At 36.5% G+C, this 72,089-nt stretch overlaps 4 protein-coding genes across 4 annotated transcripts in view; 2 read left to right on the forward strand and 2 right to left on the reverse strand.

Moving 5' to 3' along the window:
• Positions 1-4,183: 4,183 nt before the first annotated feature.
• LOC110465135 (lanC-like protein 1) lies at positions 4,184-18,875 on the reverse strand. Its single transcript, XM_021520741.1, has 9 exons — positions 18,763-18,875; positions 15,780-15,897; positions 14,203-14,413; positions 13,004-13,148; positions 11,532-11,672; positions 9,590-9,781; positions 6,324-6,500; positions 5,446-5,518; positions 4,184-4,614 (listed from the first exon to the last, which is right to left on the reverse strand). Exons 1-9 carry the CDS (start codon positions 18,832-18,834, stop codon positions 4,538-4,540), a joined length of 1,206 nt encoding a protein of 401 aa, XP_021376416.1. The 5' UTR covers positions 18,835-18,875; the 3' UTR covers positions 4,184-4,537.
• A 247-nt stretch (positions 18,876-19,122) lies between these two features.
• Positions 19,123-32,800, forward strand: LOC110465132 (transmembrane protein 106B-like). The gene is made up of 6 exons (XM_021520735.1): positions 19,123-19,485; positions 23,362-23,425; positions 25,747-25,906; positions 26,874-27,070; positions 27,549-27,602; positions 29,126-32,800. Exons 1-6 carry the CDS (start codon positions 19,203-19,205, stop codon positions 29,313-29,315), a joined length of 948 nt encoding a protein of 315 aa, XP_021376410.1. The 5' UTR covers positions 19,123-19,202; the 3' UTR covers positions 29,316-32,800.
• A 4,202-nt stretch (positions 32,801-37,002) lies between these two features.
• Positions 37,003-50,844, reverse strand: LOC110465127. The gene is made up of 6 exons (XM_021520728.1): positions 50,745-50,844; positions 45,404-45,912; positions 42,674-44,115; positions 41,917-42,105; positions 41,095-41,331; positions 37,003-37,653 (listed from the first exon to the last, which is right to left on the reverse strand). Exons 2-6 carry the CDS (start codon positions 45,834-45,836, stop codon positions 37,564-37,566), a joined length of 2,391 nt encoding a protein of 796 aa, XP_021376403.1. The 5' UTR covers positions 45,837-45,912; positions 50,745-50,844; the 3' UTR covers positions 37,003-37,563.
• Positions 50,845-71,736: 20,892 nt separating this feature from the next.
• LOC110465118 overlaps positions 71,737-72,089 on the forward strand; it is a 456-nt gene continuing 103 nt past the window's right edge. Inside the window, exon 1 of the mRNA XM_021520713.1 lies at positions 71,737-72,089. This exon is cut by the window's right edge and continues 103 nt beyond it. Within this exon, the coding sequence (XP_021376388.1) occupies positions 71,737-72,089 (353 nt within the window).

Consider the following 72,089-nt stretch of genomic DNA (forward strand, 5'->3'; position numbering starts at 1 on the left):
TCCAGAGGAAGAATCTCATAATTACGTTTTAATATTGGTTGCTAATTATCATATGTTAAACCTCCGAGCTTATATCCAGACCAAGAATCTCATCGCCATGCTTTCATTTTGGTGACTAATTGTTACTAACATTGTACTGTACTACATGTTACTACTTTGTGATAGAGTTTGTTTCATCGTTAATTGTCTAAACTAAATTTCACAGCAAATCAATTTCCTTTTCTCAATAGACATTATGCAGTAATACACTGTGGAAGCAGAGCCAAGTATTCCTCAGTCTTTCCCTGGTCTCGGCATGGGCGCCTTTGTAGGAGAGGTCATTATTTTTTCATTTACTCCACATAGGTCAAACTGCATGTATCTGGCTTACTATATATAGCTAATCAGATGCCCTACCAAACGAGCTAGCTAAGTCGGTAGGAAGCAGCTAGTTTATTATCGGGGTAAAATCTACAACATATTTTGGTATAATGAACTATTAAATCATTTCAATACCCTGGGATTCGTACAAAATGTGTTTTAGTGTATTTGTATAACCTGAATGAAGTGTCAATAAGTTTATTTATTTTTGCTTTAATACACATGAATCATACCGTTTAAGATAGTTCAACGTGGCGGCATAACATGTATTTAATACACATGCATCTTTTTAGCTCACCTGCCCGAAGGGCAAGTGAGCTTATGCCGTACCGCGTTGTCCGTCTGGCGTCAACTTTTCCCTTTAAAAGCCTTTATCTCCTGAACGACTGATTTGATTTTAACTTAATTTGATATGAAGCATCCTTGGGACCAGGGGCTCAATGGATTTATGAAATAAGGGTGTGGCCCCCTAGGGGGTTTAGTTAGGGCCAAAAAGGGGAAAATTTAGAAAAAAATAAAAAATCTTCTTCTCCATTTCAAGAAATGCGAAAAACAAATACTACTAATAGTTGTAAAGGCCTTTGGGTGGTTTATAAAAAATGTGATTTTCATGTCTCCTAGCCCCACCGTTTGTTCCTGGGGAGGAGGTGAAGTTTAGTATAGTTTATATAGGAAATAAACATAATAGGCCATATCTTCCATTGTTTTGAACGGAAGTTGTTCATATTTGACAGAAATACTTGTTAGGGGAGGGGGTCTGCAGGTCAATTTTTTGTAACCCTAACCCCCCTAGAGGGCTGGGTTTAGGGTGAAAAAGGAGGCGAATTTCAAAAATCTTCTTCTGCAGTTCCAGAAATGCTAGTATCAAATACTAGTTGTAATGGCTTTCGAGTGGTTTATATACTTTGTGATTTTCATGTGCCCCAGGTCCCTCGTTTGCCTTTGGGGAGGGGGTAAAGTTTGGTATTGTTTATATAGACAATTCGACAATGAACAGCCTCACATACTTTTTATCTCCAACCCAACTTATGTGCTAGTAATAGTAACAACCTTAATTCTTTATGAATTATAAAGTCTCCATAGTAACGCTTCCAAGTTCTTACCCTACATGTCTGAAGTGGTTATAAATTGGCATTACAGAGCAAATGTAAATATTGTGCCATGATTGCTTAAATAACCAGGTGAACGATACAGGCCCCCTGGGCGTCTTGTTTATGATAGTATTTGTATAATTTTATTTTGTGTTTCTGTCTCACAGGGTTTACAAAGAAAAATCCATTTAAGAACATGAGATTATTTTATATTCCATCACGCATGAATCATACCGTTTAAAATAAATAAATGTGGTGGCATAACATGTATTAAATACACATGCATCTTTTTTTATGACAGTATTTGTATTATTTTATTTTGTGTTTCTGTCTCACAGGGTTTACAAAGAAAATCCATTTAAGAACAGGAGATTATTTTATATTCCATCTTAACTTTTATGTTATGGTTCTTTTTGACCTAAATATCTTAATTCTAGTGCATCATATTGTACAACACTTTATACTTTCTAGTGGTGATATCACTCATGTGGTTTTGTATGTGTGTGGTGGGTGTGTTTTAACTATTATGTTATGGTTCTTTTTGACCTAAATATCTTAATTCTAGTGTATCATATTGTACAACACCTTATACTTTCTAGTGGTGATATCACTCTTGTGGTTTTGTATGTGTGTGGTGGGTGTGTTTTAACTATATTGTTATTGATATCATTATGCCATTTCAATGCATTGCTTGATGTAAATGTATTACACTGTATGTGCCTTAATAATGTAGTCCTTGACCTTTAGTGGAGAGTAAGTCAAATTCCAGACTGTTCTAATACATTTGGTTTCCTCATTTTAAAGATTCTTAAGTTGCCAACCACTAAGGCAAGGACAAATTCTATTAATCATATTTTCACCAATCTTACTACTTTTGTTTCTGCTGCCCAAATCATCCCCCAAGGAAAACTTGAGGAATTATAATTTAAGATTTAAAACTTGGATTATCAAGAGTTTGGAAAGTTTGCAAGGTTCATCTACTTTAATAGCAAACCAGAGATAAATGTTCAATACCCCAAACATATCCTTCGATTAATTGTTTGCCTTTTATATGACGTGGTACATTTGTATTATAAATGTATGACATGTTTTCATGTCTTGTGTGTTTATCTGTCAACATATCAATATATTTGTTATCTTATCTGTTTGAGTTTAAAGAAGTTTTGCTATTACCAATGCCATTCTTAATGTATGCATGATATTGCAAAAATGGACTTTTTTTGCAGATTATGCGTCAAATGTACATAAACAAAAACATACAGACTGTATATTGCAGCTATGTTGCCTGTGCAAACAATTCCACACCTTGAATGGTTTTAGAAATCGAAATGCAAAACAAAAATGTCTGTTTCTGATTTCTTGTTTACTATTATTCTCCATGTGATATCATAATCTTTTGTGTTTTTTAGCTTTCGTGTGATAATTTGAAATTTTTCACTGTAGTTCATTGCACTTTGCTTTTTGTATCGTTGTTATGTTGTAAATCATTTTTTGTATTTTTACTGCCTATTTCTCTGCAACAGTGTTTAGGTATAGAACTTCTGTGAGGTAAAATACACTATACCACCTGGCAATACTGCTGAAGTGTAAAAAGAATAGTATATCTCATCAATTTAAGATGGTTGAGAATGCACTGCACTTCAGTCGTGAAAACTTTGAATTTCTGGATTTGCTTAACTTCAGATAAGCTAGAAAACATTTAATAGGTGAAAATGTGTTATTCCAATAAACTTCATTTAGGATATGCAAATCCTAAGGCGTCTGTATCATCCTGAAATAATGTAATGACTCAGAATTACCTTGCTATTATGAATACCTACATTCTCATGTACTCATGTGTATTAACAAACTATTTTACATTTTCTTAACACTGAACTCTTCTTAAAAGGAGATTCTTGACACAGAAAGCCAGCACATATCCTTAATTCAAAAAGCTTGGTTTGGACACTAATTAAGTGTACTGAAAAGCAAGGTTATATTTTATCATTTATGCATTGCAGTTAAATATTTTTATGGGGACTAATCATTTGATATCATTGCTATTAAAAAAGCAAGGTTTTATTTATTACTTAATTCTGGTGACATATTTTTATGGGGACCAATAATTTGATATTATTTGTCCCTGGTGACAACAGGGACAAAATTCCACTGAACACATTTGTGTGTTAGTAGAAATTTACTTTTAGGCAGATTTATATTCTTCAACAACTAAACAGAAATGAATAAAAAACAGTTTTTCAATCTTTGTTTTGTTAATTTGTCACGATGGTAGAACATTCCTGAAGCTGAAATATGACAAACCCCTAATATTAATGAGAATTTGATCAGATCCTCTTATTAGCTCGAACCAATGTCTTCTAACATCTTCACTGATGGAATTTCACCAAATTAGACAGGAAACCTTCTGTGGGGAGACTCAAAATTGGAGTTAAAGGGCCGAGTCAAAAGGGGATAATTTGGCCATATTAATCTTAATGAATAAGACTATTCCTCAAGAACTATGTGAAGGATATCAACCATATTTGATTGAAAGTATAGTTTTATTCAGGTGGTTAGGCTCAAAATTGTAAAAATTGGGGGCGGGGCCTAATTATGCAAAACATAATTGTCATGAAATGAACCAACTCCCTGCGTCCCTGATGCAGCAGATGTATTAAAATACAATATGATGTTAAAATTGCTTCTAAATTGTGAGAGAATCATTTTCATGCTAATTTATGAATCAATTTATGAAACAATTTATTCCAGAACACATGAATATTGGACATGTATATATATTTTGCGGTAATTATTATCGTGAAATAAAACGTTTACACAAATTGGCGGGTAAGGAACATCTTGAAAATAATCATCACTGTAAATAAAGTGATAAATATTTCGATGTTAATCTCATAAATAAAACTTTCCTCGAAATCTGTTTTCATAGTTCATCCATAATTGACAAGATACCGGTAGTTGAAAACACTTCACAAAGCATGCAGATATTATGCAATACAAATTTTATCAATTGAGAACGCAGTTCACAAGCATACGTAGACAGCATCGATTGCTACCTAAAAAGTCAAATCATACTAGGTATGTTTCCGTCACAGTTCAAAGGCCGGGAAATATGCTTTGGAAGGATCCAGCAGATCAATTAGGAAATATATGGTACCTGCCATACCTGGAAAAAAAATACAGAATCTACAAATTTTCAAATAGATGAATACAGCAAGTTAAATATTTTTATAAAGGTACTTATATGGGCCATGGTCACAATTATGAAAACAAGAGTTCCAGAAGGTCTTTATCGGATTATCGCTCACCTGGATATTTGAGCGATCATGGGAAATATTCTCAATAGAATTAATTTTGCATATACTTCCATTTATTTAGTATCTTTGTCTTAAGAATGTTCAAGATTAAATGAAACTTTATGCTACTCTATCCCAGCATGCTACTGGTAAAGTGTCATCACCAAAGGCCCACTGGTAGTGCAGAAGAAGTTGTTTTATACTAGTAAAGGGTTGTTTTTATATATTTGACCCCTTTGTGCCAGGTGAGCTATAAAAAGGAAATGTGTGTTCCCTGTTATCCAACTCAACCAAATTGTTTATAGGTGAGTTTTTGGATCCTGTAAACCTATTTTTTAGAGCAGTTTACAGTTGTGCTAAAGCTATTTATAACAAACCAAACCAGTGATTTTCTATTTAAGGTATAGTAATGCATTTTGAGTTGCTATACTGGTGATTGAACATGAAATTTGATTTAAAATTGAGACTGTAGGTCAAGGCACCAACAACAGCTTACCATCCCCATTCTAACACAATTCAATAAATACTCTGTTTTAGAAAACAATGGAAGAGTCTTTTGCACTATTCCTCGCAAGAAAAACCCTGCATGTAATTCCATAGCTTCCACTAAGTACCGAAAACAATTCAATTCACTATATGCAATGCATTCAAATCTTAGGTGTCTCCTGGAATAAAGGAAAAGGTATGTTTAGATAACTAACCTTCAAACAGTGAGAATGGGGTGTCGGCCGTATGACATCCATGTTTTTCATAGTCAAAGCACCATTCCGCAAACTATAGTTAACAACATAAGAACATATGAGTTACATGTACCAAACCAATATTTGGTTCAAAATTGAAAGATTTCATTTATGACAACCCCCCACTGCTCCTATAGGACATGGAAGAGATCAAAATCAATCTGCCACCTCTCTTTGCAACAGTTTGGATATTTCTCTTTTCTTATCTTTCCTAATTACTCTTTCTTTCCTCTCACTCTCTCTCTTTGTTGCATCTCCCTAGGGACGCATCTTTATGCAACCCGGCTGTTATGAGGACGTTAAACACTGATCAAAAACACTTCTTGATGACAGTTAAAGGATGAAGAGATATACAGGTAATATTCATTATCAAATCGTGTTCTATTTTAGTATGGCAAGAAAAATAAATCTCAGCATCAACACACAATCACAAAATGGAACAAAGTTGATAGGAAAATATATATAAAGAAAATATCAGAAACAAAGAGGCACTTAAAACCATTAACTAATATAACAGATGGATTATTTGTTATATCTTATCAACATACCTGTACTTTATTTACTCTACATCAAACTGATATATTAAACTAAATCTATCTTTGCTTTTGCCCTTATTTTACTATCCAGGGAATGAGTCCTCTATCAGTTGTGTGTTAAGTCTGAAAACTAATATAAAGCATTCCTGTGAACTCACTCCCTCTGGTAGATATATATGCCTGGTTTTTCTTCTTCTTCTATGTACAGGAATTCCTAGTTATCATTCACTTGTTTTGAAAAAAGATTTCTGGTTGCAACTGAGTAATTATAGGTAGAGATTTTACTATTTGTAATAAACTTACTTTGTATGCCTTGTAGAGATACTCCTGGTTGCTGGTCAGTTTGTACATAGTCAGAAAAGCGTAGGCGTTGCCAGCTGTACCATGACAGATTCCGTACCCCTTCTTTAGAAGTCCACGTTCCCATATCACGTCTGCACATTTCTTGGCTGCGTCCAGGTATTTGGAGTCTGTAAACGTCTAAAGTAAAATACAACAAATGTATATTGTCTTTTTGAATTAATAACATACTAATTAATGAAATATTGTTTAATTTATATATTCATTACATAAAATGTAGTAGGTTTGTTTGTTTTTAATTTTTCTCCTGTATTATTTTCTTGATCGTAATTAAATTATCTTCTTAAATATTTTAACACAAAAACTCAACAGCAGAAATGCACATGAACTTGATCTGAAAATGGTAGCTGAAACAGAAAAACATAAGGAAGTATAATTAGGCATTTGTTTTTGACAGGTATAGTAACATTAGGGTTATAGACAGAGTCACTAAACACAGGGTAACTGATAAATAGTCAGGAAGTCACTATAGACAGGAGTCGCAATACACAGGAAGTCACTATAGACCGGAGTCACAATACACAGGAAGTCACTATAGACCGGAGTCACAATACACATGAAGTCATTATAGACTGGAGTCACAATACACATTTAGTCACTATAGACCAGGTTCACAATACACAGGAAGTCACTATAGACCGGAGTCACAATACACAGGAAGTCACTATAGGCCGGAGTCACAATACACATGAAGTCATTATAGACTGGAGTCACAATACACATTTAGTCACTATAGACCAGGTTCACAATACACAGGAAGTCACTATAGACAGGAGTCACAATACACACTAAGTCACTATAGACCAGAGTCACAATACACAGGAAGTCATTATAGAGCAGAGTCACAATACACATGAAGTCACTATAGACCAGGTTCACAAAACACAGGAAGTCACTATAGACAGGAGTCACAATACACACGAAGTCACTATAGACCAGAGTCACAATACACAGGAAGTCATTATAGAGCAGAGTCACAATACACACGAAGTCACTATAGACAGGAGTCACAATACACAGGAAGTCACTATAGACAGGAGTCACAATACACATGAAGTCACTATAGACAAGGTTACTACAGAAAGGAAGTCTAAAGATCAGAAGTCAACTGAGACAGAAAGCCACAAGATACATGAGTCAATGCAGATAGTGTCAATATAGACAGAATGGAACTTAAGACAGGAAGTCTCCATACACAGAAAGTCCAATACACAGTCGGGTAACTTACAGAAAGGAAGTCTAGAGCTTGTAAGTCAATTGTGACAGATAGTCACAATATACAGTAATCAATGCAGATGGTGACAATATAGACAGAATGAAACTCCCAATAAACAGGGAGTCACTTTACACAGGAAATAAGAATACATATGGTAACTTAATAGAAATCTAGAGATCGGAAGTCACTATACACAGGAAGTTGTAAAACAGATGGTCACTTTATACAGGAAGTCATTATACACAGGAAGCCATAAACAGAATGTCACTAAATACCAGAATATCATATACAGGAAGTCACTACAGGCAGAATATCATACACAGGAAGTCGCTACAGGCAGAATATCATAATACCTCAAGAATCATCATAGACAGAACAAGAGGCCCAGAGGGCCTGTATCGCTCACCTGGATATCTAGTAAGCAATCATGGTAAAATATTCTCCAAATGAGATCCAAGGGAATATGCCAGACCCCAAGGCCAATCCTTGTAGCATATCTGTATTCGATTTTGTATGCCCAGCAATTTTAGGTATGGTTATGGGGTGGGGATCTCAACTGTTTCCAAGATGTGACTCAGAAACTAGGTCCATAGGGTTGTGGCCAGACCCTAGGATCAATTCTAATATCATGACTGCATTCGTCTCTTTTTGCCCAGCATTTGTATTTATAGTTTTGGGGTGGGGATCTCAAGCGTTTCAAAGTTATGACCCAGGGGTTAAGTCTGCAAAAGTGGGGTGAACCCGGGGGTCAATTCTAATATCATGACTGCATTCGTCTCTTTATGCCCAACAATTGCATATATAGTTTTGGAGTAGGGATCTTAACCATTTCAAAGTGATGACCTAGGGGTTGAGTCACCAAGGGTGGGGCAGACCCCAAGGACATGCGTGAAACATATGTGCATTCATCTCTTTATACTCAGCAATTGTATATATGGTTATAGGGTGGGGATCTCAACTGTTTCCAAGCTGTGACTAAGAAACTAGGTCCCAAGGGGTTTGGTCAGACCCCAGGGTCTATTCTAATATCATGACTGCATTCGTCTTTTTATGCCCAGCATTTGTATATATAGTTTTGGAGTGGGAATCTCCACTGTTTCAAAGTTATGACCCAGGGACTGTCTCCAAGGGTGGGGCCAGACACTAGGGCTATTCTGATAGTAAATGTGCATTCTTCTCTTTATACTCAGCAATTGTATATATGGTTATATGGTAGGTGGGGATCTCAACCATTTCCAAGTAACAAACTTATTTTGGCCCCAACCCTTAGCCTGGGGGGTCAGTCCCACCATTTGTACAATTTTGAATCCTTGCCTCCCATGAATGCTTCAGACCAAATATGATTGATATCCATGGCACAGTTCTACAGAAGAAGTCTTTTATAGCAATATAGCCAAATTGCCCCCTTTTGGCCCTGCCCCTCAGCCCCCTGGGGGGCAGCCCCACCATTTGTACAATTTTGAATCCCCACCACCTAGGGATGCTTCCATTCAAATATGGTTGATATCCATCTCTTACCTAGTTCCAGAGAAGAAGTCGCTTAGAGTAATAAAACCAAATTGCCCCCTGCCCGTCAGCCCCACCATTTGTACAATTTTGAATCCCCACCACCTAGGGATGCTTCCAGTCAAATATCGTTGGTATACATCTCTTAGTTCCAGAGAAGAAGTCGCTTAAAGCAATATAGCCAAATTGCCCCATTTTGGCCCTGCCCCTCAGCCCCCTGGGGGGTCAGCTCCACCATTTGTACAATTTTGAATCATCACCACCTAGGGATGCTTCCAGTTAAATTTAGTTAAATTCCAATAAGTGGTTAAGAAGAAGAATTCGTTCAAAGAAATTGTTGACATACAGACGACGGACGGACGACGGATGCCACGGTATGGCATAAGCTCACCTTGGTCCTTCGGACTAGGTGAGCTTACAAACAATATAAACAGGAAGTTACTAAACAGAGAATGTTGCTATTCTCGAGAAGTTCTTTCTAAATTACCTTATACGCAGAGACAAACAGGTGAATCCAGCCTGGAGCTCCATGACACCAGTGTATAAGTTTGTCTCCATTTTCACTTTTCAGGGAAGAAGGTCCATTTCCAGATGGGTACCTTAAATCTAGCATATAGTCCACACTCGGCTTCACAAAGTCTATAAGCATGGACTTGTACTTCCCTGTGGGATCTTGAACCTGTAATGGGAAACCATTTAAGGTGTGCATTTATCAGCCCTGAGAGGCTTTGATATGCTTGATAGGATATGTAGAACCCCCAAATGTTCATTCAGGCACAGCTAAAATCTCAAAGTTTCATGGTGTGGGGTAAGTAATGTCAATCTCTACCCAGAGTTGTCCTTCCTAACACTCACTAACACCTCGCTCAATGGCTTTATTAAGAATCTTGGTAAAGTCTTGAAAATCTATTTAAACTATAGATATTGAGTCTGTCAGCAATGTTTAACATATAATCAATTGATTAAAAACTTCTCCCAAATATGTCACCATAAGACATTGTTCAACACAAAACTGATTTGATTATATTTGTATATGCCATTCATTGTACTGTGAATACGGCTTGGTATCTACGTTTGCCACATAGACAAAACCACATGTTGGATTCTTGATGAATGTAAGTGATTATATTATCAAAATTGCAAAGAAATATGAGCCAGGTTTTGGTTTTAAAGGAAGAACAAGTCGAAGCATTGGAATACATATTACAGAAAAAGTGACATTCTACTGGCCTAAATATGTTGTATGGTTCAACGCCACATGACCAAGTATCACATGATCAGAGGCTATAACTATAATGCAGACTATTTTTTAGCAGTTGACAGAGGTGTTAGTGAGTGTCAAGGATCGACGACAACTCTGGGTAGAGATTGAATTTATGTGTCGGACCTTTCAACATTTAAAAAAAAAATAATGCATATTGGGTAAATGTTTTATGTAGAATTAATTTTTCAGGCGAGACCTGATCGTCTTTTTCAAAATTTTGATGAGACCCATTACAAAAAGATATAAGAGGGTTTTACAAAACTTGCCTAGTCCCACAGTGAAAGCATTAGTCCAATGTACTCAAATATTTGAGTCCCAAAAATCAGTGAACATGACTGACTCTCAACCTCGAAGAAAATCATAAAAGTATTGTCTGCAAGACTTTAGCTTAGTAAAACTATAAAGTTTTGTTTCGCAATTTTCTACAAAAAGCAAGCGTGACTTTGACCTTGACATCATAAAATATAAACAAATTCCATGTGAAATACAAACTCAATCAAGTGGCCATCATATACCTGATGAGTTTTGTACTGCATATATATGAATGTATTTATTGACAAAATAATTATTTAAACTTTATTGATTATACAACATTTATGACCAAAACAAGTTCTATCAACTAAATTCAATTACTCATGTCGGCCCACATGTATTGTGCATGGTCTTATTGTGGGAGGAACTGGAGAACCCATCTTGGTTAAAGGAGTACCTAGAAAAAACCACCTTGTCAGACAGGTGACTCGTTTTCTTCTCACATCTTCAATCATGCGATTGGTTTTGAAAAAGGAAAGTGTGCTATAAATTGGACTGCGCCAACCGACCACCAAAGGTTAACAAAACAAAGACATATGAGGTTATTTTTTTTTTATTTTTTTATTTTTTTTTGCCTAATTAATACTTTTTTTTTTGATTTGACACTTTTTTATTTTCCTTTTTGCATAATATAATGACAACACAGTTTTACAACGGGGTACATGAATGTGAGAGAAAGTTTCAAATTGAACATATATTTGTTACACTCAGATTCTGCCTTGAAGAGCAGAGATATACTTTTGTTCAATTATATATGCTGCTGTGTTTAGTACAACTGGAGTACCAATACATACCTATATAGGAAAAAAGACATTTAATTTATTTTATACACATAATATGAGGTTAGGGTTACCTGCATCAGTGTGGTGAGTATTCCGGCCAGACCGTGAGCCGCACCCAGATAGTACTTGTCATGCCACTGGTACATCAGGGGGTGGTGGAACCCCTTCTCCCTCGACAGACCTCGCCCTCTGTCTATCACAGACTGGAAAATCTGTTAAAACAACGTCTGATTTGATGGCTGTGTGGTCTTGCAGATCAATGACTGAATGGTTTATTGGTTAATGAATCAATTCAGAAAGTTTTCTTTTTAAATTGGTGGTTACTTACTTTGTCTTTTTTATTCATTATTTTAAGAAATGTTACTACATGTATTTGTAAGTTGCCTCATCCAAACAAACCAGTAAATATTGGTTTTTATCTTGTGAGTCTCCCTAAATTTTGCTAAAAACAATCTGACTGAAGTTGTGTTTACAAATCTTATTTAATGTGTGTTGTGTAAAGTGGTTATGTAATGGTGATGTGAATAAGTGGTGTGGTGTGAATGGGTGAAGTGAATAAGTGGTGTGATGGAAATGGGTGATGTGAATAAGTGGTGTGGTATGAATGGGCGATGTGAATAAGTGGTGTGGTGTGAATGGGTGAAGTGAATAAGTGGTGTGATGGAAATGGGTGATGTGAATAAGTGGTGTGGTATGAATGGGCGATGTGAATAAGTGGTGTGGTGTGAATGGGTGATGTGAATAAGGGGTGTGGTGTGAATGGGTGATGAGAATAAGTGGTGTGGTGTGAATGGGTAATGTGAATAGGTGGTGTGGTGGAAATGGGTGATGTGAATAAGTGGTGTGGTATGAATGGGCGATGTGAATAAGTGGTGTGGTGTGAATGGGTGATGTGAACAAGTGGTGTGGTGTGAATGGGTGATGTGAATAAGGGGTGTGGTGTGAATGGGTGATGTGAACTAGCAGTGTTTGTGTGAATGGGGGATGTGAATAAGTGGTGTGGTGTGAATGGGTAATGTGAATAAGTGGTGTGGTGGAAATGGGTGATGTGAATAAGTGGTGTCGTGTGAATGGGTGATGTGAATAAGTGGTGTGGTGTGAATGGGTGATGTGAACTAGCAGTGTTTGTGTGAATGGGGGATGTGAATAAGTGGTGTGGTGTGAATGGGTGATGTGAATAAATGGTGTGGTGGAAATGGGTGATGTGAATAAGTGGTGTCGTGTGAATGGGTGATGTGAATAAGTGGTGTGGTCTGAATGGGTGATGTGAATAAGTGGTGTGGTGTGAATGGGTGATGTGAACAAGTGGTGTGGTGTGAATGGGTGATGTGAATAAATGGTGTGGTGGAAATGGGTGATGTGAATAAGTGGTGTGGTGTGAATGGGGGATGTGAATAAGTGGTGTGGTGTGAATGGGTGATGTGAACTAGCAGTGTTGGTGTGAATGGGTGATGTGAACTAGCGGTGTTGGTGTGAATGGGTGATGTGAACAAGTAACCAATGAAAATTAGTGTGATTTACCTAATTTTCTCAATGAACTTACTTTATATATTATAGAGTTGTCTATCGTGTCGGCCCCTAGATGGTGCTGCACAAATAGAAGAGCACTCAAGTAACCAGCCCGGCCAAAAAGGATCTCGTCAGGAAGATTACGATCTGAACACACACCATCGTGCATGGCTTCCAGTCTTCAAAACATAGAAAGTTATTGAGGTTTGTAATATATGCAAACAGATTATATAAAATAGGTGTATAAAGTTTCACTGAGGAAGGCTTTGGCAATGCATCTGAAAGCCATGAAACACGATGGCCATTTTCCACCAATGCACCAACAACATGTTGCCAGTGGCTGTATTACAAATCGTAAAGCCAGGAGATGCAAAGTGTCCTTCTGTACTCAATAAGTGCACATATTAAAGTGTTAAAGACATAATGGGTTTTGACTCTGTACTCTTACCAGACAGCCAACATGCTTTTTATCTACCTCTTAGCTTGTGACACTGTACATATGCAGTCAGTGAATAAGACAAAAAACTTCTTTCAATATCAGAATCAACAATCAGCAATGATGCTCTGGGAACCAAGCATTTATTTGTTTGGGATTCAACGTCCTCCCAACATGTACAGTCAGGGTCATATAAGGACGGGTGCCTAGGGTTTGTTGGTTGTACAGGGTTAAACGTCCTATCAACAGCTAAGGTCATTGAAGGACGTGGGGTACCTACGGAGACATAAACTGCTTGAAAGAAAAAATATGTAGGAAAGATAGATAGTTGGCAGGAAAGATATGAAACAAAAACAGATCTCAAGTGTTGCAATGGGTCAGCAGATCAATTTTGGTCTCTTACATGTACATGTCATAGAAGGCACAGAAGAAATCACCTGATTCTGTAAGGGCCCCTCATTGGTCCACTTTTATGATACACATGCTGTGGGATAGAGCAGTTCTATTAGTGGTTTCTTCATTATCCTCTAGACAGGAGACAAGAAAGAAATAACCCTCCATTCTGCATTGGGGCATCACATTAGTTGCCTCTTATGAACATGCAGTGGGATACATGCAGCAGGTCTGTTCTTCCCCGAAGCCTTTACTGGTACCGTGAACCACACAGCTCAGCTTAAGTTGGCCTAGGCATTAATATTTCACATCATTTCTGGGACACAGTTGTATAAACCATTGAACACAACAGTACATGGGATAGCACATAAGAGTTTTAAAAACAAAAGAGCCAATTGTCCTACCTTTCAACCAGCTCCTGTGATTTGTCAGCCTTGCCCATCTCACTACAAACCACAGCGCCCAGAGCCAGAGGCCCAGCATCCCCACATAAGAAGGTCACTCTCCTTCCTTTCAGGTGTCGTAGATGGTGCTTGATGTAGCTGTAGGCTTGTTCCAGGTACTGTGGATCTTTATCAAGTTTGTTGTACATGTGCCAATGAAGAAAGGCAATACCTTTAAAAGGTAAACGGAAATGTTTTTTTCTATGAGCTACCTCAGTATATATGTAAATTTTAATCAAGCTCTTAATAATTTGTAACATCAGATTAAAAATGCAGTAGACCACTCACCAACAGTAAACCACTCACCTGTCCCCATCTATACCAGTAGGGATTCAAACCTGGGAACCCCCAAAACTCAATAAGCTCTACCGATGGGGCTGCATGGTTGCTGGCGATTAACCCAGTCCAGTTCTGCTATATTCCTCCCTCCTTCTTTAAACACTTTACCTATGAAGACATATCATACTATTTACTAGCTGGCGGAACCGTAGCTTCTACGCCCATTTTTTTTTTTTATTGTTATCGGACAAAAAGATCGGGCCTAGAAGCTATGGTTCCCGCAGCTAACTATTTACAACCCTGGTTCGGGTAACCCCTTGGAAATCAATCATCGAGTACTTGTAAAAAGGGTTGGTCACAGGCAACACAGTACTATAACAGGAGAAGAGAAATGTATAGTCAGACTAGCTCGGTTTCTCAAAACCTCCCATTGAAATTAAAGTGAAACTTGACATGAGTATTGGTCGGCATGTTTAGATGTGCAGGAAATGTTTTTTTGGACACTTCACATCCAAGATTGCCACTGCAGCCTCTGATTGGTGGAAATTAAGATATTGATCAAATTTGAACAAATTGTGTATGTACTAGCTATAGGTAGGTGTACTGTGTAGTCAAACTATACAGAGACTTCAATTAGCATCATTCATGACTGCTGGGGTGGTTTTGGTGACTTCTATAACATCTGCAGCTACAATTAGAACTTGTTATGCAACATAACCGGATCTGAAGTGAAAATTTCAGAAAAGACCATTTATTCATCTCATGTTTGGCATATTTAAATACAGCACCAAGAGCAAGTTTTACAGTCACATATGAAAACAAAACATTTTTTATTAAAATCCTTCAATTAATTAGAACTAATGAATTTCACACCATTTTGTAACTCTTTTATAAGTTTACTAACAATGAATTTGGTCGTTTCTAGACATTTTCTTCAGGTTGGTAAGTATGGATCATAAAAAGTTCTTTTTACACCACCAATAATAGTTTCTATGTGAGGTTTCGATGACTAGTATAGTATGTACACTGTCACCCTCGTCAGACAAATGACCACTGAAGTGTATGCATACAGAGGTGTAAAATGTGTACAAGTTGTCCACAAAATCGATGTCAATTTTGCTATGCTGTAAGCGTATGTACTTTAATTGTTATATATGAACAGAAATGGCTTGATTCAGCTACACTCTGTTTAATACTTGGTTATAGATGTGCGAGAGTCAAGGGAGACAACACCTATTGTTCCTTGAACTGAGACTTACCTCCCATGCCGGTGTAGACAGAGTAGTTAGTGTCAGCATCTTCATCTAAACCAGTGTTCAATTTCTGTAACAATCTATCTATGTGTGACCTCAGCACTTCTTGTTGGCCAACCAATAACTGTTAAAAAAATTAAACAATAAATAAAACTATATAACTGTGGCCAAGATAATTGGCTCATTCACTCCTGAAATTTCATTATGAACTATTCCAACCTTGGATTTGGTAGAGTTCAAATGTGTCTTCAATGAGTTAAATCCTCATGATGTTCTTAGAGTAAGTGTCAATAAACAAAACTCAAAATAAATATACCTAACAAAAAATCCAAAACAAGATGCCCAGAGGGCCTGCATCGCTCACCTGAATGTGTTTAAAATAATTGGTATGAAGTAAAGATAGTACATATGAAATTTCAGAAAGATCCATCCAATACTTGAGAAATAGCAAGAACAAACAAACTTCAAACAGAGCCCCACCCATATGCCTCTAGGGGGGTCATACCCACTGTTTATACAAAAAGGTCACTTGGCCCAAGGATGCTCCAGACTAAATAAAGATAAAATCCCTTAATCCCGATGGTCGAAGAAGGATTTTAAAGGTTTTACCTCTATTTCTCCTATTGGGCCCCGCCCTTCTGCCCCCTGGGAGACCACAACCACTGCTTATACAAAATTGAGTCCCCTTGTCCCAAGGATGCCCGAGACTAAATTAGGATAAAATCCCTTAATCCCTATGGTAGATTAGAGAATTTTAAAGGTTTTACCTATAATTCCCCTATTGGGCCCCGCCTCTTTGCTTCCAGGGGGGTTAGACACACCGTTTATACAAAATTGGTTTCCCTTCACCCAAGGATGCTTCATACCAAATTTGGACAAAATCCTGTCATACGTACAGAAGAAGAAGGTTTTTGAAGAATTTGCTATGTTTTCCCTAATGGGCCCTGCCAATCTGCCCCCAGGGGGGCCACACTCACTGTTTATACAAAATTGAGTCCCTTTTGCCCAAGATCCTCCAGACCAAATTGGGAAGAAATCCCTTCATCCCTATGGTAGAAGAAGGATTTTAAAGATTTACCTCTATTTCACATATTGGGCCCTGTCCTTCTGCCCCCTTGGAGACCACACCCACTGCTTATACAAAATTGAGTCCCCTTGGCCATAGGATCCTCCAGACCAAATTAGGATAAAATCCCATAATCCCGATGGTCGAAGAAGGATTTTAAAAGTTTTACCTTTATTTTCCCTATTGGGCCCACCCCTCAGGTCCCAGGGGGCGCCACACCCACTGTTTATACCAAATTGGTTCCCCTTTACCCAAGGATACTCCACACCAAATATGGACCAAACATTTTCATTCCTACAGAAGAATAAGGATTTTAAAGAAAAATTTGTTATGTTTCCCCTATTCGGCCTCGCCACTCAGGCCCCTGGGGGCCAGACCCACCATTTATACAAAATTGGTTCCCCTTTAGCCAAGGATACTCCACACCAAAAATGGACCAATCATTTTCATTCCTACAGAAGAATAAGGATTTTAAAGAAAAATTTGTTATGTTCCCCCTATTCGGCCTCGCCACTCGGGCCCCTGGGGGCCAGACCCACCATTTATACAAAATTGGTTCCCCTTCACCCAAGGATGATTCAGACTTAATATTGAACAAATCCTTTCATTCCTACAGAAGAATAAGGATTTTAAAGAATTTGCTATATTTCCCCTAGTGGGCCCCGCCCCTCAGCCCCCAGGGGGGCCAAACCCACCATTTATACATAGTTTGTTCCACTTCCCCCAAGGATGCTTCTGACCAAATTTGGTCAAAATCTACTGGGCCATTCAGGACAAGTAGCGTTTTAAAGCAAAAGTTGTCGGACGGACGGACGACGGACGCTGCACCATGGCATAAGCTTACTTGCCCTTTGGGCAGGTGAGCTAAAAATGGTTGTACAAAGTGGTTCAGTTTGAACAATTGCTGTCATATTGGTATATTACTCCCATAACATGAGAGGCCGCTGGTCGGCCTTTTTTCTATCAGATATGATTTTGCCGACTGCGGCGCCTGTCAAAAGTTTTTCGCCGTGTAAAACATCTAACATTGTTGGAGTAATTGGTATGTATACTTATTCATAGCAAAGTACATTTTACCGGAGTTAATCATTGCCTCTTTTTAATCCTTCCTATACCTAATCACTATAACAAAAGCAAGCTAATAGCTGCATCTTTTCCATGTATCTCCACCATTGTTTGGCAAATCAATTTAAGCTTAAGTTCTCAATATGATGAATGTATATCATACAAGTTGCTTCCCCTGGTCTTTGCACAACACAGGTGTACATGTATACCATGTATACACAACTGATTACCAAAACAAGGCAGAAATCAACGTAAAGGGGTTATTTTCTCATTTGAGAATTCAACTTAACTTTATCTGAATACGTCACGCTGGCAGGTTATCGTTTGGTTATGATAATATATGGATATCAGTGAATTTGATAGTGGAACCCTCATTTTTATGACAACTTGGTGAATTCCCTCAACGTTTAGTTTCTCCTAAAGAGCTACTCCGATCTACTCAGTTAAAAAAGCAAATGTTAAATCGCGTATGTTGCGGGATCACGTTTGAAGTACGAAAATAATGATTGACTGATCTGCGTGATTGTTTAAACAACTACGAAAGCAAACGCTAAATAAAAAGCCCAACAATAAATAACAAATGAGAAATATTTATTAACTAATAAAGGAAGTACCGAAACAATAATCAAAATTGTTTAAGTACCGAAATAACTTAAATACAAGTACCAAAATGACCTACAAAAAGTACCGAAACATCTTCTTTTTGAAGTACCGAAACTACCGGGTACCGAAACGACCGTACAAGTGTACCCCCTATAAGTCAGCTCTGTGAACAAAATTAGTTGCGTGTCCTGTGATTAAATATGCAGTGCCATGCCCTTGTTATCTGAATGAATTAACACTACAAATTGACAATACCTTCCCATCGTCACCGACAAGAGACTTGCCATCATATGCAGAAAATTTGTTCTCGAACGCTCTCCCATCCATATTATTTTCACAATGTTTTCATTTTTGTTTATACCGGAACCGGAAACAATGTATTTTGGTTAATATAATATAAATTACACGTTTCGTTTGTGAAAGACATTGCAGAAAAATGAAACATTTTATTGTTAAATTGTGTTAATAAACAAATACAATGATAACAAGTATTATATTAATATCACATTGAGGTTGTGAAGTAATGTAGAAAATTAATTACATAAATGATATATGCTATGTCACATATTCTAATAAGAGTTTTCAATTTGTATAAACCCTATTTACAATATGGTGGTTAGGCCCCAGAGATGTAGGCGTACATGTTGGCTGACCTATTCCCATTGACTTAAACAAGTTAACGTAACTGGATCAGAATGAACAGGATTGATACGTCTGTCGATGGAGATCGCCAAATACTCGTCAATGACACAGACGACTCTGGCGAAAATTCAAGCGATGCAAGGAAACGACAGCAAAATGGATACCATCACGTGCCATCGCCTCGTGAGAATGTCATTACTCAACGAAACAATGGATTAGTGCTGAACTCTTCGCGAGTCAGTGATGGTAGGGAGACAGACACGAACACATACACAGAACTACTACGCGGGAGTGTACCGTGTCCTACGTGTAGAGGGAACGGAAGCATACCCAAAGGTAAAATTTCGAGACATGTTTGTTTAATCATAGCAGGGAGACAGCAATGGGTTGGTTCATTTCTGCATCAATATCTGTACTGATTGAATGATAATGACGAAGAAGATCTTGATATTTAGATGCAATGAGAAGGGAAAGCTTTAACTTAAAGGGGACCTAGTGTAATGGCTTGGAGAGTTGGCCTTATTCTGAAGGTTTGAAGAAAAAACAAAGCGGTTATAAAACAAATAAAAAAGCTTTGTATATTATATAATGAATCAGGGATTAGTCAATATCTGGTGACTAGGTAACTCAATTGTTTAGAGTGTCTGTCTAGAGTTTAGAGGTCCCTGTATAGCCACTCATCTGATTAGAAAATTCCTGATGCTTTTTGCATTTTCCCTTTCTTGTTGCATTTAGTCCTCAAATTGATATACCCTAAGAAGATGGTAAAGGGTCTTGCATGTCTTCCAGGTCAACGAATTAGCTGAAAGATGGTGTAAATGGTTTGGAGGGATTGTCATGATCAGGAACCATGTATACGTAGCTCAATTGGTTTAAGTACCTATCGGGAGTCAGGAATTGAAGTCCCAGCTGGTTGTTGTATTTTTCCTTTCCTTCCTGTTACATTTGGCCTACAACTAAATATACTCATAGAAGGTGCGAAAGGGTCAAGTAATTAGCCCCAGTTTCCTCTTGCTCTGACACCAGACTTGGACATTTTGACAAATAGATATCAGATGTGGGCACACCAACAAGCATCTATCCTTCAAAATGTCTAAGTCTGGTGTCAGAGACAGAGGAAACTCTGGCTAGGGTTTAGTGTGTCTTCAGGTTTGGAGACTTATTTGAAGGAGAGGGCAATGTGGTGTAATTGGATTGGGTCAATTGCTGATGACACATCCTTGGGTAAATCATCTGCAACCACCGGAGAGATGGAAACTTGTATAAATCATGATCTATCTATTTTGGAAAATTGGTCAAAGAAATGGTTAATGAAATTCAATGCAGAAAAAACAAATATGATCTTTATTTCAAAAAGATGAAATACTGCATTACCTGATATTGTATTTCAAAACATTACTTTACCATTCGTTCAACATCATAAACATCTAGGTCTTAATTTCTCCAGTGATGGCAGATGGTCATACCATATTGACTGTATTGCCAAGTCAGCATACAAAAAGCTAGTATTACTCAAAAAACTTAAATATTCAGTGTCTAGATATTCTTTATCTGTTCTTTATAAAACATATATTCGTCCCTTATTGGAATACGCATCGGTAGTCTGGGATGGGTGTTCTCAACAAGACTCTGAAAAACTTGAAAGAGTTCAGTTACTTGCAGCTCGAGTAGTTACCGGCCTACCTGTATACGCATCAAGAGAATCGCTTTACATTGAGACGGGATGGGAACTCTTATCCGAACGTCGTAAACATATTAAGCTATCAACCCTTTTCAAAATAAAAAACGATATGACACCAAATTATCTGGTAGAAATCCTTCCTAGTCTCCGTTCTGAAACATCAACATATGCTACTCGTAACCAAGACGATTTCACTATCCCACGATGTAGGACAGAACTTTTTAGAAAATCATTCATACCATCATCTGTAACACAATGGAATTCCCTCAACTCCTGTATAAAGTCAACCCATTCTCTTGTTGCATTTAAAAACTGTTTCAAACATGATGTTGTTTCTATTCCAAAATTTTTAACAGTAGGAGATAGAAAATTTACAATTTTACACACCAGACTTAGGAACAAATGCAGCAGTCTTCAATATGACATTTATAGAGTTAACCTCAGTGATAACCCTTTATGTTTATGTTGGGAAGTAGAAAATGTACATCACTATTTCTATGTATGTCCAAATTACTCAACTGTAAGAAATCACCTGGTAAGAAATCTTAGGAACTTAAATCTTCCAGAGATCCTCCTAACAGACATAAACACACTTCTCTGGGGTAATCATGATCTCACTTTTGAACAAAACAGTAAAACCTTTAACTATGTATGTAAGTACATTAAGGATACAAACCGCTTCTAGTAAGTAGTCTTAACTACAACAATTACATCATGTTCGAAGAATTGAATTTTCTTTATTTGTGTGAAAACCTCGGTTAATTCTCTACGAGTAGGTCGGGGTACAGAGAAACAGTCGTCAACAACCTATTTTAATAATTCAACTTAAATTTTAAAAAAAATAAAAAAATGAAATGTACATGTTAAGACAGCTATGATGTACGTAAACTGTAATTAAGTTAGGAGAGGGCTTAATTAAGTTGTAAGAACTTGTGCCCAATCCTTTTTGTCATTTTCAAGGCAATAAAAATATGTTTAAACCAATTGTTCAGAGATTCTGTCTAAGAGTTAGGAGAAGCAGAATTCAAATCTTGGTCAAGCCCTATTTCATTTTCCTTGACTATAACATAACTAATAATAGTCCTCAATTTTAACAACAAACATAACATCTTAAGAAGATTTAATGTCTGCTGAGGAAACAAATGTTGTTCATGGTTGCTGTACATGCATGGAAGGAGGGGTTGGGCTAGTACTCTGCTGTATCAATCTCATTTGCCATCACATTTGGGGATTCAAACAAAGTTCTTAGGATAATCATCTTTTGCCATCACCCGGGCTGTGTTGGTATCATTGCTAAGGCCAAAAAATATGTATATATCTGTGTGCATGTTTCAGGTATCCCGAGACTGCAATTACAACCTACCCTAGATTTTACTGCCGACCCTAGATATTATCACATACATGTACTTGTATCTAAGATTAATTCATTATAGCCATGCAAAGTTCAAAGCCACATAAAAAGATACTTTCTTCCTGTTCAGGGAAGTCTGACATTGTTCTTGACAAACTAATAGCCATTGTACGTAATGTGTGGAAATGCATTGTAAAATCTAATATTTATATAAAAGCATAATATTAATTCACAAAAATATTAAATTAAAAATATTTGACTACCGACCTACCCTATTTCTTAAGGCATGTTACCTGAAACAAACAGTTTTGGGGGGTCTTATACCTTTTTATGTTTTCTGCAGTGATGTGTATTACTATTAAGGAACTTTGACATGAGAAGAAGTGGACAATGATGCTGTGATATGTTTTTGGATAGTCTCATGTTACTATATTTACATTTCTACTGCAAGTTCCTCTATAAGCATTACCAGAAGAAATTGTATTCATTGATCAGCATCATTTTGAAGCTTCTCCTCCCCCTCAATTATAATGAACAGTTAGAATCAAACATTTTGGCAATGTCAGGCTGTTCCAGGAATCTTGTTTGCACTTATAGTCTGATCATGATGACACATACACTTCTGCATTGAAAATAAAGAGAATATTAATATTCAGGTCAATTAATGTTCAGAGAAACGACTAAATATTTAGAATGTTAATAAAATTGTAGCAGGTTGCATGGAATATGTTTGTAACTTATTTGTGCTGATAGGTATATATACTGGCATGATGAAAAATGCCATTCAGTCCTGATGTTATCCAATCATTAAACAACTAAATTGAGCCCAGGTATGATGCTATTTTCTACTTAAAGCTGACAGTGCAAGTTAAAAAGCTTTCAATTGAGATTTTTTTCTCTAGTTTTGATATCTATCCCCAGTGACAATCTCTTCCAGCTGTTGTATCTTAGGAAAGCGACAACGTTTTAGAATGTACTTGCTTGGAAACACGTATGGGTCTCACTTGATATAAAAAGCAAGTACAGTATAAAATGACGGCGTTTCCTTAGATACGACAGCTATTAATTGTCACTCAAAACCAGATTTATTTATTTTTTAAATCTCAATTGAAAGGTTTATAACTTGCACTGTCTGTGTCAGCTTTAGAGAATGATGTTAGAAGACTATTTTTTGCTACAGAACAAGAAGGACAGTTGGTGGCTTTAATTCCTTTGAAAGACAAACGATTGAAACCAAGGAGAACGTGAGTATCTTTACACAACTACTTCAGGTTTAGCCCACGTTTGAAATGTGTAAAGTTACATTTTTAAATACATATTCATGCTAGTTACAGTTAGGCGGTAGCTCTCTGGCCCAGTTGAACTACATTCTTGCTTGTATAGTTATATATATATATATATATATAAAATAAAAAGTGATTAAATGTCCATGTGAAGGAAGTAAACAAAAGAACAACGTCGTGACGTCACAATTATATGTCGTCACACTACAATAGTAACGTGACGTCACGAAGTACACAAGATTGGAGGACAATTTGGCGTAAAATTTTATTGTGGCCTGTTGAGACTCCGTTTTAATATTTTTATTAGTTGGTCTTCTTTCGTTTCTCTTAAAATAGTGTCTGAGGAAAATAGTTGATACAAAGGTAATACATTAAATTTATCTCCAGCACATTCATGAATATGTTTGTTAACATGAAGATTTCGTAAAGAATCAGTTCTAGTTTGTTGTCTATGTACAGTCATACGTGTTCTGAGTTCATTACCGGTTTGACCGATGTAAAAATCACCACATTTAGAACAAACGATTGCATAAATTACATTTTTTGATTTACAATTCATATTTACCTTCACAGTAAATTTCAAACCATTCTTGAAAATAAAAGTATTACACTCGATAATCATAGGACATGTAGCACATCTTGGTGTCTTACATTTGGATACTTTTGGTGTTACACAAGAATTATCAAACTTAGAACATGTCAACATACGTTTCAAGTTTTTAGGTTGGCGTCTACAGTGTAAAATAGCATGTTTATTAAAAATGTTTCTCATACGCCTGCTACTTTGCTTTAACTCTTCACATTTGTTCTTTATCACAGGAAACATATTACAATTCCGTGGATTGAAAGTAGAAACAAAAGGAACTAACTTTGATTCATCCTTTAGTTTTTGTAGACGGGAAGTAAAGGGTCCCTTTTCAATAGCTTTCTGTATACCATGTTCTATTATCTCAGTAGGATAACATTGAGCTTTAAGGTATTGCTTTAGTTGACTTAGTCTAGCAATTTGAGCTTGTTGGTCACTGACGATAGTGACAATCCGTGAGGCAAGATTAAATGGAATATTAACTTTAGTGTGTTTACTGTGGTTAGAGTAAAAATTTAGATAATTATGTGCATCTGTAGCTTTACAATATAAATCCGTTGTAATCTTATTTGAATCTAGTTGAACTAAAACATCTAAGAAAGGTAAAGACGTTTCGCTACACTCCATCGTATAACAAATAGAAGGATGTAAAGAATTCAATAGGTTTTGAAATTCATTTAAATCCTTATCAGAAGGCCATATAACAAAACAATCGTCAAGGAACCTTAAAAAATTATTTCTGATAAATTCAGTAAAGTTTTCCCCAAACTTTGTCTCAATCTTAGAATAAAGTGTTTCCTCTAAGTATCCTAAAACTAAGGTTGCATATGTAGGGGCAACTTTAGTTCCCATCGCTGTACCCTTAATCTGTTGAAAGTATTCTTGCTCAAAATAAAAAGAATTACGATTGAGGACAATGTCTAGAGCTTGCAGTATAAATTCATTACTAAAACGAGAATTAACTTTTTCTCGTTTTTTGATCAACCAATATTTAACAGCTTCAATACCAAGATCATGCGGTATATTAGTGTATAAACTAACAACATCAAAAGAAACAAGTTTAGCATTATGTGGGACCTGTTTAGATAAACGGCCCGGAAAATCAAAATCATCTTTGATATAACTGTTTACACTTGTGCATAAAGGTTTAAGAATGAGGTCTACAAGATGACTCAAACGTTGCGTTGCACTATTAGGGCCGCCTACTATGGGTCTAAACTTCAAATCCGTAGGATTTTCAACTTCAATATATGTACAGTTTTGTTCTTCTATAGCTTACTTATAATAGAGCTTTTGTGGATTTTAGGCAAACCATAGAAATAACTAGTTTTATGCATAAAATTGCATAAATATATATATATCCAAAACAAAATTAAAGGGCTGTGACTGTACATATGTATACATACGGAAAACTACAGTAGAATTCTCAAGTATTTTGTCTCTAGTGGCCTTAAAGCATACTTAAAACCATGATTCTTTTTTTTCTGTTTTTTCTTACTTTTTAGAAAATATTATTATTAAGCAATTTTATTTTTGCTTAATAATATTTTTGTTTTGGTGTACACATAAATCCATACACATGCATGTGAATCTGTTTCCAGGCTGTAGTCATGCATGATCAATTACTTGTCTTTTCATTCAGGCTAACAACACTTGTGTAATTTCAAACTGACCTTTGTCGCATTGTTCGTTACAGGTACCTATATGTGTGCTTGGCTGTGTTCCTCTGTCTGACAGCTGCAGGCCTACTGCTCTTTTTCATGTTTCCAAGGAATGTGACAATCGAAAGTAACAAACCATTCCTGAGTCCCCAGAATCTTTCCATTGCCGTCCAAAGTGTTCAATTTCTAATATCAGTAAGTAAACAGGAAATCAGCGGCAGGTGTAGGAGAGATTTTTTTTTTGTATTTATCGATTACAGACATTTAATTAGGTGGATATTTGGTTATACTTACCCAAAATGTGATATTAACAGAGAAGAAGCCATTGTCAATATCACTTTTCAGGTATATATAACCACATATTCACTGAAATAAAAATCCTTAATTTCTATATCAAATGATGCTTATAGTTTTATGAATTATGAAGATGGAACATATGAAAGTTTTCATGGTATAATTGTAGTAGTAAATTGCATTTGTTAGAGAGCATTAATATTGTGACATTAAAATTGAGGTGACATCATACAGAGAATATTGACCTGTTTCTAACAACAGTAATTATATAACATAGCAACAATGTCGCATATCACTGAGCTCCACATGATTATTAATCAACCAAGGAGGACTTAGGAAAAATGGTGTCAGCTTATGATATTAATCTAAATCAGAATTAATAATTGGAGCAGGTGTGCTCTAGTTATATCCATAGATCTATGTGATGAACTGTAAGTCTCTGACAGGCACTTGTAGACTTCAAGAAAATGAACTGAATTGCAATTTTTCATGGTAATGATTATTTGATTGTGTACTATATATTACGTCCTGTATATAAGCCTTGTTGTGACTGTCACTAAGCAAGTCACCACATTTTTCACATTATATACCCAACTCTTTACATTTAAAATCTGTTCTAATATGTTGAAACTAGTTAACTGATTAAAGCCGGTAAACCTGACATTGTCATGGTCATCTTAACCTAATTTGTGTAAAATTGCAAAAAAAATCTATTCTTAACCCTTTCACCCCTATGTAACTTGAGTGAACTCTACCATGCATTAATTTGGAAGAGTCCATTATGGTCTACAGTGGTAAAAGGGTTAAATCAAGAACAAGGTGATGCGTTGCAGATAATATAATCATATAACATTATTTGTTCTTCCAGAATCCGATAAACATCACTAACCAGAATTATTTTCCTGTGACTGTCAATAGCATCACGATGTCAGTGCTGTTTCGAACCAAAGTCGTTACCACATCTAATGACAAAAACACAACAACTGTACCAATACGAGATACTGTATCGACTTCAGTGACTGCCCAACTCAAGTTTAATGAATTGAATGAATTTGGATATATGGCGTAAGTTGATCAACGGGATATTTTCAAAATAATATTGTTTTCAATTGTAATATTATCTTTTTACTATTTAATTTGTGATTGTTCATGTGTCATGAGGTTGAAATGAAGGTTATCAATTTCTCTTTGTGCAAAACATTTAAAATTTACAAATGTATTTTCACCAACATTCCATATTAATGATATAATATGTAGGTAGAAGTTGAGGATTCAGAGAATCACAATTTATACTCACGAAGTCACTACCTTTCAGGCAGCTCAGAAGGGGTCATGAAATCGCATTTTGTTGTAATTAGTTTGTCCACATTTGGGGACGCTTGCTCCAACGACCTTTTACTCAAATGAAAATTAAGATTCTACTCAGCAGTATGTGTACCATTTAAAGCCAAGGAACGTTATAAGGCCCATTTGTCTCTTGTATCGCCTGATCCTAATCTTTCTCAATATTAATGCTTTATATAGAACTCCTTTTCTTTTACAGAATTTTATGCAATGATACGAATACCTGGTTCCATGAATTTGTGATGGTGTTTGAGTAAGTATGTTTATTGTTGGTGTTATTTACACATGTATGATGTGTTGTATTATACGACAAACAGTCTGTTTCACTGTTTAAATGGTTTGGTTGGTATCAACAATATTCAGTTCTACAACCTGAATGAGGACAAACAATATTTCTTATTAGTACCGTATTTGCTCTACAAAACTCTGAGGGTGTTTAGCAATTTTGGGGAAATAGAACAAAATTTAAGGAGTTTTTCCAGTACTTTCTATCTAGGTCTGTTTAAAGGATGCCATTCCTGATACTCCAGGGGTTACGCTCCCTTAAGTTCTCTGCACTCCTAGAATTTGTTCTGAAAAAAGGTAATGGCTCACTGTATGTTATTAATGCTACTTTGTGAACGACACAAGTAGACTAGTGTAACAGGAAAGATTGTAGTGTGCTTCCACTGATAACTGAACCTGTAATCCCCAGCTTTCAGTCCACCGCTCTACCGATTAAGCTAATTCAAAATTCTCTCTGGCAGTGAAAATCTGCCAAACTAGCTTGATCCTTTGATGTAAAACACATGTACCATGCAGCAGCTGAAAGGTAAAATTGAGTGGCTGTTAAGTTGGGTGTCACTCCTCTGTAGTCTTCAGTCTAGTGTAGTCTAGCAGTTGGTCTTTTGATCTATCGCTATTCAAATCACCTTTTATCGGTGGTTGGTCCTTAAACAATTCTTGTTACCGCTATTTCTCAGAAAGCACTTGAGGGATCTTTCTCAAATTTTATATGAAGGTTCCCCTTGTTCTGTAGTTGTGCATGTTTATGTTTTAAGATTGATTGGATAAGCAAGATGGCTGATAGGCAGACATCTTGGGATTTAGTTTTTGAAGGTTTGTTATCGCTATTTCAGTTAAGGCTATGAACGATCTATTTCTTTCACATTGAGTACTGTACAAGTTGATATGCGAAACGACACTCACTTTGTCTAGGTTTAGGTTGTCTCTTTACACAGCAGTATTAAGTTCAGATCAAAAGTTACCTCAAGGTGCATTTACTATTAACATGACTCGATCCAACAGATAAGAGAAAAGATCATACTGACACAGAACTAATGAAGATGGTACAGTGGTGGGCACCAAGATCCCTCTTGTTTTAACCTGAAACCAATCAAATAGCTTACCATGTGTCTTCGATTTTGTCATGACATGTTCTAGCAGTGTACTTAGAGAACATGAGTGAATGTAAATATAACCCCTTGAGGATATGGCAAACATTTTCTGTTTTGCTGTTATATAGGTATCAAGATCTATCTCCTGAAATTTGACAAAGATATTTCTAACTGATACCACATTTATCATATTCCCTGGTTGCTAATTAGCATTTGGGGAAAAGAATAATTTTAGAAAATTAAAAAATTACGAATACCCCCAGCTATAACAGACAATTTCTTTCACAAAATTCAGTAGAGATAGGACTTTCCGACATGGTAAATGATACAAACTGTTTATAAGGAATGGGGTGTTAATAAGCTTGAATACGGTAATTGTCAGTTTGGTTTTCCTTTGCAGTTTTACAGTTAGCTATAGTTACCTTGGACATGACGAAATGACATCGCTGACCACATACCAGTCTGTCAGCTGTGGCAATGACACGGCACCGGTCATCAGTACGCATAAACCACAGCCACTGACCACTACAAAGGTGACCACTACAGAGGTGACCACTAGTGAGGTAACCACAAAAGGTGGCAGCACATAGATACAGTGTTGATTTGTAGCTAAAGTGGTTCCCATGTCTGATGATCCCAACATAAGTGTGCACTCAGATGCAGTGTTTTTCAAGACTTTGTCGACTTGTGACCAAAATGGTCCCCATGAGCGATGTTCTTAACATAAATGTGCACTCAATCTTAAAGCTGTTTCTCGAGATGTGCTTCCTGAAACAGACTGGTATTGAAAGTAACGCAATGTAGATGTGGACTCAAAGTTATATGTCAATTCCCAAAATATTGTTTAATTTGAGTTATTGGTTCCTATGGCAACAAAATACAGACTTGGAGTCAAAATTGCATTAGTTTCAAGAACTGTTTACTTTGAACCTCTGGTTCCGATGGTAACCACTAAAGATATGGGTTCATAATTATGTTGGTTTCTAAAACTGTTAACTTTGAGCCACTGGTTCCCATGGTAACCACTAAAGATATGGGCTCATAATTATGTTGGTTTCTAAAACTATTCACTTTGAGCCACTGGTTCCCATGTGGTAACCATTAAAAATCTTGGTTCAAAGTTATGTTGGTTTCCAGAACTGTTTACTCTGAGCCCTTGGTCCTCATAACGACCCGAGACAGATGTTGACTCAAATTACATCAGTTTTCGAAGATGAGTTTCCTTAAGCTTTGAGCCTTTAGTTTTCTTGGACACCACTGCAGATGGGAGCACATAATTGCAGCCGAAAAGTTTGGTCACCTATAGTAAGTTCAGCAGTTGATAAAAAAACATGTGATATGTGCTTTGCAAAGTCAAAATAAAGAAAGCACACAAACGTTTAGGTGAAGATATAATCATATATATGCCTTCGTCAAAATATATTTTTCAGTCCATATGTTATTTCAACTTGTCATTCCTTTTCTCAGAAATGCAGAGATATGCATTACTCAGTCAAACTTAGCATGAAGTTATTATAAATATATTTCTTTGGATTAGTGCTAGGAAAAGGCATGGTTTGAATGTTGAGCGATAGCTGCCTTAACTCATTCACCCCTGAAATTTCATCATGAACTATTCCAACCTTTGAATTGGAAGAGTTCAAATGTGTCTTCAGGGGTGAATGAGTTAAGCAACCTTTAAAAAAATCTGGAAAAACTGATCACATATGAATAGTTATTTATTGATGTAGACTGCATATAAGCTTTACAAAATGGTTTATTTTATTTTTCTATTATGTTTTGGTTTTCTTAATATAACTTTATATGTATAAAGATATCATATCATTTTTGAGCTGAAGTACCTCTGCATTATTTTTTAAATTTGTCTGGTGTCAGGTATCATAATTCCTTTGTATGATTTCCCCTGTAGTACCATAAGGCCAAGAGTCATTAAGTTTGTCCTATGGCTTGTTAGGATCAAAAAATATAATTTTCCTTTTATATGATTTCATTGACCCTCTTTCAAGGTAACAGGGGTCAAATATGTTAAATTAAAAAAACAAAACCAGGTGAAACAAAGTCATATTGGGCCCCATGTATTGATTTTAATGTTAGACCTGATGCCGACATATACAGCAATACTGTATTGTAATGTTACCTGTGTTTTATTACTTTTATTTTCAAATGACATGGGCTGTATTTTACCTGCAGAAAGCAGAAGAGGCCTATGAAGCCAGTTCTAGTTTAGAAAGAAGGAAACATGAACTCTAGGTTTTTCCTAAATTTAAACTACATTTAATGACATATATGCAGAAAATGCTTTTTGCAGGCTCACATACAACCTCCATTAATGTATTTACTGCTAAGTTACAATTTAAGGGGTATTCAAATTTTAGCGCTTTTCGCAATTTAAACGTCTTGCTAAATTATGATTGCTCCAATTGAACTTTCTGTATATAGTTTTATACTGCATGTTTTTTAAGTGCTCTAATTCTTCAATGCCTTCATCTGTTTAAAATTTGATAATGCGCTAGAATGTGTGTCCCCTAAAATAAGTTCTTTTACAGTTAGAAGCAGGTGATCTGAATAATGAACGCTGCATTAATTATACTCTGGTAAAATACATGTGAGAAAAATACACTCAAGAATTGTTTGTAATTATGCATGCTTCACAGTGTTCGATATTGCAAGGTATATGAACTTGTTGTAAATATTTCAATGGCACTTGTATTTTATTATTACATATTAGCCAAGATTTAGCTGTGATGCATCTCATGGGCTCCCTGTAATTTATCGCTATACTTTTTACGAATGATATTACGGAACACCATACCAGTGCCTAAAGCTGTAACTACTATGCTTTGGATTCCCGCCCCCTCCCCATTGTTACTAAAACTGAAAATAAAACCATACCTTGTCAACTTTTATGGAAAATAATAAAATTGTAAATTAACGATAATCAACAGTAGTGTTCTAAGTGTAAAAATTAAAAGGGGCAAAACCGGGGTTGCTTTCGTTTATCCAGGTTGAACCTGTTGGACCAGAGTTGTTCATTTATGAAATAAGGTCAGACCTAGTAATCTGATGCTGCTTTCTGGGGAGCCTTGACAGAGCCGTGCAAGGCCTGCATAAACATTAGCAGGTCTGCCAGGATTTATACCCAAAAATGTTACTTTTAACAACAGACAAACAGGTTGCTCCGCATGAAAGAACAGGCCCCAGGATTCAAAGTCTGGACTCTGGATTGGTATACACGTACTATCACTCTATATATAGCTACCTGGTCAACGGAAGTGTCCTGGTCTTACTGTACTATTGTTATATCCACAAAATAATTAAGGGGAAGATACTGTATATACAATAACCAGAGTGCAGTGGGGCAGGGATCCTTAAATTTCAATTGTGATGTAAATTTCTATTTATTTTCTCATTTTTGGCTCACAAAGTCTGCGATATGTTTCATTGTAATCTCCTTTAAAATGAGAACTCATTTTAAGATTCACAAATGTGCACGGTAATAATCTCTGTGTCATAATATATTCTCCAACTGTCTGGTCCTTACTGTTTTTAATTGGTTTGTATACAATTGTTGTAGCTGTATGAGGTAAATAAATACATGTATTAGTTTTGGGAATCGCTTCATAATTTGTGATAGATCATCACTATCTATTCCATAATGGTTGATAATCAATCATTAATTTATGATCAAATAAAATGAAAACATAAAGAGAAGTATTAACCGACATGAGTTAAATGAGGTGGATACATTTTTTGAACCCTTTCACCCCTATGTAACTTTAGTGAACTCTTCCATGCTTTGATCTGGATGAGTCCATTATGGTCTACAGTGGTGAAAGAGTTAACTACCCATAGCTATTGGTAGAAATGTTGTTAAAATGCAATTTAAGGTAAATCTTATGAGTAAAACTGTTTGTTTAATCAGGTAACTTGTCTACTCCAGGTAAAATGTAATCGGAACACCAGTACTAAATGTACCGTATAACAGGTTATTTACGTGGGCATAAATTTTTGCATTTTTTTTTTTGACCCAAAATTAAAAAAAGTTTATTTACACAGATTAATAGAATCTTTCACCCCCTTGGGGGTGAGATAGGAGAATCTCAACCCGAGGGGAAAGATTCTTAAGTTGCCAAACACGAGGCTTTGCCGAACAACTTAATAACTTAAGAATCTTTCCCCGAGGGTTGAGATTCCCCTATCTCACCAACAAGGGGGTGAATGATTCTTTTTCTCTTACCCTGTTCTCTCATTGTGTATCATATACATACAATGTAATGTTAACGTCACAGGCTAAATTCAGGGTTGACGTGACATTGATGGATTGTTAAGGTGATGTCATTGTATTGAAGTTAATTCATGCCATTGTTATGAATAGGGGAATCCCCCCCCCCCCCCCCCCCCACACACACACACACACACACACACACACTTCTCAACCCAAGGGTGAGCCAAGGATCTTGTTATTGACCGACAAATTGTGAATATATCATCCTCGCGGAAATATTTTGTTACACGATAGTTCACCAATATATAATTGAGTTTGACTTTCATTGGTCGATTGTTATTTCTTGTTGGATTTTGAGGTCATTATATCCTGATTGTGATGATATGTGTAGGTATGACTTTTAGCTTGGCTTTTCACAGAGATGTGAACCTAAAGTGATAAATGTATATGTAATATTTAAAACATTGATTCTGTGGCAATCAAAGCATTCAATAAGTTAAAAATTGAAGCTCGCAATATGTATAGCAAAATGTTGTTATACTACCACTTTCTATCTAAAGGAAAAAGTTGGCATTCTAATGGTGTTTGGTAATATGTTGAAGGACAGGTAAAGGATGTAATATATTGGAGGGAGATTCCTTGTTATGAACCCTTAAATTGAGCCTTTTTTACCAGTGAATTTGATCTGATGATTTCCTTTGAAATAACTGCTCAAAAGATGCCGGTGTTATTTTTTTCTTTGGGGGTACATACACACATTTTATTATGCTTTTAATTCTGAGCACATGTAATCTCCCCCTTGGACATTTCAAGAAGTTGGCAGGTATGCATCTGTGTTTCTCATGATTCTATTAGGAAGCTCTTTGTCCTGGGCTTTTTATTGTTCACAACCCGGAGTGAAACACTTTCTGAATGATAAACAAACAAGATTTTTAACTCATTCACCGCTGAAATTTGATAATGAATTATTCCGTCCTTTGAATGGAAGAGTTCAAATGTGTCGTCAGGGGTGAATGAGTTTAGCCACTTTCTTAACAAAATGGACTAAATTTATAAGTATCGAAACATGCAAAAAAGAGTTTGTAAAATGTCTTTATTAACAGATTGATAGTTTCCTTTTATGGCTGAAGCAAAACAAAAGCTTTTTATGGCTGAAGCAAAACAAAAGATATTAATGATGCTATGTTACAAATAACATTCATATATTTACTGTCTACACACACATTCACTCAACAGTCAATATTCATCTAAACTAAAATAATCATCACGTTACCTGACCATAGAACGTGACAAGTTTCCATGACATTGAAAACAACAAATGTTGACAGGTTTATGCAAAATTTTCCACAAACTCAACTTAATTGTGTGATATCATCAACAGTAGACATGCGCAGAGATAAGGCTAGTGCAAATTATAGACTGTTACTTTTATTGAACTGATCAAACATTAACATTTCTTTAAAATGAACTTTTTACTCGCTATCAGATTAATGTATAAAATATTTTTGAAGCTTTCATAGATAAAAAATACTGTAAATATAAGGAAAAATATTCTATTTTGGTCAGGTACTGGTAATAACTGGTTAAGCACAATTTATTATAAATGATATTGCCATCTAAGTGCAGACCTAGGTACTTTATGTGCGGTAAAAATAATGTATGTACAGTATACATGTGTATATATAGCTCATATACATTTATTTTTATTTTTTAAGTACGTTTTGTTCAAAGATCCAGTGACAATAGCTATCTTTCCTGTAACATTTCTTGCTTGAAGGAAAAGGTTTGAACATGACCTTTTTTCCCCACAGAAATCGTCATTCCAGCATTGAGTAAAACAGTTTGTTTTTGTCTGGATTCAAAAGAAACCACTTAGAAATTTTGTTGTTGTTTTGAAAGTAGCACAAAGAATTAAAAGTGTTTTTTTAATAAACGGTGTTGCATATATCACAATGTTAAAACCAGAAAATATTTACAAAACATGATAGACCCCTCTCCCATGTATACTAGAGTCAGTGTTTGACATATTTCTATAAATAGTTATACTGGGTTTACCATGACACTGAAAGCCTGAAATGTGAACTTGTCAATATATCCTTACTTGACCATAAAGTTCGATCAACGGCTGTGAAGAAATAGGGTTGGAATTGTGATGTTAAGGAGTGGTAACAGTGACTTTTTTTGCCCTTTCTATATATGCCAGGGATAATTACACTAATGTTTGCTCTCTGCAGCCTTGGAATATGTCAAAGCAAAATTAAAGACATACAGCTAGCTATTTGATTGGTCTCAGGTAAAGAAAAAGGCCAATTGCTAAGGCTGGTACCTGTCCTTTGAAGATTACAGAGGAGCGACATCGGACTTCAAAGACAGTCAACTTAACCGTTACGCATCTGACGGATTCTTTTGTGGCACATCAAAGGATAAAACTAGTCTTATCCACAAGGTGGCGCACAATGAGCTTTCAATTTTGCTTTGACATATTCCAGGGGTGTAAAGAGTGTACATGAGCGATACTCCTAGATTATTGAGAATACCTTTGCCCTTGAGTTAACAGTAAATCAGACCTTTGAAATATGGACTCATTTCAGACCATTAAGAAATAAAAACAGTACAGCAATGATATGGAACAGGGACTGGAAGGGACTGGATAGGAAAGCATGCATATGGGATATGGGTAACATAAACCCCCAAACCCCATAAAATTGCAGGGTCGTAAATGTGCATTTCAATCCTTAATTATAAATAGAGGATTTAACATGAGTGTTCATGTCATATTGAATTTATTAAACGAGTTCAATAATTTTATATGACAAGAGCCTTTCAGCGAGTGTCATATTAAATTATTGAAAAAATGATTAAATTAATACGACATGGACACGAATGTGAGATTCTATTTATCACAAAATATTCATATTTTGAAGAAAAAAACCTTCAAACACAATAACGTGTTATCAGCTGACTCTATATAGGTCAAAAGCAAAGAACAGTTTTTAATGCAATGAAAATAATACCAAGGACAAAATACATTTCAACTAAATTTCAATAAAAGTAAATGTAGCATGTGGTCTAGTAAATAAAAGTAGTACCTGTTGTGGCGTAGGAATATGTTCTCATGGTTTTGACTAATCGCAGCACCTTCAGGTTTTATTACACGTGTGTAATACCATATTAATGGCATGGCCGTATGACATAGTAAAAATGTGTCAGTTACGTGATAAAACTATTGTATACAGTGGTGACGAGATGTTGAAGGAATAGTCTTAGAACATTTGAATGCCGTGAATGATTTCTATTTTCCTGGATGATATTTCTTTTTGTTGAACACAACTCATCAAATTCATCACAAATTAGAATGTCGGAAGTTTTGATGAGAGGTGTCCATTTTAAGAGATGTGTTTGTGTAGTATTTGACTGCAAAAGTGACTTGCTTGTAGTACATGATTATTGTCGTTTGGACAAAGAAGTCAGTATTTGATATTAATGACAAAAATTGTACATGTGACTTTATATTTTGACATTTCTAGCATAAATACTAGAACATTTCCACATATCATTTGTATGTTGTTCAAAAAGTATTTGTTGAATGCTTCTGATATTAAAGATAATTAATCTGATAAAGTTTGTGATTCATGTGTATTCTGTCATCCTCCATATCTAGTAGTCACGCTCACTTTCGCTCTCTGCACCCCTGGAATATGTCATAGCAAAATTGAAGGCTCAGTGTGCAGCACCTTGTAGATGAGACAAGAGAAGACTAGTCTGATCCTTTGATGTACTTCAAAAGAGTCTCGCGTCGTGTAACGGTAAAACTTACTGGCTTTGAAGTCGGGCGTTATTCCTCAGTAATCTTCAAAGTACAAGTATAGCATAGCGATTGGTTAGGATGCTTTTACCTGACACTAATCAAATAGCTAGCCGCGTGCCTTCAATTTTACTATGACATATTCCAGGGCTGTAGAGAACGAAAGTGAGCGTAACTCCTGGAGTATCGAGGATGGTATTTTTTATATTCATACTTACATTATTGATTCGCACTTTTTCTTTTCCACTGTTTGTTTGTTATGCAGTCAACACTAGTATATATGTTCCAAATGTTTTCTCCACTTAAATATCTAGTCCCTCTACTGTATACGCAATGTATTGTTAATATTCGGATGTGTGTCTCCACATCCAGTTGTAGAATATAATTTAAATGTATATTTATGTATTACCCTTACAGAAGTTTCATTTAACATGTATTTGAAATTATTGATAATTTAAAACTGCAATTTGGAACTGTACAGTGAAATACATTATTGATTTCTTGAAATAAATGAAGTTCTGGCTTAAGTTTTGTTGATTTATTTTTAAATCAAATGATGTCGATGATGATGCTGATAAGTATATAGGAACGAAGGTTTTGATGAAGGAAATTATGTCATTTTTTTTAATTCCTTTATTTTTTTTTATAAAAAACACAATTGTTTATGATTTGATCAAGCTTGAAGTAACATATATTTATCCTCAAGATGTAATACCTTAACATTCTAAAACATGATCAACAGTTGATATATTAACCGCTATATGTATCATAATACGAGCTCATCATTTGTCACTAGACCTCGGCTCAGCTACTGATGATGGCTGGGCAATATGTGGACTCTACCTTCCTGTGTAGCAAGGTTTCGGTTTTGGGGGATAAACGCTATCCATGTGTTGTTCTGTGAAGAAATATGAAAAATTATATGAAAAAATGTAAAGACCGTTCATGCGCGTGCACACACACTCACCTACGCCTGCGCGCACAGACAAATACTTGGTGCATTCACCGCTTCATCGGTTTATGATAGTGTTCAATTGAAAAACATACATGAACCTCTGAAAAAAAAATTCGTATTTTAGCTTCATGATTAGTTGTTATTTGTTACATTTTTGCCAGTGAAATATCGGATTCTATCAACTTGATAAAACTGTGACAAATATCAAAAGTGATATCATAACGGTAACTGCATTCAAAGGCAACGATTTTTTGTTCAGATTCAATGAAGCGACGGCAGAATAAGTGGTTGCTATGGTAATTGTGTGGCACACAATAAATATGTTTACATAAATATACAATTAAAAACATTTGTATAAGCAATCATACCAGAAAATAGCAGAAAACGTCGGAATTGAGTTGAGTTTCCCATTCAAAATGGCGCGCACCTTGTTGTCAAGCGTGATATCATTAGAATATGGCGCTAATTATTACGCTTCTGATTCCCGCCTTTATTTGATGCATTATTAGCTCACCTGGCCTGGTATGGTGGGGCGTCTGTTGTCCGTCCGGCGTCAACTTTTTACTTTAAACAACTGCTACTAAGTAACCAAGAGGCCTAGGGTGATGATATTTGGCCAGAAGCTACCACGTTTGTTCAAATAAATTACCTTCATCCATTTTCAAGGTCACAGGGGTAAAATATGTTAAAATCTTTAAACAACTTCTTCTGAATAACCAAGAGGCCTAGGGTGATGATATTTGGTCAGTAACATGCTGGGATGAAGGGCTACCAAGTGTGTTCAACTATATGAACTTGATTTATATTCATGGTCACAGGGGTCAAATATGTTTAAAACCACTTCTTCTGAATAACCGAGAGGCCTAGTGTGATGACAGTTGGCCAGTAACATGCTGAAATGAAGGGCTACCAAGTTCGTTGAAATAAATTACCTTGATTTATATTCAAGGTCACAGGGGTAAAATATGTTTAAAACATTTAAACGACTTCTTGTGAATAACCGAGAGGCCTAGGGGGCTGATATTTGGCCAGTAACATGCTGAAATAAAGGGTTTCCAAGTTTGTTCAAAGAAATGACCCTGATTTCTATTCAAGGTCACAGGGGTCAAATATGTTTAATCCTTTGAACGACTTCTTGTGATTAACCGAGAGGCCTAGTGTGATAATTATTGGGCAGTAACATGCTGGGATAAAGAGCTACCAAGTTTGTTCAATTAAATTATTTTGATTTATATTCAAAGTCACATGGCTCAAATATGTTTAAAACCTTAAAACGACTTCTTGTGATTAACCGAGAGGCCTTGTGTGATAATTGTTGGGCAGTAACATGCTGGGATGAAGAGCTATCAGGTTTGTTCAAATAAATGACCTTGACTTAAATTCAAGGTCACAGGGGTCAAATATGTTAAAACCTTTAAACAACTTCTTCTGAAGAACCGAGAGAGCTAATGTGATGTTATTTGGCCAGTTACATGCTGGGATGAAGGGCTACGAAGTTTGTTTAAATGAAAACCTTGAATCATATTCAAGGTCACTGTGGTCAAATATGTTTCAAACCTTTAAACAACTTTTTATGAATAACCGAGACATCTAGGGTGCTTTAATTTGGCCAGTTACGGACTTCTTCTGAATAACCGAGAGGCTTAGGGGGATGATATTTAGCCAATACCATGCTTGGATGAAGGGCTACCAAGTTTGTTCAAATATATGACCTTGATTTATATTCAAGGTCACAGGAGTCAAATATGTTTAAAACCTTAAAACGACTTCTTCTGAATAGCCGAGAGGCCTGTGGTGATGATATTTGGTCAGTAACATGCTGGGATGAAAGGCTACCAAGTTGGTTCAAATAAATGAACTTGACTTATATTCAAGGTCACAGGGGTAAAATATGTTTAAACCTTTAAACGATTTCTTCTGAATAACCGAGAGGCCTAGGGTGATGATAGTTGGCCAGTAACATGCTGGGATAAAGGGCTACCAAGTTTGTTCAATTAAAATACCTTGATTTATATTCAAGGTCACAGGGCTCAAATGTGTTTAAAACCTAAAACGACTTCTTGTGATTAACCGAGCGGCCTAGTGTGATAATTGTTGGGCAGTAACATGCTGGGATAAAGGGCTACCAGGTTTGTTCAAATAAATGACCTTGACTTATATTCAAGGTCACAGGGGTCGAATATGTTTAAAACCTTTAAACAACTTCTTAATAATCAAATGACCAATGGTGATGCTATTTGGCCATTAACATGCTTGGATGAAGGGCTACCAAGTTTGTTCAAATGAATGACCTTCGCCCATATTCAAGGTCACACTGTTCAATATATGTTTAAATCTTCAAATGATTTGTTCTGTATAACCAAAAGGTCCAGGGAAATGATATTTTGCTAGAAGCATGCAGGGATGGAAGATTATAAACTCTGTTCAACCCATTGTCCTTGTTCGACATTCAAGGTCACGGGCGTCATATGTTAAAATGCCAAAAAGCCAAGGGTACTGAAATTGGGCCTGTAGCGAGCTGGGAAAAAGGACTACCAAGTTTGTTCAAATGAATGACCTTGACCCACTTTCAACATGATGTTTTTGTTCAACAATTAAGGTTACAGGCGTTATATGTTTAAATCTTTTAATAGGTTTTTACGAATCAAACAGTGATATTCTGCCTGCAGTTGTATTTTAGTCCACTTTTAAGATTACAAGTTTGAGATTAATACCAGGTGAGCTATTCAGGTCCATTGGGCATCTTGTATAGATATATTATATTTGTCATGTTTTAGACACATAGGAGGGCAGTGAGGACTACAGAAAGGACGTGTTCCCGTAGACCGCAGTAGCTGTGACAGCCTGTCTGCATCTAAGGAGCTGTCCGACCTTAGAGCGTGACCTGGATGGGCAGGACTTTTGAATCTCAGAGGGCCCGGTAAGTCCAACTTACCCCCTCAAGTCGACCGAACACAGACTTCGTCAGTGAAGTGTAGACTATAAACCCATCAACCAACCAACCAACCAATCATGTTTTATGCTTTAAAAACGTAATAAATAGAAAATTTAATGGTGTCTTCAGTAATTTCATAAATATTTTACTTGTGTGGCTAGTATTTTGATATTTTTCACTCGTGCTGCACATTCGTGAAATATATCAACATATTAGCCACACAAGTGAAATATATTTGTTATTACTGAAGATTCCATTAAATATCCTTTATATCTTCCTCTGAAAAAATATCATCATTCTTGAAATTTCAACCTTTTGCTTACAATGTGTAGGATTCTATTATTTGAGATAACGATGTGCATGGGCCCTTGAAAAACAAAAATGTTGTAATCAAAATTCAATTGTCTTACTTCAAATAAGTAAATAAACAAATATAAATAAATACTTACTTGTTCCGAAGCAGCAGCGAGGGCACCAGAAACCTCGAAATCTTCACTGGCTGGAATATATGTTTTCACATAACGCAAGGTATCCATTGCAGATGCTGGTTTCTCCTTGTGAACGATTTCGACATAAAAGTCACAGTTTTTGTGTGTTTCATCGTCCCGTTGAAGGAACCATTTTGTGTTTGGTCTGCAGATAATGTGTGTTTCACATTCCCGCATGACTTTCTCTGGGTCAGCCAGCTTTAATGAACAAAAACAATATATTAGAATGGACAAAGATAATTTAAGTTTTGCAATTTCCTTTATTTTTAAATCTTTAACCCAGCATTGAAAGAAACCACTTTAATACAATAACTATTTTTCATATATAGCTCGTTTAACTGACATCAGCCAGACGCTTAAAATGATCTCATATTATTGGGAAACGTATCCGCGAAATTGCAGGGGTTACGTATATTTGCCGACAAAATTTAAAATCACGCGTAAATCTTTTAAATTGTAATTAGTTTCACGTAAAAAAACACCTGACCAAGTGCTAGGCTGATGTATGCCCCTTGAAGATTACAGTGGAGTGACACATGAGCGACGACCGCCTTCGAAGCATGTCAATTTTACATTTAGGCTGCCGCGCGATTCATTTGATGTAAATATATTAAAGAACTTAACTAGTTAACTCGTCATCTACAAGCTGCCCGTACAGAGTCTGCGAGCTTGTCATGACATATTCCATTTTTGCAGTAAACGTAAGAGAGCGGTAACCTCATTAATTTCGAGAAAAGGAAAAATTCAATTAACATGATATACTTCTCGTTATAATATACTTACTACCAGGTCGTCCTGTAATTGAACACCATCGTTAGCTTTTCGGTGAATCCAATTTCTGATAGATTCGCTAATCAAACAGAAACGAAACTGTAGTTGTCCTCCTTCGCTTTGTTCTTGTTCCTCCAGAAGTTTCACCGGTTGGGTTTCTAGGTGATGGAACCTTTTATCAATTTTGTTCTCCGTGGCAACCTTTTAAGAAGAAAAGGTAAATTATTTTCGTTTGGTTTATTTCGTTATCATTTTTAACGTTAATCTACATATCAATATTCTTTTCATTTTCTCTAAGTTTATATAAACCAGAACGTTAGGAAGGAGTCCATTATAAGTGAAATATAGATGATTCTATTTCAAATAGGTTTGTTATCGATTTCAAGTCTGTAAACAATTAAACAGTGGTATATATGTTAAAGTAAGGATCGACGTCATTAGCAGAGAAAAATATGCAGCAATCATGAAAATATATTCAGTCCGACACAAACTAAGGTATCTTCTACACAGTTGAAATTTATTATTGTTATTCATTTTACAATTACGTTTACCATTGCATCACATATGCTTAAATAATTATTTATATTGTTTTCAGTATTTATATTATTACTTTTATTAGAGCGTGTGCTTAAACAAAATGCTCTACTGTAACACTAGATATGTTTTCATAGTCGATGTTTGATTAAATAATTTGACCAACATATCATATACTTATGATACTTATATCAGACTTATATATTACGATATTTGCTAAGGGTTAGGTACGAACCCTGAAGTCAGTAATAGACGCTTTTGCGCCCTTCAGGTACAGCAGTACATCCAGTGTGTCGGTTCGGCCGTCCATCTTTCCTTGTCGTCCGTAAATGCTAGCACTGAGATTATATTCAATGTATCTCTGACATGTTGTGCACACGAAACCCGAGAAACGCTTAGTGTGAATAACAACGGATTCAAAATTGACGACATAAAACATATCAATGTCATCATCAACTTTGTTTTTGTCGGCAACACATTTCACCTCAACTAAATCCACAGTTTCACTGACAGTGTGCTTTGAAAAGCTGTGTACTTTGATTTGCTCATAGTTTTTTGGCATTCGATGAGGAATCAGTATTTGGACAAATTCGGCAAAAGCTTCCTGCATATAATATTCTGGCACTGGGCTTGTTATAACGGTGTCATCTTGCAGATGTAACGCAGCAGCAATACGTGGAATATCATTGTGGACGGTTTTGTAACAATGACTGGAGCCTCCATCCGACAGAAACCCAGGAGGAAACGTGGTGATAACATCTGAATTTGGAAGCTGTAAAATACATCCTTGGTTGGTGACCTGTTCACACCGCTGCCAGTCTGTCGATAAAATTGTCTTTCGTTTCGGTGAGTGTAAACAAGGTAATACCTTTGCCTGTTCATACGAGATATCCAAATATTTTGGCAAGGTCATTGTCGTTTCAGACAGCACATGAAGAGTTTTTGGTAACTTATTTGCCTTTTCTCTCGAGACATCAAAGGTTTTTGGACAGGGATCATCTAGGGGTTTTGGCAACACCTTTGACATTTTATACTGGGCATCAAGGGCTTTATTATCGTCAGTTTGTTTAATAAGTGTTTCTGCTTGTGGTGATGGACCTTCGTTGTTGTGTATATTGGTAAGCACTTGAACGGCGTCATTTAATGGTTCAATACACTCGTCGGACTTGCTCCTGGACACAGTTTGAGTATCATTTCTCTGTTTACTGTAACTACATTTACTGGCGTGTTCATCAATCTCTAGAATATCTGAACTACTAGACACATGCCGCTCTTGGATAGGCACAGTGTTATAATGTTGGGTTTCCTGTAGACGTTTGCATTTACCTTTGGAAAAACGTACGTAAATGTATGCACCTATAGAGAAAATAATAAAAGCTAGCGGAATTAATGTTGCCAATAATGCTACAGTTGTCTTTGAATTACGATGAGATTCGCTTTGTGGCGTGAAGTCGTTTGTCGTGTTCATTATTGCAGTAATTGTAGTCATATCCCAGGTGTCGTTGAAGTCTCCACTGCGAAGCATGCACTCTCTATCCCGAGTTTTGTCCCCGTCAAGGATGGCGACTTCGTGTAATCCACATTTGGTCGAGGGTTTGCACATCTCTGTACTTGAGTATACATCAGAATAGGTCTCCTCTGGACATTCTTTACAAATCGTGTGTTGAAAGCTTGTTACTGAAATGAAGTTATGTAATCATAAACTAAAGGACTAAATTTTTCCAGTTTGTTTGTACAAAAAATATGGTTATTGGTTATCTTAATGAACACAGGAAACGGCATTACTCTTATTTTTTTGAAAGAGCAGCATGTTTTATTTTGTGTGTGTGTTTTTTTTTTTAATTTTCCCCATTTAATTTTAAGTAAAGAAGTATTTCATGTGTTAAATAAATACTTTTCTGTCTGTAGTATAATTAAGTTTGCGAACGCAGTAAATATAAAAGACTTATTTGCAAAGATTATTTTATGTGTTAAATAAAAACATTTTTTTTCTGTATGAAGTATAATTAAATGTGTGAACGCAGTAAGTATTAAAGACTTATTTGTAAAGATTATTTTGTAAATATTTCACTATCAGAGCAATGAATTTATTACATGTTGGTCAATTATTTGACATATCTTACATGATAAAGGCTAATTCCTATTTTATATTTACAAACAATTTGATGGTTTTGAAAAGTGAAAAACAATTTAAAAACACAAGAACCCAGGTCTCATTATAACGAACATTCGTAATCATAAGAAAATTCCACAACAAACAGTAATGTGATTTCTTTTACATCAGTAATGTTTTACTATTTTGAATATTAAAGCAATCTGGGACCAAACACAACAAACTGTGCATTATTAAGGATCCCTGTCCCACTACAATATGATTGTTCGTATATACAGTTATATCCTAAAAATTTCGTTTTTGATATAGCTGTAGCACATTTGAGTCGGAACATTTCGGCTGACCTGATTGGTAGCCTAGTCGGTATATCCATCTGAGGCACAGGGTTCGAATCCAAGACTAGCCCCGTTGAGGTTTTACACACAGAACAATGTTTTTGACTTTGTTTGTTTCACATTTTTTCATAAAGGTCCCCCAAGGTATTGTTTTCTTGTCAAAAAAGATTAATGAAATCTATAGTCATGCCGGATAAATTAGTTTCCAGTGTGTAGTCATAGTTGTTGCCAGTGGTACGGGGATACTTAAAAAGCTGGATATGTTTACGTTATAATGGTCATTTAATGATGACGTCGATGTCGACTGAGTTATTGTAGTCTTTATACAGTGGCTTCTGATTAATAAGTAAATACTCTCTGATTGGCCAGTTTACGCATGTGTCTCATATTTCACGTTTGCATATATAACAAAAATCATTAGTAGTAAACACTATCATTAGGTTTAAATAATGAGTGCCTTAATCCTTTTCAAAGCACGTGATGATTAATTATATTATTATCAGGAAAATTACACTACCTTGAATAGCTGGCTCCTTCCCAGGTGGACATTCGCTATCTAGTATGTAAGTACTGTTTTTGCACGAACAAAAATTTTCAGTCGGTTCGCAAACGGCTTGGGATGGCTCAGACCTATTTCTCACATCCACATGTAGACATTTGGTTACACAGGCAAGGCATTTAGGAGAGTTTGTGTAGTTCGGTTGGAAATAACCAATTGGACATATCTGGCACTGTCCCGTTGTTTGTGGAAAAGTACAGTTTCTCACAAGATATGTTCCTGGCGGGCAGGACAAGCAGATGATAGTTGTTCCATTTGCAGCAGTAGAACGATAAAACAAGTTGGCATCTCTTAAAGGCACAGCTAAACACAGTGTCTGCAAACAAATCACTAGCAAAATGTTTAGGTAAAATGTCTCCATTTTACCGCACAACGTATGTACTCTTGCCATTACTAATTGGATTGAATAACACTTCCCCACTTTATATCAAGGGTATGCTGTTTTCAAGTTGGATGTTGATTGTGTCCTAAAAAATACAAATATATGTTTATTTACAGTATTATATTAAGTACGGTTTATAAAACACAGTAAACTATATAGTTTTATCGTTATCATTTCAGCGCTTAGTGTTAGTAGTTGAACCACTTGCTTCTAAGGAACTCAGCAAAGATGTTTTCATATGCTCTGACTGGATAGACTTGTTCAGAATGTAGTGGTTGCGCGAAGCCAATAAACAATGGGGATATTGTGAAAAGTAATGTGAAAACAAGCAATTAATAGTTAACTTATCTGTGGCAACAAATAACACTAAGTACCCATAATATTTAACACGGATCCTTTTTTTCACTCTCACTATAGTAAAGAAAAACAGTTACACGACGCAAGCAGACATTTTTCTTAGAGGCCCTGTGCGGATGGGTATTTCTATAAGAGACCGTGTGCGGAGGGGAATTTCTCTTAGACGCCCTTTGCGGAGGAATGTTTATCTTAGAGGCGGTGTGTGGATGGTTATTTGGTTTTAGGGGATCTGTGCGGAGGGGTATTTCTCTAAGAGGCTGCGTGGAAGGGGTATTCTCTGAGAGGCCGTGTGCGGAGGAGTATTTCTCTTAAAGGTCCTGTAAGGAGGGGTATTTTTCTTAGAGGACCTGTGCGGAGGGGTATTTTACGTAGAGGCCGTGTGCGGAGGGGGATTTTACTTAGAGACCGTGTGCGGAGAGGTATTTTTAGAACAATCGCTGCTTCACAATGACTTCATCTATCTCGTGGATAGATGCAGACTTTTTCACATATTAGCATTCAATGCATACATGCCCACAACAAAAAGTCATTTATATAAATTAAGTTCCTTTAGCCTACTCTGACGATCTTCTGGAACTACATGTAAAGGTGATAATGCTGATAACCATCTCTTTCCCTGCTCCACTGCTCCAGTCTTTTGTTTACGGGACCTTCCTAGGCAGAATTGGAACCCGACAACTGTATTCAACAGTTCGAGTAATATTCCCAGAGAACTACGTGGCCTTAAGCCTCTTAACTTTCATATTTGTTTTCATTTTCATTTTTTTTTTCAGTTCAGTATAATCTTACATATTTTTGTATACTTACTCATTCCATTGAATCATTTTTTTTTCATACCAACACAAAAATCATGTATAATAATATAATAATACTCAAGCGTGATACTAATCATCAGTAATATAATGCAACCTATTGATATATCTTTTTATTTTTGTTTTTATAATTGTTTATTTTTCAAAGTTTTTACATAAACAATTATGACATAAACACATATTCAAAAGCATACAAAACATTATCATCATCATCATCATCATCATCATCATCATCATCATCATCATCATCATAATAATTATCATCATCATTGTCATCGTCATCATTCACCATCATCAAATGTTTTACATTCCTTTAGATGCTATTTAAGAAAACAACTCCATCTATCCATCCATCCCTCCATCCATCCAGACAGACAGTCAGACAGACTTTCCAAAATGCAAATGGTTGACGAAAAGGCAATCAATAATTTAATTAATGTATTTAGAGAGAAAAAGGCATATTTTTATTAATGTTTAGGCAAGTTCAACTACTTTTATCCATTTTCGCCATTCATTAGTAAATTTAATGAGACATTGTTCCCCTTTACCATAAGCAATATATTTCTGAACATTGTACTATTCTTTAAGCGAATAACTAGAACCATAACATTTAGTGAGCTGTGTTAACATCTAGTTTTGTATATATAATGCTTAATTCAAAGCACAATTCATTACCAATTCTGTTTAAGATTCCTCGTTGCTCGATATATCCACAACTAATATTTTCTTTGTTAATTGTTAAGGAAATGGCAAGTGCATTTAAGAGATTTTTCAAAATTTATCAAAAGGCATTGTACTTCAGTGCACTCCCATAGGATATGAATAATTGTCTCCCTTTCCATGAAAAGTAAAACATAGAGAGGTTTATTTATTAGTCCATTCTTAAATAGGTATGGATTTGTTTTTAAAATATAATTATTTATTCTAAATTGTAACCATTGTAACCTTGTGCTATTTGTTACCCTGAATGGAACATCATATATTTTTTCCATGATTCCTTTTTATAGTAAAAAACAGTTCCCAATTTATTTTGTCCTGTTACTGTGATACTATTTCGAATAAGAACTTTATACAACACCATTTTTTTATTTTTTAATTAAACCTCAAGATTTAATGGTATAATTCGGTAAATCAACATCTTGTTGGGTATATTGTGATTATTAAGGTATTTCTTTATGCACATTATCACTCCTTGATACCTAAGATAATTTGTTATTGAACCATGAAAAGCACAAAATTCATTGAAAGAGAAAAGTTCTAAAATGTTTTAGTAAATTATTGATTATCATAATCCCCTTATTGAACCAATTTCCATAAAAAATGTCATTATTAATAATAATAATAATAATTGGCGGTTACAACCAAGTTCGTAGGTCGTCTCAAAACGGTTCACAAATTATTATCCGTGCAACCAGACAACATCTTTCTCAACTCCCTGGGGAGCATACAGCCGGTGCTGCCATTTCGGCGCTCACATCTAGCATTCAACAATTCTAGCACTGCCCAACCACGTACTCATTTACAGCTGAGTAGACTGGAACAAGCGGAGTAAAGTATCTTGCTCAAAGATACAACACAGTGACGTGCCGTGACTCGAACCCGCAACCCTTCGGTCACGAGCCCGGCGTCCTACCACTAGACTACCGTGCCTCCTATTCTTACCAAAAGTGATGTTTTTGTTATACCATATGGGTGTCTTAAATAAGGAAGGATCTTTCCTTCTATACATTTCTACTTTATAGTCTATGTCATGCCTTAAAAACAGCCTTGCAAAATAATGTTTTCACAATTAGTCTCTATCTTAATTAAATTCTCGTTACTACAATTAGCTTACACATTAATTAGTTTTTCAAAATCATACGCCATAATCCCTCTGACCAAAAGATCCTTCTGATCCAACTGAGTTTTAGAGATTCAATAAAACACAATATGTTTACCATTTTAAGCCCCCCATTGAAATAATTCTGAATAATTACCCCACGCTCAACTTTGTTATTTTTACTATTCCACAAGAAATTGAAAAGAATTGAGTTTAGCTGCTTTAATCTGGATCTGGTTAAGAGATAAAAAGATGGTTCAGCTGTGAAATTAATAGATTTCATTATGTTAATTCTCCCAATAGGAGAAAGCTTTTTTTTACTCCATCCAATAATTAAAGATTTAGGTTTGAATTGGGTGTTTTTTTAATTAATTTTAGGAATTCTACGTAAATCCACATTAAATTCAATACCAAAATGTGTAAACTTGTCAAACCCAAATTGAAATTCTATTTGGAAAAAGTACATCCCTACCATACTTTTTACTACCTAACCAAATAACTTAACTATTTTTACCATACAGATAGTTCTTTAACAGATCCCTTGAAAGATTTTTCTGTTCCATCTCGTATTAAAGAAGTGTCATCTGCATATTGCGAATTTAGACTCTGACAGTCATCAATATTAATAACAGTAATATTTCTATTATTTCTTATCCGAATTGCCAATATCTCTGTACAAAGTATAAACATGTAAGGTGCGATTGAATCGCCTTGGCGACAGCCGCGTTTTGTATTAAAGAACGATAACAATTTACCCTCCTGATCAAGAACAAGTATTAGAATGTAGTATTTTTACCCAATATCTCAAATAGTTTCTACATTTGAAGTACTTAAGGGCTTAATCAATATTTCCAAGACACCGAATCAAGAGCTTTTTAAAAATTAATCAATAATAGCACTCCAGGGATATTATGTTCTTCAGCATATTGCATGATGTCCTGATATGAATCCTGTCTTACCTGAGGTTATCATTTTTTTTAAAACTAACTTACTTTTTGTAAGTCTACTAGCTTTAGATGCAGATGCAACTTTGTACATAATATTTAAAAGAAAGTTAGGCTGACAATTGTGTATGAAATATTTTGATTTATTTGCCTTAGGAATAAAAGTGATGATGCCCTGACGTTGAGTAACGGATTACTGACCATTTGAATAACCATAATTTAGTGACCTAATCACAAAGTTTGGAATACATTAACAAAACTGACATCATATTTAGAAATGTTTATCTTTTATTCACAATTTTAATATATTTCTACGGAGCCCGTTAACTGACATGCTACACACTTATTTTATTTCGTTTTATCGAATTATTATTTTGTTTTTTCGAATTATTATTTATATTTCGAAAAAACGAAATAATAATTCGATAAAACGAAATAAAACAAGTGTGTAGCATGTCAGTTAACGGGCTCCGTAGGATACCGATAACCTATGACATAAACTTTATCGAACTTTTATTCGAATACCCGGAATTATGTGTTTAACACCTGTGTGTGTGTGTGTGTGTTATCTGTGAGCACAGAAGGCATGAAACATATCATTTAGTAGTATAAATACAGTACAATCTCTTTCCCACCTAATCACATAAATACATATGTATATGTATATGATATTTACTTCTATGGCAATATTAATCTACACAATATATCTGAAGAGACTATGTCCACAAATTAAGTAATGCGTTGACAAAATAATACATTAATATTACTCTTTATAAATTCTCTTGAAAATCGTTTATTTGACAGGTACAATAAACTCAGCTAACAAGGGTTACATTAAAACTTCTTAAACTTAAACATTTCAAGTGTAAAACAACCTTGTATTGCGAACATGTTACATATATAATTCACATTAACTTTGACCAAACAACGTATGATTATTAGTGACGCTTTGCTATTTGATTGTAATAATAAAAGAAGAACATACCTCTTTAGGGCTGTGCCGTCTTTATATGAAGTATTACGCCTTAAATATGTGATCACATGTCCTAGTTCATGTATAGCGATTGGGATTTCCAATGTACCTCGGAAACTTTATTCTCTCATATCCGGTCATGTAAGATAACGTTGGCCATGTAAGATAATGGGCTAATCACATCGCGTAGTAATACAAAAACTAAGGGGAGCAACTCCCAATATTCGCCCGGCTCTGTATTTATTAATTTTATCTATAATTTCATTTATAATAATTAATTACATGATCAGCCATGAATTAAAAAATTGACAACAAAAACATAATTTGTTTGCTATTTTCAACTAGGAGCAATATTTCTTTGCGCACTCAGTTAGTAGCGATTAGAAAATGCCGTATGGAAAATAGAAAGTTGAATAACAACTAAACCATAGAGTTATGATGGAAATTTGTTGTTTTTATGCTTGCAACAACGTTGCAGTTTGAGTTGTTGAATTAATTTCTACTGCTATTGTTATTAAACCACGGAGAAAGTATTTAAAAAACTGGAAGATGGCACCGTCTGTGGACATTGAGAGGTGAAATATTTGTTTTTGGATGCTGTGTACAGCATTCATAGCAGTCCTCGCCAAGCCTGGGAAAATCAAAACCAAACAACATACTTTCTTCTTCAGCGGAAGATCTTTAAATGCTGTGTTGATTAATTCATGGTAGATTAATGCTATAAAATGATGAAATACATATGAAAACGATCAATAAATCAAAGGTTTTTTTTAAAATTTTACGAAAAGATTACTACGCTTTTTGGACCGAACAATTTCTTCACAAAAAAACCCCAAACAACACATTATCTCCTTCCGCGAAAGATCTTTAGATAATGTGTTCATTATTTCATGATATATGATCAATGCTATAATATGTTACAATATATCTGTATATGACAAAAAAGCCCATAAAATATATAAAGATCTTTAACAGTGGCGTTTTTAATCAGTGAAAGTTTCGAACTATATTTGGTTCAAATTACTATGCCTCGTATTCCAATACTCTAAAGTGTGTGTGTAAGAGTTTTCTCCCCTTGTCCATCATTGCGTAGTTTCATGCTCGCAACTTGTTGAAACTGTTTGATAACTGTCCTTGATAAAGTAAGCTTCGTGTTTTCTTTGTCTCAATGGAAAGTCTCCAAGTGAAAGAGAATGTTTACTAAAGTAGCCGTCAGCAGCTGTGCCTAACAAGTTTATAGATTGCTTCCGAATGCGACAGCAGCTGTGCCTAAAGAGTTTGTAGATAGCTTCCCAATACAGTCTCTAGATAATGGCCCGATTAGTATAATACAAGTGCTTCGGGAATATAGCATATTGAACATCAAACATTAAAACCGTTTATACATATTATTCACATTAACCAGAAACTAAATAATTATATAGGTCTTTAACCTTCGTTACAATATCGGGAGAAGGAGAGATACACAAGGGACTTGTATAAGTCCGTGATTACACACACACTGGAAAAAATACAATCTCGTTTTGATTTTTCGTATAATTAATCATGATAATAACAAATTGTAAAATAATATCATAATTATTTATTTATATTATCTTTATAAATTTTTTTTTAACTTTCCCATAATCTTACGGGACAATTTTGGTTTGCAGGGTTGTCTAGTTAAGGTCACTGTTACTATTTTTAAAAAGATCATTGTGTGCGCTGTAGCAGCGTCATTCCTTGAAGGAAATCCATCGATTTGAAACACTAATTAAAGACCATAATATCAGACAAGTTTCAATTGTTTTATCAATACTCTGCTTGTTATATATATTTTTATTGAAAATTATGATTAAGGGATGGGCTATTATGACCCTTACTCAACAACATGTTCTTTATTATTTACTGCCATTCTGTACTGATATACCACTTCCTTTATTCCATTATTTGAATCCTTCATACACAGCATCCCTGAGTGCTCTCGGCACTTTGATTTAATGGTAGATATGAGAGAAAAATACTCTTTCATATGTAATGGTTGGTGGATAGAGAGACCTCCGGTACATATGAAAGAGTCTTATATTCTTTCTTTTTGTGTGTGTACAAATTCGTGTTGTAATATGCAGCACTTTAAAAGCAGTCTTATTTAAATGTACGCCTTGTTTATTAATCATTCACATTGCCAGTATTTTGTGTGATTTCGCGATGTTTTCCTTCTTTTCTCGTTTCGTTTCTTTGGGTCCTGTTGTTATGTTTCCGGGTTACTTAAGGAATGATTTTTATTTTTTCAACATTTATGAGGTCATAACAACAATGGGTTTATGGACATATTGAATGAATCGCGTTAGCGATTCATGTAAAATATGTCCAAAAACCCATTGTTGTTATGACCTCATAAATGTTGAAAAAATAAATATCATTCCTTATATTTACATTGACGAATCCTTTCAGTGGATCGATATAACAACGAATAAAACAAATAAACAGGGTTTGTTCCTGCTTATACACGGGTGCAACGCAGTGGCGAGAACAGTGTTTTTTCGCGGGGAAATGTGACACTATCGTGAGAGATCTTAGCAACCGTCAACAACAATAACACAACAAAATGTAGTTCCATATTCAATGTTTATTTGTAGCACAGGACACGTGAATACGTGGATATTTCACAAAGCACAGTTCAATAATATTTTAAGATGTAAGAATTAAGCATCTAGGTCGGTCGTTCCGAGTGAGTAGTTTTTGTAGTGTATTACTACGCAGTGTGATCAGGTTACTATCAGTTCCCACGTGCTGAGATTCTATGAACACCTGTGTTATGCATTTATGAATGTAATTTTTGTCAATGGGTCTAAGCATACAGAATGTAAATATATCTGAGTTCAGGCCAAGTCATGTTTTGTTAAGCCATATAAAGACAGTCACTATTGCCGGAAAAAGATATCATTTTTCCAAACTTTATGTACCGCATTACTCTTTTTTTTTTATTGTACACAGAGGTAATCAAATTAATATAATTGTTTATCATGGCTCGTTCGTAATAATATTAAAGGATTGTCTCTAGTTCAAGTACATCAATTCATTACATCATTATACAAACGTACAAAAAAACCCCAACAACAACAGGAAACCAAAAGGAGGAAAAAATAAACAATTTGACAAACTGAGAGGGCTCAAACATTATACAATATAATATTTCTAGATTCATCTCTCTAAAATATGAAAAATACTCATATTAATGTGAACATCTTACAGACAAACAAAATAATTCAGTAAGTATATAATCATGTTATGTATTGATACAGAAGAAAGGCTAAAGTAAGCAGGGCATGATTTAACTCTATTGCTATTTTGTACTATTCTTAAGGTTTCTAAAGAAGTAACAGCGACGACCTTTCATATTTTTGTGTACCGTGGAAAATGTGTACCCCGGTACAGAAAGAGGCGACAGCGATGGGGTTTCATATCTTTGTGTACCATAGAAAGAAGCGATCATGGTACAGAAAAAAGTGAAAGCGATGGGCTTTCCTATCTTTGTGCACGATGGAAAAAGTGTAACACGGTGCTGAAACACGTAAAAACGATGAACTTTCAAATAGATCTGTATCATAAGTGGTACACAAAGGAATAAAAGAAATCGCATGTTTGTGCATCAATGTAAATGTGTGCCCTGGTACATTACGATATGAACTCTGATCCCTTTCAGATCTTTATGTTCCAAGGGAAAAGTGTACCACGATACACCACGGTATGAAAGTGATAAGTTTCCATATCTGTTTGAACCAAACACGGTACAAATAGATATACAACTTTAAAACATTCTGCCGGTGTAAAGTTGAAAATGGACCCCCGTTGAAAATGGAACCGGGGTCAGTTGCAACGTTGAAAACTGACCCCGGTTCCATTTTCAATGGGGGTTCATTTTCAACGTTACACCGGCTTTATGCATTTTTTAAAAATGTGGTACACAAAAAATATGAAAAAGTAAATATTTGTTTCCGGCTCTCGCTAGCCACTGTTTCATAAAATGCCGTACCAAAAGTCTTTAGATGGGAAGCGGTAAGGATTGGTTTACACGTTGTCAACATAATGTGTCCAGTCGGAATTTTGTTCGTATGGTACATGAGCATTTTAAAATCGACATCAGAGCCATGCTATTGCAAGGAAGCAAATACACAAGCATAATATATCCAGCACTCACCCAAAAATTACACATATCTTATCTCTGTAAAGTTAAAAATCCATTGACTCATTTAAAACGATTTAAAAGTGAAGCGAACAGTGAACACTTGTTCTGGGTTTACGCTGGGTGAAAATTAAGCGATTTGAAGGTCAAATCTATACGCGCGGGGGTAAATTACGCGGTCACAGTACGACGTTTACTCTGCAGAGTTATCTCCCTTACTTTACAAAATGTGTACAGCTAAAAATACTAGTAGCTACTGAGTACATGTTACGTTTGCGTACCGACTGTTCATTGGACAGATGAAAATAAAGGTGAACTGTATTCATGTGTATGAGTGTGTCTTTTACCAGCTGAGGTTAGTGCTATTTAGTCAAAACAAACACGTTTTCCAAATAACAATGATAAAACCATACACAATTCGTAAGTTATCGTAACTCATCGAGCGCAGTTAATGCGCTTCCATGATGCCAGGGACATTTACATGTGTAGGGATCGTTGCACACGACTACTTGCTGTTTGTGTCCCGTAGACACGTGTGTGAGTGATGTGTACCGGACCTCGATGCATCTGGGTTTATTCATGACCTACTCTGTTCCTTTATATACATTTTCAAATTTGTTGTTCATTAAAAACTTCAATTAATCAAGTAGTTTATTTCAGTTATTGTTTTCATTTTATACCATTACAAGACAGGAGGACATCACACACACACACAAGTACCAATATATATCAGAGTTGTCGTTCCTTACAGTATCGACGAAACCATACGCGCGGGGGAAATTTACGTGGACGATCAAGCTCCGCGTAACAAGCGTAAATTTCTACGTTTACAGTATATGGTATCTATGAAACTGTCAATAGTCTGGAGTTGACAGCATCTAAATATATCCAGGAAAATGTGTACATATTAACATCGGTTCAGGTGATGTATTGTTACACTTAATGACAACAATGAAGACACTGTTGAATAACATTTACCTCGAAATCAGTACTAGAGGTGTTGCTAAATGATATTTTTGCAAACGGTACCCTGTTATTTTTATTAAGATGACCTGGTCATTTAATTGCTTTAATATTGCAGGTAAACTAACAGTATGTGACACAGGAACTGTCTTCTTAAACCTGCTTTAATATAATATTGTGTTTTCAAGAATTTGATATAAAAAGAGTTTTCAATATAAACCATTTAACTAGGATATTATGATAATACAGTTTGTTGTCTTTCTGATATAGTCAAATAAATATAAGTATAATAAATGTAAATTACAAAATGCGGAAAGTCTTTTTGGATAAGTGATCTTCGATATTTCGCAGAAAAACAATTCTATATAATGACTAGTTTTTTTAATTACTGTTGTCTCTTGTCAGCGGCGGACAATATCATCTTTTATCTTTCCTTTCCAACAGCTATATGTCATTGTAAAATACCGCTTACCGTACAACATTCAAAATCTTAAACCGCAATGGTTACTGTAGTATTTTGTATACTGTACCCTTTCGTTCCATTGTACCCGTTTCAAGATCAAAATACTTTTATAAGGAGCATTTTGATTGGAATACAAGGAATCATTAATTAAGTCAAGATCACACTCCAATAAATACATTTTATAAAACTTAAAAAAGTTACGTTATTACCTGCTCATCGTTATTTGTCAGACGTTCAAGAGGAATTTTGTTTTTTGTGGCCTGCGAAGTTGAGCAAGTTCCAAGTCCTCCACTGTTTTGATGGTCTTAGGTTCCTGTGTGTGTCTCGACATTGTTTTCTGTATTGTCGCTGATGTGGTATATATTTATTTTTAGTTTATTTAGTAGTTTGTTTTAACTATGAAAAGCTTAAAAATATCAAGATGATACTTTTTCTTATTTTGTGCAGGTATACTATTTGACGAATATATTTTGTACAGCAAATATAGACATTTGTACATGTAATGCTAAGACTAATGCAAGAATCTGGTGACTACATTTCTCTAAGGAATCAGAAAAAATGACGGAGGAAAGGGGACAGGTTTAATAGCAGCTTTTACAAACACGCGTTGGTCAAACGTCAAAATAATGACAAGGATAATATAAATGTTAATTCTTAAATTTATTATAGTGATTAAAGATATAAATAATCATGCTTATCAAATTGGAAACGAAAGTTCCCCTCACAGCTGTATGTTTCATTAAATAGGGGATCTAAAACAAGCTACAATTACAAATTACTTTTATGAAACAAGTTATAAAGTCTTTCATTAACAAATAGGATGCAATGGGAAGGAGTTTGACATTCTGTTATCACAAACGCATTTTTAGCTATTGGATTACAGTTTTGTTATTATTTGGTCAGGGAATATCAGAGAAAAATCAAGAGGTTTTGAAGTCGTTTTGAATTTTAACGCCATCGTATTGTTTTTGTGATGTAATGATAAAGCATTAAGAAAACGTTTTATTCAATTTCACAGTGTATTTGACGGTAAAACATGTATTATTGTTTTAACCAAAGCCGTCTGTCAACGATATTGTATTTAAAAAAAATATTTTTTACACATTTAAGTCTTATGGATATTTTTCAGTGCTACAAGTGATACATGTAGCAGTCGCAATCAGGGATGCTGCAAAAGAGGACAAATCTGCATAAATATACTCCTAGCAGCATATGCTGCAACGAGACTTATACCACCAAAGGTTACTTCCCCTTGTATCTTCAGATAGAACAACCACTGATAATTTATTCGTGCAGGCCACACAACCAATTCCATTCATAAACGTATCTTATATTGAAGAACCTTACTTAAATATTTACACTGCAAATTCTATTTCTGCTGGATTGACTTTGCTATCAACGATTCCATGTGTTGTAATATGCTTTAAATTACCTAAAACCTAAAAATAAAGAATTCCTTTGATAAAAAATCGCATTTTTTTTAAAAATGTTATTGATAACCCTAAAACTTTGATGTCTACAATTAGAGTGAGTAATTGTCAGCGTTTTGTGGTCAACATCTTCGATGGACAAAGGTCTAGCGTACACCAGTATGTTTTGTCTTTTCTTCATGTGGAAGGATGTCTGGGTGCAATGCCCAACTGGTTAATATTCTGGCCTTCCACGTCATCGGCCGGGGTTCGATCTCCAAAGTCGTCGTACGCATGAAATAATCAGAGCAAGTGTTTTTTCTCCTGTTTAAAACACTTTTAACAACCCAGATGGAATATAAAGTGGTCAAGCAGGAATACACACATAGGGAGATAATAGCCAGGTGGCAAGGAATTAGTAGTTTTTCCAAAAACATGTATTGATTAATGTATTGTTAAATGTATATGTTATTTACTATTGAATGTATACATTGTATGTATATGTATTTTAAAGTGGCTTATTCTAGATAGATAGGGCGCTATATCAAATGTTGTATATTCTAAATCCCTGATAATGCTTGCCTTTTCAGTATACTATCGGATTAATAGGAATTTTGATTTGTCCTCAGCGATGCAGGGATATGGATATCTGTATTATTTATTGATGTTCCCTTTAATGTTATTATGTGGTCTTTTATATTTAGCTGGAAAAATGAAAATTTGGTTCCAGGCCATGTTAAAACGACTCCCTGTCTCTTGTTAGCTGCTTTCAGCGGGGTGCTGCTGATTTCCTTGTTGTTTGGAGATATGGCGGGAGATGTATCCTAGTTTTGGTTTTGTTACTTGAGCTTAGGAATAACTCTTACAGTTATCGGGTATTATATTTCATTTCAGCACGACTCAAATAGGTTCGTTTCAATATGTTAATTTGTTGATTACAACAGAGTCATATCGATAGCTTAAAGTTATAAGGCAGAGAATAATGAATTTAGACTTGAATATTTTGATTGTGGTTTTGATTTAGCATATTCATCTGAAGTTAAATAATTGTAAAATATTTTAATTTTCTATTTTTATTATGGGTTAAAGATGTTCTTTTGAATGGGATTTTATCAAGAGGTGGTCTAAAATGGGAAGGGAACAAGGTCAGGTTTACTTTGAAACTATTCTCTTTATAATTGATGATTTAACGTTTTATGGGGTATGCATGTTTCTGAGATCTAATTCCAGTATCACTGTTACTATAAATTATGGTGTTTATTCAAGGTTTTCAACAGTGATTATGCATATCTACAACAAATGTTTATTCAGTACGGGAAATTGTTGTCAATATAGCTGTAAAACCCCATACAGCATCCCCACTTTCCTACATTACATAATTTCTATTAACTGATAAATGCACATTTAATTTCCGGATGTATCTTTAAATAGAGAACATGATATAATGTACATAATACGGAACTTGAAACATTGATTTATAATATATAGTTACTAAATGTATATAGAACTGAATTTAATGTACATTTACTATTTACAATACATAACTTTTTTTCAATGTATATAACAATAGACAACTTGATACAATGTTTTAGTGAAAAAATTATACAGTATATGTAGTAAGTTACAAGATTTTTACCAATGGAGAACTGAATTGTACGTACAATTGTACATAACAATACAAACTTAATAGAGAACATGATGCAATGTTTATAACAATAGAAAACTTAATACAATGTATATTACAGAGAACCAAAGTTTTTGTACAGAAAATGATAATTTTGTATAGCATAGTGAACAATGTATATAACAAAAACAATTGATACAGTAAGATATCGGGGAGCCACGTACAGTATGCTTTTTTGCTCCATTAGCTCCTGGTGAACATTATCATCTCTCGTTAATTGGCCCCTTCATCCTGGAAGTTAAGATATATACAAAACAATTGTGATATATTGACAAATAGTAATAGATCGTAATGTTTTGACTGTTGTAAGGTATGCATCATAGACTTTAGGAGTATGAGATGATGATGTGTTACCAACCGATACCAAAGTTTATCACAAAATGTATTTCAAGTTGCTAAAATGGGTCTGACTGGAAGAGTCAGCCAATAGCCTTCCTCTAAGAATTTCTTGTGTGTTTCTAGAAGGGCATATTACAAAACATCAACATTGAAACATAATTTTAACAGGCATATTATAGTACATTTCATACAACGACAGTTGTGACAGCTGTAATGCTGGTGAAGAAATAAATGGCTGTATAAATTCCACATGTTAAACTCAGCCAAGAACATATGTCGGCGATGATTCAAGGAAACACACGAAAAGTTATAGGATGGCCACAGCACACTAAACACATGCTACTTTCATTGCGAAAGAGACTTTATTGATCGATGCTGTGGCCGTTGTAAAAATGATATATACGTTTACCAGAAAATTCACCGAACCACCATCATATTGTCAAATAAGCAACAACAGGAGTGCCGAGGGAACAAAACACAAAAACAAAACTGTCAGGAACTCAACAAAAACGACGGATGCAATGACAAACACTCTAAAGGTAAGTGCTTCTCGCACTAATATTGGTACCCGTAACGACGTTTCCAATCAAATCCAGAAAATGTTTGTGATTGTAATAGGTAAGTGTAGACTTATAGTTCTGGTCAATAGGTCACGAACCTACGAGGCATCTACACGGAACACTGGTCAATAGGTCACGACCCTACGAGGCATCTACATGGAACACTGGTGAATAGGTCACGAACCTACGAGGCCTCTACACGGAACACTGGTCAATAGGTCACGAACCTACGAGGCATCTACACGGAGCAATATTTAATTGTTTCTGTTTAAAATACTGTTGTAAATAGTTTATTATTGAACTCATGTATGCTTCAGTAGAGCAGCATATTTAAAAGATGTCGAAAGATTCCCAATTTGTTGACATCGTACACCTTATATAAAGGGACTATTTCAAGCTATGTTAAAATTACATAGGAGCCTGCCCCCTCATAACTTTTGTTTCAGAAGTGCTACGAGATTTATGATGTTTTAACTTTTTTCAATCCCTTATACATCCGGAGTTATTACTTTGAATCACTCTTCGAATTATTTTGAAGATTAATTAACCCAATTAAAGCATGGGGGTCGAAAAATGGAATACCAGCCTAAGAGTATTTTTCTGAAAAAAGTCGTATTCTTTGCATCGTAATATTTCGGAAAGAACTTTTTCTTTCATGTATTGCATTAATAGTATATTAATCATCCAGAATATGAGTTTAATCGAACATTTTAAGAAAATGTTAATGTAAAATATAGGATTTTTCATTCTTATTATTCTTGTATACGAAAACATTTCGTGGTATGAAGAAGTGGTGTTATTTTAAATATGTATGCAAAAACTCAGTAAAAAAAAAGGTGGAAAGTATTCATTTCGCACAACAAATTATCCTGTGTACACAAAAAAGTGAGGGCCTTAGACACCTCCCTGGCGTCCATCAAAAAGCAATGCACCTGATTACAGGTAATTGGTAATGAATTTCGTTGCAAGCCTACAATAAACCTTTCAGTGCATGTTAGGTCACAAACAATTCCAAATTCCAATTTATTTCATCACTTCGCGTGATTGATAAAGGTTTTGTTAACAATCAATTTTGAGATCAAATGTAATTTTCTTATCACTTTTAAAAAGATGTTCTTATTCATTTTGTTATCATTTTTTATACATTTTATAATAAGACTTTCCTTTTTTCATTGCTTTTAGGGGATATTTCATACTTATTTGTTAATATTCATCTCGTTATGAAGAGTAAATGTATTGGTGAAGGTCGCCATCGTTTCTTCATGAAATCTTGTAAACGTAAAGGTACACGAAATGTAAAACAAATCCATAATATATATACTGACTAAAAGTGACATCGAATGCTTAAATGAAGACGTTAGTATTGGTCTGAAGTGCTACATAAGGTGTCTGCGCAAAAGAGAATCTCAAACAGAGCTAGAACGTTTTGAAGATGAAACTACTAGAAGCTTTCTTGTCTTAACAATCAATGACCTTTTTACGGTTCATATTCACATAAGAAATGTTGTCTCTGTTTTAACAATTTTAATTTGAAGGGAAGCAAATCCACACTTCTGCAAAAACATGCCAGGCATCAGTAAATTTTCTCACACAAATTGTAGTGTTCTGCGTCATCACGTGTATGCTTATTTCATCTTATTGGCAATGACCTAAAGATACACAGGTTGTCCTATAAGGAGGAAGTTCTTTGAACTCCCAATTGTAAAGTAGGTCATCTGAAATAATTGATGACATTTTAGAAGTTCCGTACATCTTATCAAAGAATCAATCAGCCTTCACTCTGAATTTTGTCTCTTGGATGACCCTGGCTGCAAAGCTTGGAGAGGTTGGTTAAAGAACAGTTTCTCAAAATCCATACGTACTTTGTCCCATTTCTTTCTTCTTAAGTATAAACCAAAACTACACAAAATGTTCTTTTACTGTTTTTGTTAAGATGAAAACTGATAACTCTTGTAATAAAATGTTCCGCTCTTTTTGGCATTTCCCTGCCTAGTATTTCAACAACCTTTCACCCTCTTCCATTCAGCCTTACGGCTGTTCTGGTTAAATATGCACTTGTCAATCTACTAGGTGCGAGACACTGATTTTCAAAGGTCAAATTGCCACTGCTCGTGCATGACCTTTCACCATGTTCATGTAAAGGTCACCTTATAAAACGCACGACAAGCCAAACCCGCGTGCTTTTTTGTCATTCAGGTGCGTGACACAAAGCTAGGCACGTCGGGTAAATTTTTGAATTAGATTCTATATTTTCACACTATTGTTTGTCGAATGGTAATTATTTTTGGAATAACGATAAAGGTAATGCAAATATTATAGTTCATCAGAAGCCCGGGCGTGGTATGGTAACTACTAATAAGAAAGCTCTCACGGTGAGTTTCATGGCAAGCGGCGACTCAGACCAGAAGACTGTCTTGATTTCTTTGAGCCGTTATCCGTGGACATGGTCCCGGAAGATAATACTATTGCGAATATTGCAGGCGGCCATTCGGGCGAGTACCCAGATATGAACATAAGCGGCAGGAAACCTTTCGCTGCTCTGGGAGCACCAGGACAAGATGTGTCTTGGGTGCCGGTATCTCAGGTAAGAATTGAGGGTTGTTCGGCTAATAAACAGCCCAGAAACGATATGAACGAGCGTGTGAGAGAGCTCGAGGCCAAGATACAGTTCTTGACAAAGGACTTGCAGTGACGTAGTTCCGAGGATAATAGTAATGGTGGGTTCGTTGATCCCACTGACCCTTTGGGGTTGAACGAGGAAAGCCTGGAAGGTCCGGAATGTAATTTTCTGACCGACGAGACTGTAGGGTCCGGTCTAGAGCTGGATGATATTTATTCAGACATATTTCCAGCCAGTGAGGTTGAATGATTTAAGTTTCCAGCCATACTTGGCGAGGCGAAAACTGGACCGTCGGTCCATGTTGGTATAGCACGGTTGGTAAATTCGGCGTGTACTAAGTCCGCGGAAGTCGGCAAGATTATTGACAAATATTTTGTGCAACAAAGAGATTTGGTCAAAACTGAACAAAACTTTGCAGAGCATAGATGTTCAGATTCAGGAGGTCCAGAAATCCCTATCAGCGGGGTTGGTGGCAGTGAGTAAGTTGTCGGAGGCCGTTATGGTTTGTTTACCTCGTCATTACGTGCCGTGAGATTGTCGGATCTATTTTATAGAGTAATAGAGGGAAAGAAAACGACTTGGTTACAGGGCGGCAAGTCTTATGATGATGTGGTGGTTTTGTCGGCTCAGTCTACAAGTGAAATTCAGTGGTGGTTAGATAACATACAGGCTATGAATGGACAGACCAACAGACCAGATGACCCATCTGTTGTAATGGAAACTGATGCCTCCCTTTGTGGTTGGGGTGCCAATTGTGGTGATAGCGTTACCAGGGGTTTCTGGTCATTTGAGGAAAGGCAGTAGCATATCAATTTTCTGGAATTGAAGACAATTTTGTTAGCGGTTCAGGTTTTTTGCTGTGATATGATAGGTGTACATGTTAGGATTAAGTCTGATAATTCATGTGCAATTTCGTACATTAACAAGCCTGGTGGGAATGTGAGTCAGCTTAGGAAGATCATCTGGCTCTGGTGTAGTAGTCGAGAGGGCAGATAATGTAGATGCAGATTATCTCTCCAGGTCAGAACAAGCATCGAGGGAATGGTCTTTGGACACATCAATTTTTGACAGGATTTGTAAGCATTTCTTTCTCCCTGACATAGATTTGTTTGCAAGTAGATTAAATCATAAGTGGCACTCGTATGTGTCATGGATGCCGGATCCTGAGACTGAGGTCTATGATGTTTTTTCTATGTCGTGGAATAATCTTACACCATACATTTTCCCTCCTTTCAGAGTTCTGAAAAAGATAAGAGAGGACAAGGTGAGTCTGGCGATAGTGGTAGTGCATTTGTGGCTGCACCGGCTCGGCTTCCGAGGTGGCGGTGATTGTTGCAATCCCCGCAGAACGAGCCACATCCGCCGGGGGCCAGTCTGAGACTGATCGCTTGCTGCGTATCCGGAGAGCACTTCAAAGGGCAGTGTGCCATGCTGGTCTTCTCCCATAGGAGAAAATCAACAGCAAAGCAATATGATTTGGCCTGGTACAACTGGGTATATTGGTGGGGTTGCAAGCAAACAATCCAAATTGTCAGACTATCGCGCAAGTGATATGATATTTGACTCACTTATTTAACTCTGGAAAATCATACAGTGTGTGGTGAGCCGGTCGGCTAGGCTGTCAGGGGATAACTCCCAAGAACCCCGAGTACCGGAAGTGCCCTTCGGGAACCTTCTGTGCTGACCCTGGAAGCCATGACGGTGACAGCCAGAGATATATACCTGAGACACCGAGCTGCACAGACGTCCCTGGACCCTTCCTGCGCCGCTCTCTGTTACCGCCGATATCCGACGGTCACAGACTATCAGGTAACTCCATAAGATTACTCGATTCACAACATTGGTGTCAGAAGCGGTTGACATTTGCGACAGAAGTGTGTCGAGTTAGCAGTTTTGACTCTGTCTGGGTTCAAAAATCGTCAATAATCACTAATCAGCGGTAGGCAATTGGCTTGTCATGGCTTAACAAGTCTTGATTTGGTTTACCTGCTGTTATTGGATGACATTATCATTAAATTTGATATTTCGTGATTTCTTTGTGTTTTCTAAAAAAAATAGTGTTGTATACCGCTCAGTACGCCATCTTTGATTTATTTAGGATCAACACATATGACATGTTGCTGGAAGTTAGATGTATTGATTGTAGACACACAGAATTATACTAAATTACTGGTGATACTTTGGTTTTTCAAATCTTTAGGCCTTAATAGTCTAACTTAGAGCTGATTCTTATCCTAAGACGGGTATGCTGGCTGGGGGGTTGGTTCTAGGGGGATCTGTGCTGACTGTATCTCATTAACCGTGCACTCGAGACGGGAATGCTGGCTGGCGAGTTTGTCCTAGGGGGATCTGTTCTAACTGTAGCTCATTAACCGTGTGCTCGAGACGGGTATGCTGTCTGGGGTGTTGGTCCTAGGCGGATCTGTGCTAACTGTAGCACATTAACCGTGTACTCGCGACAGGTATGCTGGCTGGTGGGTTGGTCCTCGGGGGATCTGTGCTAACTGTAGCTCATTAACCGTGTACTCGAGACAGGTATGCTGGCTGGAGTGTTGGTCCTAGGGGGATCTGTGCTAACTGTAGCTCATTAACCGTGTACTCGAGACGGGTATGCTGGCTGGGGTATTGGTTATTGTGGGATATCAGTTCATGTATTAATATTGTGCACCAGTAATATAGGACAACTGTGTTTTGTCTCATAATTTGCAGTATTGTGTGTTTTCTGTCCACTTGTGTGCGCCTTCTTGCTATTTGATTTCGCTGTTGTATATTATACTTGTTCATATATATTTCTAGATGTACATAGAGATAGCAAATAAACTGTATTGACCTGTATTTCTATATTCATTAGTGGAATTTGTAATATTTTGTATGATCGGAATGTGATGTTGTGACCAATTTCCCTAGGAACTTCACCTGCGTCTGGAACAAGCTACAATTCTTTGGTTTCAGCTTCAGGTTATGTTGCTTAAACCTCTCTAAGACTCTTGTCAGATTACCTAGGTGTTCTTCAAAGGTTTTTCCGAGAACGAGAATGCCATCTGTACACTTTACTACTGGTAAAGACGGGCACGCTGGCTTTATACAGTACTTTGAGTGTGTCGGACAAATTGTCTTTTCTGTAAATATTTAGTTGTTTATAATATATATAATATTTCTATAAAGTCAACATCACTTAGCCATTACTTGTGTTGAAATTGTGATTTCAACATGGCGGAGAAACAGCCAATAAACATAAACACGGCTAGTCTGGATGAGCTCAAAGCAATTCATGGTATCGGGGATAAGCGCGCTCAGTTGATCATGGAGATTAGGAGGAAGAAAAAAGGGCCAATAACACTGGAGGATGTTAAGTTATCACCTAACTTGGTCAGCACAATTTGGGATCCATTATTGGACGAGAATGTGAGACGGAGCCGAACATGACTCTAATCAGCTTGAGCTGGAATCTAGAATTGAAGTGTTGGAGCAAGAGCTGGCCAGGAGAGATAGAGGTATGGAGGATCTAAAAAGGGAATACAATGATGCACTAGGTAGGATAGAGGAGAGATATGAGGTGCAGAGACTAGAGTTTGAGCAGAGAATGAAAAAGTCCGATCAGGAAAAAGAAGACATATTAACGGAACTTTGTAGAAGGCAGGAAGTAAAGGTTGAGAATCCTAGCTCCACTACAGAGGAAGTTATTAGGATGATGGCCCCTGATGGAGTGTATACTCATCGAAAAACATCCCAATCGAACAGAAGGGCATTTAATGGGAGGGGAAAACAGGAACAGAGTGATGATTTCCGAGAGAAAAGGAAGCATTGGGACAGACCTGCGGCCCCTAAAATGTCGACATATGATGGGAGAAGTGACTGGCGGACGTACCATCTCAAATTCACCAGAATATCAGACAGATATCACTGGCTGGAAGATCAGAGATTAGACAAGTTGGTCGAGTACAAAATAAAACGAGTGCAGAATGATTACCAACAGCTCTGCAAGAAAATGGACGAGGGGTTTGGTAGGAAAGACATGCCTCAGATCATTAGAAGGCAACTGCATGACCTTCGACAAGTCGTGGACGGGCCACTTGAAGAATATGCAGAGAGGGCTCAGGAGCTGGCAGTGGAGGGATTTCCTAACTCGCCGGACAACTTCATTGAAATTGTGGCGGTTGATGCTTTCCTTAAGGGATGCAGTGACAAGAATGCAGCCCTTACTGCTACGAACAGGGACCCTAAGTCGTTGGACGAAGCCTTAAAACTGGTTAAGGGTGCAATGACCAACTATAAAGTGATATATGTGTCGAGTAAACCGGAAGTGAGGAGAGTCTCCTCCGAGGAAAAAAATGGTGACTCAGCAGGATCTGTCAAGCAGATAGTAGGTAAGGAGACTGAGTCAACAGAGTTTGGTAAGATTTCATTTCAACAAATTTAATTTCATTTAGAAAAAGGATTGAACAACAGGCATAGCCTATATTAGTTCTCTCCTAAAGGTAATAATTGGTGTATAAATATATATATATATAATATAGTATATTGTTATTTTGAAATTTCAAAGTTGATTATTTTAAGTATGAAACATAAAATGTTTAAATATGAGATATGAGTTTGGAAGTAAGGACAAAATTTAAGAGTTGTTATAATATGTGAAATAGTGTATTCACTATGTTTTCCAAACCTATATATTTTTTAGAGCCTCGAATCCAACATCCATGACAGGATTCCCTCCAGACCAATACAGACCAATACAGACCAAAAGTGTCCATATTGGCTTATCAGCCACTGTAACGATTTGTTGTGTACATTATTTTCAGATTTTTATTCATTTTTTATTTTTAATAAATGAATGACAAAATTGAGTAAAAATGAATTTACCCACCATTATGAGATTGTCCTTACTTAGTAATTATTCTATCACATAAAACAACAATGCAATAACTATAATGAATGATACATAGCATACAAAACATACAAAATATATGCCTATCAGATCAAAAGGGGGAAAGGCGGCCATAAGAAAAAGAAAAGGTGATGATGACACACAATGTTTATGATGTAGAAGCACAGTCATAACTGATGGTTTTCATATTTAAGAGACATAATATCAAATCAGAAATATATAATGTATTATATATGTGGAAATATATGTGTAGCTGTGACAAACGAGGCAGAACATTCAAATATATTTACATTGGTTTGTTCATCACAATCACCACAGCCAGATAGAAGTACATCCAGAGTGTAGTGATTGTGATTAACATTCGGTAAGATGGAGGACCGATGGAGGAAAACGGAGCGTGATGTTCAGGAACTGAAGAACAAACTGGAAGCTGATGTCAATGAAATTAAGGCTAAGCTTGGGAATGTTCTGGATTTGGTTACCAGGTCACATTCAGGTACGCCATCGCGAGGACCATCTCCCTCCAGTTCAACATCTTAGAAGTCTTTCCGTTGCTACAGATGTGGCAGTGAGGACCATTTTATTAAAGACTGTTATAGGTCGCCATCTCCAAGAAGGGGATATGGGGGATCAGATAGTGCCAGATATAGATCACCATCCCCAAAACGGGATTGAAACGGCCAGGGACCAAGGAAGTAGGATATTCCTTGGTTCACCAGGTACATACAGATAGGCCACCACCTAAACCACCTGGGGATCAGAAATAGACGGTTGTCCGGATGTACAACCATAGCAACACTAGGTTCCCATTACAGTGAATAGTATCACAACAAAAGCTGTTGTGGATACCGCGGCACAGGTCTCAGTGATGAACAAGAGCTTCCATCAAGAATTAGAACCAGCTGTTAAAACAACACAACAGCTAACCCTTAAAGGAGTAGGTAATAATTCAGAGATTCAAGCGGATAGGACAGAAGCAACGAACACCAGAATAGGATACATCAGTATAACCTGGAGTTGGGTAGTTGCTGATATAGAGGATACCATTATCGTAGGATTGGACTTCCTGGACCATCATCATGCAGTTATTGACATGCCTAACTATTGTGTATGGCTTGATCATTGTAGGATCCCAGCTTCTTGTGTGAGTGATGGGGAACAGGATACTACTGCAATCTACCGGGTGTTAGTGGGAGAAAGGGTAACAGTTCCACCTCATTCTGTTCAGTTTAAAGGGAGATCCGGGCGGACTTCGCCGTCATCTTTGGCTGGTAACGTTATGGTGCAACCAACACACCGGCTGGAAGGGCTACTAGCACCTAGCATTGTCAGTTGCAAAGTATCGGATATCTACGTGCCTTTAACAAATATTTCCGATGAACATATTACTGTCAAATGTGGACAACCACTTGGAGTCGGAATGGAGGCCTGTGAGATGTTGGATCAACCAGTTGATACCGGGAGCAGGGATGTCAGGCTTATCAGGTCAGACACGGGTTCAGCCATTACCGATACGGAGGTTAATAAGCTCAAAATGGACCTTCCAGAACATCTTAGAGACCTATTTGTCCGTTCAACTGTAAATCTGGGGGCTGAGCAGATAAAAGAGGTCTCAAACTCGCTCTACAATTGTCGGTCGGCGTTCGCAAAAAAATGATCTATATTTGAGTGTTTAATGGACCAATTACACAACGAATGAATACTGAAGATGCTAAACCTGCCCGTCAGAGAATGAGGAGAACACCTCTAGGGTTTAAGGAGGAGGAGAAAGCTCACCTTGATCAAATGATCGAGAAGGGAGTTGTACAGCCATCGGAGTCTGAATGGGCTGCACCGCCGGTACTTGTAAGGAAGCGGGAGGCTCCTTAAGGTATTGCATAGACTTCCGGGCTTTGAACAAGATTACCATCAAAGATGCTTTCCCTCTTCCCAGGATAGAGTCGTGTATCGACACCTTAGCCGGAAGTACTTTCATGAGCACTCTGGATATGGCGGCTGGCTATTGGCAGGTGGAGCTGGAAGAACAGGACCGACACAAGACTGCATTTATAACTAAATACGGCTTGTTCGAACATCTGCGGCTCCCGTTCGGGTTGTGTTATAGCCCGGCGACATTCTCGAGGGTAGTTCAGCTCGTCTTACATGGCTTATCCTGGGACATTTGTCTCGCATACCTAGATGACATTCTCGTTCTCGGAAAAAACTTTGAAGAACACCTAGGTAATCTGACAAGAGTCTTAGAGAGGTTTAAGCAACATAACCTGAAGCTGAAACCAAAGAATTGTAGCTCGTTCCAGACGCAGGTGAAGTTCCTAGGGAAGTTGGTCACAGCAGATGGCGTCTCTGTGAATCCTGATAACGTTGAAGCTGTAAAAAATAGGGGATACCAACAACCAAAAAAGAAGTTGAATCTTTTCTAGGCTTCATGAATTACCACCGGGAACACATTAAAAGTTTTGCAGGGATTGCTGCACCTCTTTAAAGTTTGACAGGGCAGAAGAAGGATTTTGTCTGGGGGATGAACATCAACACGCATTCGAGAAGCTACGCGATGCTCTCATAAACGCAGTGACTTTATCCTACCTAAACTCGGAAGAAGTGTTAATTCTTGACACCAACGCCTCGAACACCATGATAGGAGGGGAGCTAAGTCAAACACAGGATGGTAAGGATTGTACAATTGGATTCGCTAGTAAGATACTTAGCCCAACCCAAAGGAAGTACTGTACCACCTGGCTGGAGCTACTGGCCATTGTCACTTTCACCCGGCAATATAGACACTATCTTCTAGGTCGGCGGTTTATTGTACGGACAGACCATAACAGCCTGACATGGCTTCTCAGCTTCAAACACATTGAGGGCCAACTGGCCCGATGGATTGAGGAGTTGTCGCAGTATGATATGGTCATAGTACATAGGGCTGGTAAGCAACATTGTAAGGCGGATGCATTATCCCAGATGCGCAATAACTACCTGCCTGGGGTCAATCTTGAGCAATTGCCTTGTGGGGGGTGCAAGTATTGCACAAGAGTACGAAATCAATGGGAAACGTTTGAGAATGACATCGATTACGTAGTCCCTCTTTCCATGAGACAAGTGACCAGGAAGGTGAGGAAGCTAGGGGAGACAATCCCGGCAAACTGGTTGGAAGACCTTACTGAGGCACAACGTAAAGACCCAGACTTGGGGAGAGTTCTGGCCTGGTAGGATAATGACGTCGTGCCATCGGAACGAGATCTCCAAATGACGAGTCGGGAACACGACATTGGTGGTCCTGCAGAAGTCAATTACGTGTACGGAATAATATTTTGTACTATGTTTGGGAGGATCCAATGTCAACAAGACTCCTGTTTATGGCGCCGAAAAGTTTGCAGCCAGCAATACTCAAGTTAGGCCATGATCATATATCGGCAGGTCACTTGGGGCAGGCCAAGACCTTAGAGAGATTGAAAAGGCGAACTATCTGGTATGGTATGAACCAGTCATGCAAACTGCATGTGGCATCTTGCGGGGTCTGCAACCAAAATAAGAAGGCAGACGTGAAGGCAAGGGCGGAACTTGGACAATACCACGCTGGAGTTCCAATGGAGCGTGTACATATGGATATTCTCGGGCCATTATCAGTGTCCAAAGCAGGAAATAAATAATCCTTTTAATCGTGGATCAGTTTACGAAGTGGGTGGAATGTCACCCTATTCCAGACCAAAATGCTGAGACAATCGTAAGGGTGTTAGTGGATGAATTTATTTCCCGGTTTGGTTGCCCTCTGGAATTACACACAGACCAGGGACGGAATGTGGACTGGAATGTGGTAAGGCACCTATGTGAGGTATTAGAAGTTAGAAAGACTAGGACAACACCTTACAGGCCTTGTTCGAATGGACAAGTCGAGCGGTACAATCGGCTACTGTTGCAGATGATTCGGTGTTATCTCCAGAAACAACAACAGTGGGACCATCATCTCCAACAGATCGCGAGTGCTATAAGAGCCACACAGCATCGTCAGACTGGCTTTACCCCTAATCTGATGATGCTAGGGAGAGAGGTCGATCAGCCAATTGATCTGATGCTGGGAACGGTAACAGAAGGCAAAAACATCCATACCACTTCAGACTATGTCAGCGGAGTGATTGAACAAGGCCAGAAAGCACATATGATTACTCGGGAACATCTGCGGGGAGCCCAATTTCGACAAAAACGGGACTATGACGTCATGGCGCATCAACGTCATTATGACATTGGGGATGTTGTATTCAAGCTGGATACTGC

This window comes from Mizuhopecten yessoensis, unplaced genomic scaffold (assembly GCF_002113885.1).
Source record: "Mizuhopecten yessoensis strain PY_sf001 unplaced genomic scaffold, ASM211388v2 scaffold11057, whole genome shotgun sequence".
Classification (NCBI taxonomy): Eukaryota; Metazoa; Mollusca; class Bivalvia; order Pectinida; family Pectinidae; genus Mizuhopecten; species Mizuhopecten yessoensis.

Excerpts from the sequence above, each read along its gene's own strand:
- LOC110465135 (XM_021520741.1), bottom strand. The coding sequence starts at position 18,834 with ATGGATGGGAGAGCGTTCGAGAACAAATTTTCTGCATATGATGGCAAG. Across the intron at positions 9,782-11,531 it reads TACTCACCACACTGATGCAG|GTTCAAGATCCCACAGGGAA; the intron begins GTAACCCTAACC and ends TTCCCATTACAG. Across the intron at positions 5,519-6,323 it reads ATCTCTACAAGGCATACAAA|TTTGCGGAATGGTGCTTTGA; the intron begins GTAAGTTTATTA and ends TGTTAACTATAG.
- LOC110465132 (XM_021520735.1), top strand. The coding sequence starts at position 19,203 with ATGAACAGGATTGATACGTCTGTCGATGGAGATCGCCAAATACTCGTC. Across the intron at positions 23,426-25,746 it reads CGATTGAAACCAAGGAGAAC|GTACCTATATGTGTGCTTGG; the intron begins GTGAGTATCTTT and ends TGTTCGTTACAG. Across the intron at positions 27,603-29,125 it reads GAATTTGTGATGGTGTTTGA|TTTTACAGTTAGCTATAGTT; the intron begins GTAAGTATGTTT and ends TTTCCTTTGCAG.
- LOC110465127 (XM_021520728.1), bottom strand. The coding sequence starts at position 45,836 with ATGGCAAGAGTACATACGTTGTGCGGTAAAATGGAGACATTTTACCTA. Across the intron at positions 44,116-45,403 it reads GAAGGAGCCAGCTATTCAAG|TAACAAGCTTTCAACACACG; the intron begins GTAGTGTAATTT and ends ACTTCATTTCAG. Across the intron at positions 41,332-41,916 it reads AATTACAGGACGACCTGGTA|CTGGCTGACCCAGAGAAAGT; the intron begins GTAAGTATATTA and ends TGTTCATTAAAG.